The 72,089-nt window shown below is 38.2% G+C and overlaps 1 protein-coding gene across 1 annotated transcript; it reads right to left on the bottom strand.

Annotated features, from left to right (window-relative positions):
• Positions 1-33,208: 33,208 nt before the first annotated feature.
• On the bottom strand, positions 33,209-56,268 carry muc15 (mucin 15, cell surface associated). Its single transcript, XM_033982806.2, has 4 exons — positions 56,202-56,268; positions 46,853-47,663; positions 40,608-40,778; positions 33,209-37,212 (listed from the first exon to the last, which is right to left on the bottom strand). The coding sequence occupies exons 2-4, from the start codon at positions 47,643-47,645 to the stop codon at positions 37,100-37,102; spliced, it is 1,077 nt and encodes a 358-aa protein (XP_033838697.1). The 5' UTR covers positions 47,646-47,663; positions 56,202-56,268; the 3' UTR covers positions 33,209-37,099.
• Positions 56,269-72,089: the final 15,821 nt, after the last annotated feature.

Here is a 72,089-nt window from a genome sequence, read left to right as displayed (position 1 = left end):
CTGTCCAGGTACAGGTGGAAATTAGTATTTATGCTATAACCTGGCACCAGACATCTCTCCTGTTTTCTAAGGTCAATGTAATGTTGTGCACTGTCCCTGTTTCAAATAAAAGCATACCATACCATACCAAGTCCACAGATGTCCACAGAAACATGGAGCTCTCCACATTTTATATACACACATCTAATGGCAACTAAGGTCCCAAGGTGTTTTCCAGACAGATGCATTGTTTTGATTTATTCTGAAGCTGATATCCAGGCTGTAATACTCAAGCTGAGGTGATAGCAGCTCAGTTGTGTGTTTGTCCTCTGATCTTAAAGTTGAGGGTTCAAATCCCACTCCTGGCATTAGCAAAGTTGGTAGAACCACTGACCCACAGGTTGGCAGTTCGATTCCAATTACACCTTGGTCAAGACACTTAATCCACCTTACCTCATGTCCGTGTACATTGATGTATGTGTAATATAGTTTAAAGCACTGTGTAATTTTTTTTGGAGGGTCCATCATCAATTTGTCTCCATGGAGAAGATGTTGTTTACCATAAATATTCCACAGTATGATATTAAACGTATCTATCTCTAGGATGATTGAAAGCCAAGCTAAGGTCAGCCAAGCTACAGGCAGATCGGAATTACAACGGAGGAAAAAACTTAAACTAGGTAATGAGGAACATGTTCATGTATGCACGCAACAGTAATGAATGTGACAAAAATACTTAGAATGAGTCTGGTGATGATTTATGGATGACACAGGGTCTCTATCACAATCCTAGGACATTTCAAAGTGTTTGGTGAAGTTCAGAGGAGGATTAAAGAAACCAGCATGAATGACGTCAAATACAACCATTGGTATGTTGTTAATAAGGGAACAATATTTTACCATGGCTTAAAGCTCAAAAAGACAATTTTGCAATATATGTGTTCTTTAAAAGGCCAGAAAATGCAAATAAAGATCAAAGAAAATATTTGAAAATAGCATGAAGCAGTTTGTGTTTGTCCTGCCCGTGGGAATTTCAAAACCACCAGATTGCGTATTTGTCCAAAAAAGATTAAAAATGAATCTCCACGCTAACACCATAACCCCTCTGATTCCAAATCTTGATATTCAGCGGTAGATAAAAGTCATTTTTCAGAAAACGATCAAAGCGTTGTCTCTATCAGATACGTGTGCCGCTGTACTAACTTATGCCCATTACCCTCTCCCAGCCAGCCACACTGGGCCCAAAACAGGAAAACCTCAGGAATGGCCCAAAACTCACTGATGCAATCTCACCGACACTCCACTTCAATAGCATCGTGAAATCTCTCCTCATTTTCCCGTCTCCGTCTGTACTCGTGTGTCTCCTCTCAGGGTGACGAGGTGCTGCCGTATTAGAGACAGGCTTTGAACAAAAGATTGAATATGAAGAGGAATGGGATATTAGGAGAAGTGAAGGCAGAGTGCAGAGCTGTCGTATAATTAGATAAAGGTAGAGGCTGCAGAAGTCCACTAGTCCTCGAGTCAGAGTGAGACAGAAAAAGACGGAAATTCTGGCCTAACAAAGGATGTGTTAAAGTTGAGGTACCCAACCGTGTTCTTGTCAGTTGTCCAAGTTTTTTTCCTCCCATATTGTAAAAACTTTATGGCAAAATCAGCTGCGCATTGCTTGCATCTATCTGTAAAACATTTTATAGATCGCAAACTCTGGGATGAGAGTGGATTGACTGTGTTTGTGACTGTGCCAAAGCGTTTGTGGAAGGTAAAATCTGTAGTGTTCATGACCAATCAGGATGAGCACACAGCACAGCGAGTGAACACACTGCCTTCTGGCACTTATTTCATTGTATTTACTGTTTGAATTTATGTTTTTCGCATATCTGTTCATATCTGCCCTATGTGTTAACCGGTCACATGTCAAGTTTAAATCAGATTGTGTTTTTTCATATAGAGCCAGTGCAGAAAAGCCTCTCACAGCGTGATCTGGCCAAAGGTCAACGTTTATGTAACGTTATGTAAATGCTTTCACTACATTTTATGTGATGGTATTTGTTGTATGTTGTATGATATGGACATGGAGTTTTTGGAGATACATTTTCCCACAGAGTTTCTGGTGATGTGCTGATGAAAGAAGGAGTGATACGAGTGGAAAGGTGAGTAAATGCAGCCTGAATGCCCATTGGTTGCGGCAAAGGTATGCAATTATGATGTAGTTTAATTTGTTTTGCAAAAAATACAATTAAGTTTGGTTCAAGACAATTGAGTATAAAATGAAAGATAATATTGTGTGACTTAGGCCCTGTCCACATTGAGGGCCTGAGCTCAGTTGTAACTGCACAGATATCTTCTCCAAAGGCACATCATCCACATGGAGCAAGTATTTGAGGTCTCTGAAAACATTTAAACCTCACTCCTCCACTGCACCACAAGCCAAAATAAAGAAGTAAGTCTCCATTAAATCTCTGTAAGTTGTGAAGTAAAAGTCCCCTCTCCTTGTGTCTTCTGTAGATCTTAGGGTGTATTCACACCTAACGACTTTAGTCCGATTAAAATGTACTAGAGTTTGGTTTCCGTGAAAGTCAGAAATTTATTTCAGATGTGAATAAGAAGTGAAGACTGATCTGGACTAAACAACCAGGTGGTCCTCTTCCATATAGACTCGGGGGCGGTTTTCCTATGGTTTGAATACAAACGACCTTGATCTAAAACAAAAGCAGAAAACGTGGTCCTTTTTGGGCTTGACGAAGCACCGTCAGGATAGAGAGACACACCAGGATCACCAGGGTGTCTGTCTGGGGCAGACCCTGTAATATGACCGCATTACTTTAGATTTCTTACCGTTATGAATATGGTTGCACAATCCAAACTCCTAAAAGCAGCGCCTTGAAGCTTGAAGCTATTTAGTGAATTTAAATCTATGTGTCCGAAGTGAAATCCATTCCTCCAGAGAAAAAGTTTGAAGAGCTCCACAAGGATATTATTCAGCTGTGTGCTCTTAACACTGCAGCTGAATGTCTGTTTCAGTTAAAGAGAAAGCAGTCCTTCATGTGGTGCTTGGTTTCTGAAAGACAAGCGGCTACTTTATAATTGTCAGTTTTGTCCATTGTGTGTGTTGATTGTCATGGATGTTGTCATCTGAGCCAATTGAAAAAAAAATAAAGTCTGCATTTGATCTAGATCAAACAAGAAGACTTGTGCACTTTTTTGGTGTGAATACACCCTTAGATTCATGCTGGACATTCAAAATCTCCGCTAAGTTTTGTTTAGACCCATGTCATCTCTTCTTCTGTTTTGGTGTCATTGTGTGGCAGCGTCACAGTGCCACTCTCAGGCCTGTTATGTGTATTACAGTGGTTTTAGGCATTTTGATGCTTCACATGCACACATTTCCTGAACTAGTGCCATCTTTGCACAATTCATTTTTTAAACTATAGCCAAGCATTGCAGTATTACAACTTTGCCATGTCTTTGCCACAGTGACGCCCGAGGGATTCGAGCTTAGGACTGCATTGTTGTGAGGCGGCGTGCTTGCAGATCAGTGTCAAAGGTTTCGCACTTACTGAGTGTTTACTGCATTCTTTATGCACTGCAGCAGGGCCAACGCTTTTTACCTCACTGAAGGATGTTTGTTCTTGTTGTTTGCGATCTTGTTTTTGTGAAAGGAACACAGGGCACTGCCAGACATACTTTTTGCCACATTAAAACTTTTCCTAACTTTTTACGAGAGCAGCAAAAAGCTGTTACACTTCTGGCAGTAATTGATTTGTTGGAACAGTAGAATTTCCTAAGGTCACCTACAGATATGATTGGTATTCAGTCAGCAGCAGCGAGTCCCAGGAGCCTCCCTCAGATCATGTCTGTCTCCTCCTCCTCTCTCCTCAGGAAATGCCTGCTTTCTGTCTTTTTATGCTCCAACTGAAGCCTCCGCAGCTTAATATGCAAATAATATCTGTATAACAGGAAAACATTAGGCTGTATGGTGTGTTATAATGGAATGTGTGAAACCACCACAAAGAGATTACAATAAAACATGTTGCTGATGACATTACATGAAAAATATATATTAGATTTGCAATGAACACAATGTGAGAACTGTGGAACAAAGGTGGGGTGTATAAAAGTATTTTATTGCTTTAACTACACTCACTAGAATGAGCATTTACATTTGATGTGCAGAAAACAGTTGTTGTTTCTTTTTGGTGCTCACCAGATGAGTTGTTCTATATAAATGTACAATTTGTCATGACATGTTCTAAAAAATATCAGCAGCGATAATGTTTTGGGCTCTGATCATATGACCAAAAGTAAAGCTTGAGAAAACGCCTGAAGTGAAGATCACAGCCTGAAGTGACCGGGTTAATCAGCGTCTGAAACATCTGAGGAGAGTCTGAGGACCTCAGGGCCTCATGCATGGACAGCTTAGATCATTCAGGAGAGGCTCCATCTGACCAGAGAGGTGGTCTGATCAAATATTATTTTTGAAGAGCCAGAGGCTGAATACCTAACATGCTCCTATGACTCATTACAGCAACTGGTTTATTACAGGAGTTTGTGGGTTGTTTTTTTTTATTAATTTACTTCATGTTTTTGCCAATTTGTCATTGATTTGTGATTTGTTTTTGTGGTGCCAACAACTTTACATGTTTACAAACCCCAAAATGTTGATTTAACATACTATGTTACCTTTAACGTGATCTACTCTTAGCAAAAGCAACAATCAGACTCCGTTCCTGTTAGCTGCTCTAGCCTCTGTGCTGACCTCACAGCTGACCCCCCCCTGCAGGCCCTGAGTGGTAACAGTGCAGAGAGACTGTTGACAAGCCTCCGTGAGTGCTAACCTCACACACTCTCAAACTGACTGCTCTTCTGTGGCTTTACCTCCATAATCATGCCATTTTACATCAGGAACTGCATGGTTAAAGGGAACATATGTAAAATTGTCTTTTCTGAATTATAACCATGTTAGAACAGTATTCCCTCACCATTAGTTCATTGACTCATGCATGTTTGAGCAATACTGTATTGTCCTGCAAAAAAAAAAATCTAGAAAATTCAGTTCTCACCTACCCCTTATCTCCGCCCACTGCTCTGTGCTTACTTGTGATCATTTAAAAACTTCAAACTCCAGGTCATCACTTCCGCACTTTTTTTTTTTTTGGCTTTATAGTTATAATCTATGACACCTGTGGATCATTATGTTATAATTTTAAATCACAGCTTCATCTAAAAATGGCATAATATAAGAAACAAGAACAAGAAACAATTAAGAAAATAAACTTGGAGAATAAAGTACATACAGAGCACTGGGCCGTTGGTGGTGAAAATGGGAGTTGATCGACAAAATGACAAAGATTGTTCAAACATCCATGAATCACTCCAAATACAACTTTAGGTGAGTAAATGGTGAGCGGATACAGCTACAACATGGTTTAACGCTCTGAAAAGTCAATTTTGCATAACGCATATATGATGGCATCACCTAATAAACAGGTCAGATCTGTGGAGAGGCAAGCCCACTCACAGAAAGGACGCATGTTTTTCAAGGTATTTTTTAACAGTAAAAATCTGATATTGATAAGCCACAGTAAGACATTAAACGTGTCTATCTTGCATTTGTTCAGTAAGTCCTAGCTCCGCCCTTCAGATAGACATAAGGCAGTGTCCACCAATAATCTGACCAGAACTGAAAAGCAGCTTGGATGAGCAGCAGAATGTCTTCACTCCTACAACTTTATGTCCAGTTGACAAATTAGATTTTTTTCTTTTACTATGGATCCTACCTGGATGAATGAAGAATTACAACTTATTCAGTAAGAGAAGATACACAATACCACATACTATTCTGTGTTGTGTTCACTGCTGCTGTAGAATGGGCCCTCATCCATTTTGGATAAGATTCAGAGCAGCGTATAAGAGTAGAACAAGATGGAGATACTGCTCTGAATGAGGAATGATGCCTGTAATAAAAGCTAATCCTCGTGGGTGTGTGGGACGACATGTTTCATAGATTCATATTTAGAGATGAATTAAAAAGATTTAGAGTGTCATAAATAAAGACTGGAATATGCCAACAATGATATCCCTCCTGGAGCTAAGCTAATGGGATAAGCCTGCTTGTTTCGTTATGCAAAGTAATGTACAGCAAATGAAACACCATTCAAAAGAGCAGTCAGTTTTTCAAATCTGCCGCTCTACTTTCAGCTGTCAGACCCTCATGTGTTCTAAATGAATACAAGCTGGTTTCATAAATGCTGGCAGCTGTCAAAGAAAATGTATTAGGCCACTTTAATTTTTTTCTAACCATGTGAAAATGTTGTTTACTTGTCAGAAACTGAAGTTGTTTCATTTGTACATTCGCGGTTTTCTCCTAAGTGAGAGCTCAAATACTCAGCCTTGTTGCTCGGCGTCTGTTTTGGATGTGGAGTGGTGGGAGGCGTAATTCATAAAGTGCTTCTTAAAGGATGCACCAATCCAGCTTTTTCAGTTTTGATTTCAATACTATGGCTTCAAATACCGACCGATACAGGTGCAGCAACTAATAGTTTTATCTGTTAATTGTGTGTAGATGTGTCGTGAAGACTGACGGAGGGACCAAAAATACAGACTCGGGAAACAGTTCAACAGAGTTTATTTGCAGATACATGAATGTGAATGAAGGTAGACAGAGCAGACAGACGTGAGCGGTGTCGTAGGGGGGGGGGGGGGGGGGGGGGGGGGACAGCACAGAACACACACAAAAAAACCTCAAATCCTGACAAGATGTATGTTTGATGTCTCATAATAACTGTAAACCAAATTTACCCAAGGGTACAAATAAAGCTTAAAGGTCATATATTACACAAAATTGACTCTTGTGAGCTTCAAGTCATATTGTAATGTTTTTACCTCATCAAACACATACATGGAGTTGCCTTTTGTTTCCATTCAAACATGTCTGAGTATAACTTTATTATCAATCTGTCTACATACCTTTAGTTCAGTACAGATTAGCAATGCCAGGGCTGAAATGATTCAAATGATTGTAGTGAAGGTGTATGGAGCTTTAAAACACAATGTGCAAATGAAACAAAACACAACTCCGGGTGTGTTTTTGACCAGCTAACAACATTCCAGCATGACTAAAAGCTCACAGGAGTCAATTTAGCATAATATAGGTTTTTTTTTAGCAAATTGTCCTAATGACACTACTTTCCAAATCATAATATTAAGAGCTTAAAAAAGTCTTTCTTCACTTTCCATTCCCTCCTGTCTGGCTCAGGCCTGTGAAGACCTGTGGAATGTAATTACACAACCGGTCCATCCTCCCAGGCTCTGCACAGTGCCTTCAGTTCAGAAAATATCCCATTCCTCTTCATATTCAATCTTTTGTTCAAAGCCTGTCTCTAATACGGCAGCACCTCGTCACCCTGAGAGGAGACGCACGAGTACAGACCGAGCGGGGAGAGTGCGGCATAAGGATTGCATCAGACGGTTTTTGGTCTTTCCTACAGTGGAGGCTCAAGTGATTGGATAAGTTGCCAATTCTTATTTTTGGGCCACTTGGATGTGCGGCAAAAATCAGCATTTGGATTTTGAATGTTATTGTGATCGGTGCTTAGCCTGGGAAATAGTTCTATTTTTCGATTCTATGTGACTGGAATGCTCGTATAAGCAGAATAAGCAAAAAACATTCGTCCAACGAGATGACAAGGTGACATAGGGCGAAATTTAAAATGAAACTAAACAAAACTTTTTTTTTCACTGCTAAACTGGTATATGGTGTTTAAATAGCACTATCTACTGTTTCTAATCCTTTTTGGGCAATATTAGTGCAAACCAGGCACATTTGAAGCTTTCTGGTGAAAAAAAGTCTAAATGTAAGTGTATGTTGCCATCAGTGGCCACTACAATATCAAGTACTACATGACATCACATAATACTGCTCTAATTACATATAGGTCTGATTACAAACACTGGAGTTTGAAGACCAATCACAGTGTTCCTTATACCCCCAGACCCCACCCTTCATTGCCCCTCATTGTTTTCTTTAGTCCTCCTGGTACTGCCCAAGTTAGCAGCTGTATTTGAAATGTGGAAGTGGAAGAAGTTTAGGGGTTTACTGTAAAAGAACCTATGTAGCCTATGGTCTTATTGTTTTAAAAATGTATTACAGTCACAACCGAATCAACTTTTTCTCATTCTCAGTATATGGACAGGCCTCATGTGAAAGCGCAGAGCCTCCAGAATTCACTCACTGAGCTGCAGAGGCTGCACTAGCACGGATTCATGATTGGCTGCAGGGGGGTTAGGTAATGATGATTCCAATCCGAGAGTCCTTTTAGGTTTTAACCAACTAGATTTCACCACTGAAACTGGCAACCCAAATGAGAGACTGTGATTATGCCTTCATAATTAGCAGCCCCCACATTTCTCCTCTGTATTAGAATTAAAGAGGCGACCGTGTGGGAAACCAAATGAGTGCATTTATTTCAACTAACTTTATTTCAACTAAAAGCTCAGAAATGTCTCAGGTTAATGTGGAAATAGAATCTTGTGTTAAGAGAACATTGTTAACATTGAAGGAAATAGTTGTTCAAAGCAGCCTAAAGGGAACAAGCAAAGCATCTATGAGAAGGAACAATCAATAAGACTTCCACATAGTATTGACAATTACTCAAGGCTGGAGTGGATATATAATGTAAATATTGGACTATTGAGCGCACCTGAATATAAGTGACATATGCTACATTTTAAACGAAAATACATTTTGTAAATAAATAAGTCACACTTGAATATAAGCCGCATGGATAAGTCTCTCTAAGTCTGGCTTTGACAGTATACCTTTGATTTTTGCAATGTTTTTAGGTGGTAAAAAGCTGCAGATGTTATTGATTAGATGTTTTTCATCCACACACTGATCTGTTGGATGCAGTGGTAGAGTGAATCCACTGGTCCATATTCACCTGCTGCCAGTGAGACATAGATCTGAGTGTCATCTGCAGAGTTGTTGTAGGACACAGAGACTGAACAACAGGGGTCGCAGGATTGACCCCTGGGGCACCCCACAGCTCAGGGACATTTTATCTGAGACATATTTTCCAATTTCAGCAATGTACTCTTACTCGTACTCGTACTCTGAATCATACATATTTCTTTGTGTGTTTTCCATGATGAAGCTGTGTGCATGAAATCAAAACTAGCGTATTCTTCAGCGCATGTCTGTTTCAGTTTTGCATTTACTGCTAGAGAGTGCCACCGGTGGCCGTTAGCCAGTAAATCCTATAAATTAGCCGCACGTCAGAGTTCAAAGGGTAGGAAAAAAGTAGCAGATTGTAGTCCGTAAGTTAATTTGCATCTTTGTTTACGCAAATATATATGTATATCTATAAAAATTCATTAAACTACAAAAACATAATTATTTTAAATCAATACATAAATTTGGCCAAGGAACTGGACTGTTTACTTTATCTGCCTTGTGTTGGGCAGAAATGGCCAGGACATGGTGTCATCTTTTGTAGTTTTGTTCCCATGTATTTGAGGAAAATGTATCTTGCACCAGCACAGAGATATTGTATAAACAGCTCTTGAGGTCAAAATATGGCAGCTGCGTGTTGTCTGCTTCGATTTATAGTGTTTTTATCTGAAAGTGCAGATTAGCATGCTAGTTGTTGTTGTTGTTGTTGTTGTTAGTTTTACCATGACAGCAAAAAACAAAAAAAGGCGTGAAAAGAGCTTACAAGTCATTGTGGTGAATAATTAGGATGCTTAGAATACATAAGGTAACTGATAAATAACTTTAGACGTTTAAAAGTCGTTTCAAAGGAACTAGTTCTGTTTTTCATGTTTTTAAGACAGTAAAAATCAGGTAAATCCTTCAGTGCCACGGGGGCAATCTGTCAGGAGTAGTGCCACCTCCAGATCTCTTGGTCTTGGTCTCAGGTCTTGGTCACGAATACCTCAGTGGTGGGATTTTACCTATGCTGCTTGTTTTCAGGTTCATGGAGGAAACTGGAGCTCCCGGTGGAAACTCACCCAGACACAGAGAAAGATGCAAATGTAACACGGCAAGGGTTGAACTTTTATTTTGAAGTGCATGATTTTTTTTAAATGTATTTATTTATTTATATTTTTTTTGTATGTATGTATGTTGTGCTTTCATTTAGTTTTTATTCCTACTTGTCACACTTTACACAGCACTTAGCACTTTAATGCAGCACACCTGTGAATGCCAGAGGGGAACTGTTTTTATTGTCTGGTGGAAGAGGACACGATAGAGAGGAACAAACAAAGAGACAAATGGAGGGATGCACAGAAGCAGTGCATCAGCGAGTGTTTGCAGCAGAGACGAAGCACACGTACCGGGGGCCATGAGCACGTTGAGACCACAAATGTTATGGGGCCCCACACATGCAGAGGCAGGTCACGAATCCCTGCCAGCCGTGTGAGTACTGTGTGGTAGTAACAGTTATTGGAGAGTGGCCGAGGGCTATTAGCAGTTGTTTGGAGCGCACACTGACGGTTGTTTAGTGTCAGAGCCAGCCCTGAAGAGGACGAGTGAAGGAGTGTTGTGACGCGAAAAAACACACAGGGGCAGAGGATAACTCCACCTCGCTGTGTAAGTATCGTAGCAGCTCTCCACCATCGTAGCCTAAGGCCTGGATGTCCTGTACTCTCTCGTGTCTTTGTGTTCTGCACTCCACTGGTGACCTAGTGCGTGTGATCGAGGGGGACCCACTGTACCCAGAGAGGAGCTGCTCGTTTGCCAGATTCACTACACTGCACTTTACCCCAGACTGATGCCTTTTAACAAACTTTTAACAACTTTTAGAGTTTTTAGCCCATATAGTTTTTATTGAGTTTCAGCATTTTATTCTTTGACATGTGTCCCCACTCTTGTCCTCCTTGACGACAGAAACATGTGCTCTCACTCAACTGTTAATCACCCTTACAATAACTCCGTTCATAGTCCCCCATTTTCAAATGTACAGCCATAACCTCCTCACACAAATCCCACACAGAAAGGCCAGAGCGCCCCTTCTTGTGAGGTGTGCGTGCTTGTGAGTTAGCCAATTTGCCATGTCCAGTGCTTCTTTAGAAACTTGAAGTGTGTAGTTGCAGCCCAGCGACACGAACTTTTGTCTGGGGGGAATTTATAGAGGCCATGACATTCAGTCCGACTCAAAGAAATCCAGCAAACTGTCCGTGGCATGGGGAGTGGGACACAGAGCTCAGGCTAAACTAAGCATCGTCAAAGTCCATTTGAATTTCTCCATCTATACAAAGGAGCTGTTGTCACATGTCTGACAGAGGTTAACTCAAGTCATCTCCCAAATCCATCAGTCCTTTGGTGTTTGACATCTAATAAATCCTGTCTTCAATGAAAAGTCTCTTATAATCCTTCTAATCCCACTGCTGTTCACACTGCACCAGGCCTCATCGTCTCTGCCCCGGCTCCCTCTCCCATAACCAGCCCCATCACCACAACATCAGATTGACTCGCAAACAGATAATGAATCTCTTTGACTATTTTATCTCACTCTTGTTCTTGGAGCACACAAGTTTTTAACTGAAAACTTGAAAACCAATCAAAAGGTTTAGAAAAGACTTAGACGTAAGAACACAAGTCCAGATAATGTTGTAATGTGTTTACTGTTTGTTACAATGTACTTGTAATGTGCTTTACAGGCTTGTCAAAGCCTCTCAAAGCCGTACACTGTCGACATTATTCATTTATTCCATAATCGGTGATGATAAGATGCTACTGTACCACAGATTGAAAGTGAGGCTGCTAATTTTCCAACCACCACCATCATTCACGCACACACCACATTCATACTCAAGTGTCTTGCCTGAGGACACAATTAAATCTATATTATTTCTAGACTGACCTTACCGACCTTACATTTGCTGCCCATGGCCAATCAGGATGTAAACTATTATTAACTAACCAAAAATTGTACTAGAAAACAAGGAACTAGGAAAAAGGGATTTTTTTTTTTTTTTTTTTTTTTTTTTTTGCTAAGTTTAATTATGTTACCTACGTTTTATTGAATTAAGTCGTTTAATATAACCTGGTCCTACATTTGGAGAAGTGTTTCGTTGTGCTATTTATTTACTGCAGCAGATGCTTTTTGTTGCTTTTTGATTATAGTTCATTTAGAAAAGGGTTTACGGGCTTATCACGCTTTGTTGTGTTAGTGGCAGAAAACAGTTTTAAAGAAACTGTAGCTAAGATTTTAATTTTAAAATCCATAAACATGACCTATCTGTGTCCCAAGATAAACATGTTCTGATCAAATATAGCGTTTACTGATAACAATTATAATGCTGATGTATTCTTAATAACAAAACATTATACATAAGGTCACATTTATTTGGTGTTTTGGTTCTCAAGACAATTATCAGAAAGCAGAATGAGCCTCAAATGAGACTCATTCTGAGGCTTATTCTGTTTTCAGATTGGATAATTCAGCATTGTCACTTTCACTCAGAGATCAAGGAACTGTCTTGAGTAATGTTACTTCAAAATAATAATACTCAAGTAGAAGTACAAAGAAATAGTCAAGAAATAACTCAAGTAAGAGTAAAAAAGTATTTGGGAAAACTACAGCTCATGTAAGAGTAACTTAAAGATTAACTGTCGGAATATAACACCTTATTTATACTTTAATGTTAATGAGATGAGAAAAACAAAATCATATCTGAAGGAGCGGTGCAAGAAACACAAATGTTCAAACCCTTGCATATTGTCAAAATAAAGCTTGTAGATTTACTCACAGTGAGAAGATGAACCAAAACTTGTACTCACCTAAGAATACTGTTACTTCAAGACAAATATTACTCAAGAAGGAGTGAAAATATGCTGCAAGAAAAGTACAATTTCTTTAAAAAGTGACTCGAGTGTAACTGTGTACTACCCAGTTAAGTCTTGTATAGCACATTTCTAGAAGTTGTTTTACACGTGTATTATTGTCTTCATTCCACACACAGTAGTAGTAAGCCACAGAAACCATTTATCTAACGTTGGCCTACAAATGCTCAGTAGAAGCCCCCGGTGTCAGCGTTCAGTGATGAATCTTCATTAGAGCCTCAGGTGTGTACCACTGTTCCTGTGGTCGCTGTATTAATCAGCAGAGAACAGCTGTGCACCAAAGTGCCACTACTAATGCAATGGGATTAGACTCACTCCATCAACACTGATACTTTTCTCCACAAACCACCTTTTTGCCAACGTTTGTCACATGAGCCCGAGGGTTGCTGGTTTGATTCCTGCCCAAGCACATGCTGTTGTGTCCTGTTTAAAGGTGCATTTTGGAAGTTTTATTTTGGCGGGGAATCTTCTTGTCTCTATGGAGATGTTGGGAATGTTCTGGTATTAAAGTTATCTGTCTTACAAGAGCAGGTGATGCCTCCAGGGTAAGGTACAGGTCAGATCGGTGGAGAGGTGAGGCCGCTCATGTTTCAAAATATTTTTCTTTGCAATAAAACACTTGAATGAATAGAAATAAGATGGAAATATATAATGCCATACTGTAAAACATTACAGGTAAAGCAATAACATCTCCATGGATACACGCAGGTGGTGTATACGCTGTATTGCTAATTCAAGTCAAGTTACTGGTTGAGAGAGGATATAAAATTCAGTCAGATCTGTGAAGAGACGAGCCAAGACGAGCCAGCTCACCATAGAGATGCTTTATTTTTAAGGTATTTTTGAGCCATAAAAACACACCCTTAGTGAAAAAAAAAAATATTGCCTAAGTTCAGAATGATATCTCCATATTTTTTATACAGAGGGATATCAGTCACCACTCCCTTTGTCACACCTCAAGCCGGAATCAAGCCATGCAATCAGATTTGTTTATTTCATTGATGCATGTGAAACAAAAGAGCTCTTTGGTGACCCATTATTTTGAACAAAATCAAATGAGATTCGCTCATTCATTCAGCAGAAACCAGTTCTCAGTCCCAAGTGTTATTTTTTGTCCTTGTAACCAGCCATATTTGTTTTGATATGGCAACATACAATAAAAAAGCTAAATTCTAACACACTGAAAAAGGTCCGTGTATATGCCTCTATTTACCATGGAACTGGCTTGAATTGTTATACTCTCATTTTTTGACACGTTTTGAGGATGTGTCAAAGCAGACGTATGTATTTGCAGTCAGGTGTTGCTAGGTTACTGGGCTGTTGTGTCAAGTTTGGTCACGAAGCCTCATCAGAGTTTTCACAGAAACAGGGACACATACATTTCCATCAGACTGAACACACATGAGAGAGTGTTAGTCCTGTGGAGCAAACACAAGACCTGAACATGAGGAGAAGCTACAAGAAATCGAATGTAAAGGCTGCACCGACTCTTCGCTTCTGAGATCATTTTAACAAGGGCTGTGTTCAGATTTGCACATACTACACATCAAAAACAAAATTAAAGTAGGAACGGGGCGACAGTAGCTCAGTTGATAGTGTTTGTCCTCTGATCCTCAACATAAGCATTTTATAGTGGTGAGATTCATGGTGCATAGGTTGATATCAGCTACAACAGGTGAATGGGTGAGTGGTTCCTTGATGTAATGGCCTGTATGTTACAATAAACCCAGAACTAAATATGGGATGGAGCATGACCAAAACAGGACCTAATCAGGATCAAATCAAGACCAAACCAGGACAAGTGCAAAAAGTCACAACTCTGAAAAATGCTTGTTTACAAGCTTGTCATTAAAGGGAAAAAATAACTTTATCAAATGAAAGCTCATAGTACTTTAATGTAATATTTTCTCAAAGTTAAGGTTAATGTACACTTTATTGTCCTTGTGGGGAAATTTGACCCATCCTTATTGGGGCCGTCTGTCAGGAGCAGTAAGTGCCACAGTGCTGCACCCAGGGACCCAGCTCCACATCTTGAGCTTTTTTTTTTTTTTTTTTAAGTATTATTCAAGTAGTATTAAAGTGTATTAAATTGAAGTACACTTAGTGCTTCAGATCAGCATACTTAAGTGTGCTATTTTTGGTGTGCTATTTTCACACTAAGCACACTGACGATATATCATTAGTCCCACTTGGAAAGCACTACAGTACACATAAGCACACTTAATTGTGCTAATTTGGTCCACCATAAAGTAGCACTAAGATACACTTAAGTGTATTTCCTGATGATGATTTGAATTATCTTTGCAATGCAATCCAGGCACACTTTAACAGTACTTAAATATGTTTTATAAGGCACAACAAATATGTTCAAAATGTACTTCAAATGCTTTCACAATGTACTCCAAGAGTACTTTTCAAGCACCTTAAAATCAAATTATTGTGTACTGATTTGAAGTCAAGTCAGCACACTTAGAGTGAGTGTACTTTCAGTGTGCTATTTACACACTAAGTGCACTAACGATAATTAGTCTGGTTTACCTAAAAGTGCATTCATAAACAATGTGGTTGCAGTGTATTGAGTGCATTTGATCAAAGGAAACTTAAGTTGAATTTTTGTAGTGCATGTAAAAGTAATGCAATGGTAATGCAGTAACATGTAGTATACAATATATTAATGATCAAAATGGTTAATAGAAGTGTACTCATTAGGATTGTGTTTAACCTGAACAAACAATTCAAGCTACTTCGGATGTATAAAGAATATAATATTTTGTACTCATTTTTTACTTGAGTAGTCTTGGTCAAGGTTACAGCGCTCAGCCACCAGCTTAAAGGTCAGCAGTTTGAACCTTCTATCAGGGCATACTGTTGTTGTGTCCTTTGGCAAGACACCACCTAAAAAAAATCCTTAACATTTTTTAAAAGAGCTCTAAATATTTTGCAGTTGTCTAAAGTTATTCCTCAATCACCTTAAGTATTACAAGCATCCAAATTATGAGTTAATAAGCGGTTTTCACAACTTTCAGAGGACAGAGCGAATTTTTACCATCAAGGTAATGCTAACAACAACTAGCATGCTAATGGGCACGTCCTGACTCTTGGACAATAAAGCGCTTTATAATTAGATGCAGACAGTACAAAGGGGATATATTTGGACCTGAAGAGCTGCTTATACAATATGTTTGTACTGGGGCAACACAAATTTTGCTCAAATACATGAAAAACATTTGGATGCAGGCATTTTAATGTAATCATACTGTTCATTAATTTGTGTGAGGAGATCCCTAAACTGTTGTGCTTCCAAACAGAAATGATAAGAGAGGAAAAATAATATGTTCTCTGACCTCCCTTCACTATAAGCCCAAACCTCATGCTTTAGCGTACATGTTTCTATGGCACTGCTGGTACTGCCTGTTAATTGCACTCATAGAATATGATGGCAGAAGTTCAAACTGTCTCTGCGGGCGAGCTGTCGACATGTGGGGCTGGGATTTTTCTTCAAACAACTTTGGACAGCTCGCAGCAGATTTTACTGAGGAAGAGACAGTTAAGAGGAGCTGACAGAAATCCCAAACTGAAAAGCACAGATAAAATATGCTAATTGGATGGTTTTCAGGTTTTAACCAAGTGCTTATGCTGTCATCTAATCAAAACGAAGCTGCGTTTTGTTTATTTGTGCAATTTTCAGCAGTCCTGCATAGGCTATGTTGTGTTTACGGCACAATGTAGTGTAGAGTGTGTTAGTAGTACTAGTTACAGTTGTATCGCAAATCAGATACTAATCGATACTAAAACTAGTATAGAAACCTGATACTCATTTGACCAGGTATTGATACTAAAAAGTCACATTCACAGGACAGAAATTAACCTTTCCTCAATAGATTTATAATGATCTTAAACTGTATCAGAAGTACAAGACCACATAGACTAGTATACACCCATGGACTACTATGGAACCTAACTGGATGACTGAGGGATTACAAAGATATAAGGCCACATGGGAATATAAAAGAAAGTACTACAATTTAATGTTAAATGTAATGTGTGTAATGTGTTTAATGTTAAAAAACACTCTTTACTTATACATTAGAGAGTGATTTTCATTTGTCACTGTGGTATTGGAATCGATATTGAGTGTCGAGTATTGAGTCTATAACTCAAGTTTGAAATTTTAGTATGATGACTACTCTAGTAGTACTAAGATCTGAAATCATGTGATGGATGGAAGGGGGCCAGAGGTGGGTAAAGAGCCACAAATTGCAACCAAGAGTAAAGATACTTCAATGTAATAATACTCAAGAAGAAGTACAAAGTAGTGATCCAAGAACTAAATTAAGAATAAAAGCTGTTTGGTATTTCTTAAAGGTGCACTATGTAACCTTTCTGATGGGAGCTTGTCTCCATGGAGATGTTATTGTTTTGTAAGAGTGGTCCAAAGTACAGCATTTAATTTGTCTATCTGCATGAACCAGATGTCAAGTTAAAGATCAGAAGTGAGTGCATATTCTATGAAGAAACTGATGTAAAAACAAGGTGCACATCTTTAATCCCAAATGAATCCACATTCATTTCTAAAGCCAAGATGTCTAAAAGTTTACAGGTTTGAATAATGCAGAATTTACTGTAAGCCCCATTTAAAAGCCTTCACACAAGAACAAGGTTGGGATGGTAATCTCTCCTCTGATGTGAGCTCTGGAGAGACCTTGGCACGAGGGAGGACAGACTTTTGTCATTTGTCAGAGCCCATTCTTCTTCAGCATCACATCACCATTATTCTTATTGTAGGTTCACATTGTGTAGTCACTTTATATGCAGGTCTACTGGACATATGCAGCTGAGCTACACATGTGGTAATAGAGCTTTGCCTGGAATGTTCCACAGTGTAGCATAAAACTGATATATAGCTTGCTTTTTTCAATTACAGGTGAAAATGGATGTGTAATGTCTAGTGGTGTCACTTCCTTGTCTCCACTGACACAATTTTGAAGCATTTCAGGCAAAGGAATAGCATCTCCAAGGAGACAAGAAAGTTGGGAACGCACCTCAGGAAATGTACAAAGTGCACTTTTAAACGTTTGCACCTGCAACATGCACTTTTCATTTATCCACACCACACAAATGGCGTGTGGTGAAAAAGTACATAATCAGCAGTGTCACATGTGAAACAGTCCTCAAAGTGAGCTGAATACCAAGAAAAAAAATAATGCACTGCGTAGGTGGTGAAGGGTTCGTCTCATGCTTGTATCCATGTACATGTTAATTTCTTTGCCTGAAACATTTCTATCTCCACGGAGACAAGCAGGAGACAACACCACAGCTCACAGGAAAGATCTACGTTTTCAAGAGTTACTTTGAAATAAAAAACCCTGAAACTGAATACATATAAGATTAGTTTAATGGAACACTCCGGGCAAAGCAATAATATCTCCATGGAGACAAGCAGAACCACCAATCAAAAAAGTGACATGGTACACCTTTAAGAACAGACCTCTTTAAGAACAGACCTTCAGAACAGGAAATGAGTGGGCCTGATGTGCAGATGGGGCTTATTCAATCATCGCCTCTCAGTTTCCTCTGTGCTCCGAGACATTGAGACATTAAGATTAATTTACACATTAGCATTCATTTTGCCTGCCCTTATCTCAATTAACCATTACAGGGCTATAGAATGAATTCATCTGACACAGTAATAAAATATGTGTCCGAGGCTGAATCAGCAGAGATCTGGCCTGTCTTACAATCATTTATGTTACAATTATTCTGAGCATATCCTGGAGGAAGTGCAGGAGGATTCTGAAGCCACATCATCGAGGTGAATCTTTCATTAATGTCAGGTGTTTCCAGTGTCCTCTGCCGTTTTATTAAATCAGACCAGTTTGAGATAATGGACTTTTTAAAATTCTCCTCCAGGCTTCCACTCCTGGTATAATCTGTTCAACTCTCCTGGTTGCTCCCACTGGGCTCTGCTCTGTACTTACCGCAGCATGGTACAAGTTTTAAAAGGTCACGTATTTATGTAAAGTCGACATTGGTGAGCTTTAAAGTTCATATTTCATGTATGTAATACTTGTTTTTTTTGGGGGGGGATAGCATTTGTGGCAAATATTTATCACGTCATAATGGTAGTTTGTAGAAAAAGTACAAGTACAAGTACAAAAATACAGGAAGCATTGGTGGGTTTTAAAATGGAATCCCTCTACCTACAATTTACGCACAAGGAAGGATTTTTCTGACAAAATAAAACACTGTGATAACAAAGTAAAGGTGATGTCATATATTTTATTAGTCTGTTAGCCAATCATAACTATAGTGTAATTTAGACAGACATTGTTAACATTATTGTTGCTAGGTAACACTTAAGGAATTACCTCTATGGCATATCTGCTGCCCATGTCCAACCAGTAAGTAAAATGGCACACCAAAATTTAAAAAGTAGAAAAAACTAGCCAAGACTTTTAGCAAAATCATAATGATCTGGACCCTCAATTTTTTAAAGTAAGAAAATACACCTTCAGCAGGCCCACTGTGACGTCACCATATTTGTCTTTATAAACCCCAAACCTCCCATAGCCTTATGTTGGTAAGTAGTTGCGCTGCTTTTTGCTTTTTCAACATGGTTCACTTCCCAGTCTTACCAGAAGGGGGCATCAAACTCCAAAACATAACTAAAAAAGAAAATGGACTTTCAGCAGCAAGATTTATTTATTTATTTTATTATTATTATTTATTCATTTATTTATTTATTTATTTTCAAAAATACAATTGGTTCATTTTATACATATAGACTATTGCAGGCTTGACATGAAAACAGTTAAATTCTTATTGCTAAAGGGGATCATCTGTAAAAATTTGATTTCAAATACCAGGCAAAACTTTGTGATAATAACACACTATTAAGCCCCAACAAAGGAAATAAAATAGAATTTGGTAACAGATGCAGCAACAGAAGAAACAAAAAAGAAACAGAAGAGTTTATAAATGTTTTATGAATATTTTTAGATAAAGAAAAACATGAACTTACTGCCATAAATAAAATGTTTATAAATGTGTTCATAAGTGTTTAACAAAGAAATGAATAAGATCCATTAGGTGTTTGCTAACTCATGTTAATGAGTTAGCAAACTCATGTGACTAATCATTAACAAAGCCTTTGTGAATGTGTTTATAAGTCATGAGTAATGTGCTTGTAAATACTTAATGAATTATGAGTTAAAGTTTATAGATCTGTTATAAATGATTATTTAACCATGTACTAATGCTCTGTTGAGGCTTAATAGTGTGTGATTATTATAAAGTGTTACTTTTAATCTTAATAAAATTGGTGAAAAATTCCAATTTGGTTTTAAATCCGAGCACGGTACAGAAACAGCTCCTTTTTCAAGTTTTTAATGACCTGCTTTTTACTGTTGACTCTGGGTAATCCACACTTCTTTTGCTTTTAGATTTATCAGCTGCTTTTGACACAGTGGATCACAGCATCCCTCTGTCCTGGAGACAAACGTGAGCATTAAGGGTGTTTTATTGTTCTTTGACTATGTATCACATTAACTGTATATTTGTTTTATAGACTTTTTATGTGAAACACTTTGGGCAGCTGAAGTTGTATTTAAATGTGCTATATAAATAGAATTTAATTAAATTGAATAAAGAGAGGACTTTTTGGATCTGTCTACCGTGTTGTTATAAGAGTGTATCTTCTGTGCAGTGCTAAGCCCACAAGCCCTGGTCATCCACGCTCCCACATGACAAATCTCCATAAATATACAAAACTGTACACAACAGTTTGACAACAAACTGATGAGATGTGCAGTAGTTTCGTTAACAGGATGCATGTTGATTGTGTTTTGATAGCGCTCTGAAGGGGGAGTGACTTAAGAGCATCAAACATAAAAGTGAAATTTATAAAACATGTTAATACTTTGTCTGTTGTTCTTCGACATGAATTTTCAAAGCAATAAAAGGTAACAAATGGTGATCTAAATATGTCAATACCCCATAGAACCCCAAAGTAAAATACCCCTTAAGAATATTTACTCACTTCAACCCAAATACTAAATTCTAACAAATTTTGGAAATATATAATTTTTTTAACGTATAAAACAGTTTTTTGCTGTATTTTTTTCAAATATCGACATAGGCTCTTCAATAGGCTTGCCAGGGTTGGCAACACCACCAGGGCCACCAAGCTCCCCCAGGGCCACCAGGTTCTCCAGGGTCACCAGCTGTCCCAGGGCTACCAGGCTCCCCAGGGCCACCAGGCTTCCCAGGGTGACCAGCTGTCCCAGGGCTACTAGGCTCCCCAGGGCCACCAGGCTCCCCAGGGCCACCAGGCTCCCCAGGGCCACCAGGCTCCCCAGGGCCACCAGGCTCCCCAGCCCCCTCAGTGTTGCCGGGCTCACTAGGTTCATGAGGCCTCCAAGACTCCCCAGGGCCACCAAGCTCCCAAAGGCCACCAGTCCCCCAAGGGCCACCAGGCTCCCCAAACTCCCTCGGGCCAACAGGCTGACAATGTCCCCTCTCCTGTTTCCTCTACTTTTGGAGGGAAGAGAACCTGGGCTATGATTAAGATAACTTGGTTATCTTAATCAAAAGGAGAAGAGCTCATGAGGACGACCTGATTGACCTGACTTCTCCAGGGGGCAAACAGTGAAGCACCAGCTTCATTCTGTTATTAAAGATTAATAAACATTAATTAGCATCCTTTCCTTGTTTTGTGGCTTTATTTTACAGATATTTAACCAGCATCAAAAATGAGGAAGCAGCAGCTCAGATCACACAAACTCTCAGATCTCTCTCATGCAGACACACGCAGGACAATTTTGGCACAATGTGCAAATAACATCTCAACAAGCCAACCAAATGGTCAGGTGCTTAACTATGCTGAAGGTGAGTCATTACATACTACAGTCATAATCACACATAATCACGTTAGCCAGTAAACAAGGGTAGAGCAGCTTCCCTCTAAAACTCCTCATTTGGGGCTGGACTTACCGTAGTTAACTCAGCGTAGGATAAAGCCCAGAAAAACAGTGTCCCGATGTCCACCGTTGAAACCAATACTGATTAGTATTGTTTGCTTAGAAAAATTCAGGAAAGACATTACTCTAATTGACCGTAGTAACATAGGTACAATAACATTACTAAGACACAGAGAGTTAGTACACAAGGCTTTCTTAAATTCTGTTAACTAACAAGTACTTTGTAATGATTATTCTTAAAACATTAGTAATGTTACATAATATATTTGAGTAAGTAACAATATTGTTTCTATTTAAGTTACTTCGTCAATTTTGGTATTGTAAACTTATGTTATATTAGTAGTCGTAACTTAAACACTTCAGGTTTTTCCTTGTAATGAAAATGTAACTTTAAGGCTAAAAGGAGACACCAAGCACAAATGTGAAACTCACAAATCGTTTATTTTAACCACGTTTAAGCACAAGATGCACTAAAATGCACTGTGACATTTCAATAACAGGTGAATCAAAGCCCAATGACGTGAGTGCAGTCTGGAACATAAAAGGTCAGTATGTCTACCATTAAAGATAACATTTCAACTTTTACCATATTTACATTAAAAGGCCCATATTACCCTATTTTCTGATCTATATTATAATGTTTCCTCATCTTTGAGGAAACATTATAATATAGATATAATATATATTCTGTCTGGAGTTGTGTTTGTTTCACACACAAAACCCTGCATATTTAGGCTGAGTTCTTCTCTCAAACAGAGAACACTTTGTTCCACCTTATGATGTCATGTGGTAATACAGGATGTGCTCCACTGTGTTTTTAAACTCCATACACCTTCACTAGAATCATTTTGATAATTTCAGCCCTCTTTGTGAAGAAACAAAACACAACTCCAGGTATGTTTTTAATGAGGAAAGAACATTATAGCATGGCTCAAAGCTCACAAGAATCAATTTGGGATAATATAAGATCTTTAAAGATAAACCAAAGTCATAAAAAGTGCACCCTCCCATAGCACTACTTGTTGTGACAGTTGGTGGAATCCTTGTGCCCTCTGCTGGTAAAAGTGACCCTTTCTACATTATACATTTAGTTACTAGGTTTAGGTTTTGCATTCAAATATTGTACATGTTTCAAAATGTATATAACGTGAAATACTAAGGTCAAATGCAGAACAATGCATAACAGTAGAACGGTTGAGTAGCATTAACCAGTGGGGGCTAATACAAGCCATGGAAAACAAGCTGGTTCACCAGGATATGAAACAAATTCCCTCCTCATTCCACCTGTACACTTGTGGTTGCCTGCAACAATAAAATAAGTCTTTCAGGCATTTGTTCAGTCTAATCTTTCAAATTTACTTGACATATACTATTACTATACACAAGCCCATCCTTATCCCTTACTGATTTGGAGGCGTCTTTAACTATAGCAATCAAGTCCTGTTTCATTAGTCTATTGATATTTTTTATTTTTAAAAATATCTCTCTCTCTCTCTCTCTCTCTCTCTCTCTATATATATATATATATATATATATATATATATATATATATATACATATATATATATATATATATATATATATATATATATATATATATATATATATATATATATATATATATATATATATATATATATATATATATATATACATATACATACATATATATATATGGGGGGGTGTGGGGGGGGGTATATTTACATTTACACACATGTATATATGAGATCCTGTGCTGAATTGGTCTCTTTTGTTGCTAAAGGAAATGGATTCATTGGGCACATATGATGTATTGCTGAATATATCACTTCAAATGTTTTTCTAACCCTTCTGTAAAAAACAATTTGGTAATATATATTGTGATCTCTTGATTTGCATGTGTGTTACTGTGTACATATGCAATCGATGGATAAAAGGCAATTTAAGGAAGTGATACTGAAATCTGTGCTTTTCCTCAATCCATCAGTGTCCCTATAGCCCTTTCTTTTCCCAACTCTTTCATTCTGTTTCTAAAGCCTTTTCTTGAATTGCCAACAAATCTGTAATTGAAAAAAGGGGATTGAGTGAAATTGTGTCAGATGCAGAATTTTTGTCATTGTGAAGGAAGACATTGCAGACCAGGTAGAGAGTTGAAGGAAGTTTATCTGATCAGATGAATGAAGTTACAGACAGCAGGCACATGTGTTGGTTTTTAAGGGAGTTTTTTTCCAGTACTTACAGCCCGAGAAAGGTACTATCTATAGAAGGCTGGTCCTATAAGGACTTAACTCATTTTACATATTGTCCATACAAGGTCATAAATGGATATACCGTTAGCTGTTTACAGGAAGGTAGAACACGTCACTAATAGATGCTCGCAGTCACTGAAAAGATGTATTACAAGGCCTGTTGTAAATCTGAAAAAGAAGAGCCGTATCATGTAATGAAAGTAGCAGGTTCCAGTGTAACCATCTTAAAATAAGCATGTGTCACGATCTTACAGAGAAACAAGTTCACCTCAATGTTTAAGACACAAAGTATTCAACACAAGGTTTAAGAGTGAAGTAATAAAACAAATATCATGCTTTCAATTTGGTAGATAAGATTCCTGTAGCCATGGCGGAAATAAGCAGCTTTTTTGTGCAAGTATCTGCAAAGTTATTCTACATAATTTCAAGGTTATCCTTTTTTCCATGACCTACACATTTAACTATTGCAATCTCAGAAGGGAGCATCATAGCAGCTAACCCAACCCTAACCTCCATTTTCCCAAATGTTCCCAAAATCATGCACCACAGAAAATTTAAAATCTGTGTAAATGGCTCATGTCAAATCCACTAATTCTGCAGCCTGGGCAGACTTAACTTGCAAGCAATATGCTTCAATGCAGGTCTTTTGATCATCTACTACTGCATATCCTGCTAACACAGTTTGATCATCAGGTCTCATTGCTGATCCATCACAAAAATGTATCAAATCACTGTGAGTTAATGGAGTTTGCTCTAAATCCATTGTAAGGCCTGTAGCTCTTGATATCAGTTTTAAACAGTCATGTGATTCTTCCTCAGGTTCATACCCTGAGCTGTGCAGCAGAACCTGCAGATGTAACGTGCCAGATTAGTATGTGGAGCAGTGAAAATGTTGAGATTCTGAGAACCCATTAAGATATGTTCATAATGACTCATTCTTTGACTTGCTAACCTTAATATTGTTTAAGATGATTGAAATCATGTGTGTTGTATGCAACACCAAAGGATGACCTAACGCAATGGTTTAGTTTTCCACCATAATTGCAGCAGCTGCCGCTGCCCTTAAACAGGGCATCATTCCAACACTTTAGAATAATATGCTACTGGTCACATTCCTCCCTATGAGGCTGCCAGCACGGCTCCCAACCCATCATTTAAAACGTAAAGATGAAAAGTAATTGTGTAAGCAAGGCCAGAGCATTACAAAGAAGGTATTTGATGTGACGAAATGCGTGTTTTATTTCATCAGCCCAAAACAGTCTCTGTTTTGTCTTACAATGGGGCCTTAGGTAGAACAGCATCATATAAGATATAACTGGGAAGGACAACAATTAACCTGTCCCCAAAAAGACATCAGTCCCCAAAAAGACATCAATTCTTTGTATTAGTTCATTTCAAGGCCATGATTTTTGTCACTCTTTCTGTAGACAAAAAAACGGCACCTCTCTTTCAGGACATAGCCCAGGAAGTAAACAGCTGCTTGCCAAAATTGCATTTTGGCGAGTGATACCTTATGTCCACCAGCCACCAGATGTAACAAAAGTGCAATGGAGTCTTTGAGGCAGTTGTTCTCTGTGGGAGAGGCAATAAGAAGGTCGTCAAAACACTGTATTAACACAGAAGACCCAGGGAGAGTGAGGTGCAACAAATGCCATTTTATAATGCTACATAAACAGGCTGTAGAGTTTACAAAACCTCGACTCAGCCTAGTTTAGCACAAACTCTCATTTTAAAATTGGAATCCAAATAATTCTTGTGTCTCATTGTCAATGGTAATGGAGAAATATGCAGATGACAAGTCAATAACTGTGTAAAATGTGGAACGTGGTGGCAGTGCTGTCAAAATAGCAAATTGGAGCAATAACTGTTATGACTATTCAATTTCCCTCTTGGACTATTCATGTTAATGCATTCAGAAACTAGTGTGTTCCACGTGAGAGAGGCCCATCTGCATGTACAGCTCCACGGGCTTATCCTCAGGTAAGAAGCATCTGTGTCGGTAAGTCATCCATGAAATGTCAGCTCACACATGTGCTGCAAGGTCACCTCCCTGTGGTGAGTGTGTGCATGTGTGTGCTCATGTGCATGTGTGTGTGACAGGTCCACACTGTGGCACTGATACAGATGCAGAGGCATGTGTTCACCATAACCAGTGTGTGAACATCAAAGTGTCTGACCAATCAGAGCTGCTCTTATCTGCTCTGAGCCACGGGCCATGGCTGACAGAGGTAAACACCTCCCTGCAGATTGGTGATGTTACATTCAGTCTTGGGTGAGTGACATATGTATAAGATGCCATGCCTGATTCCACTGCAAATCAAATCTGTCTGCTGGGGGTAATGGTGCACGTGGGTGTAGATAATCGTTTCGGTTCAGTCCACGTGTGTACCTTTTCAATCTTTATTCTGATTATAAAATCTACTGGGGCAATCTTTAGCACAGCTGAACTAAAGTTCACACTCGTCACACATTTCCACAGAGACACTATTAAGTGATGCACTATGTTTTGGACTGATTGTTCTTGTTTTGCATGAGCCAGCAGTAAACACTTCAAAATAGGAGTGCATAATAGAAGGAGATTTGGACTTTGACTAACTCATTTATTAAGTCCAAAGTAGCTCATTTTCTAACAGTGCATAAATGAGTTATGTTTTAAGTTCTGTTTGTGGTAATACAAAATGGATCATTAATGCTGAGTACCCAACTTATTTCTCATAAATTAGTCCATTCTAATTTACAACAACTAAAAATAGACCTTCAAACTGTACTGTTGTACGCCACTAACTACTAAAGTTAGTTAGTTGTGGGCTAAGTAAATCAAGAGTTACAGCACAAGGGCTCCATTATGGGGTTCACAAGGCTCACTAATCAGATTTTTAAGGTTAACAGCTATTTTTTATTTATTTATTTATTTATTTTGCATCAATTTAACTGATTCACTCTATTATACACTAGAATAGATTTAAGTTGGCGCTTTTATTTTTGTTTTACTTTTACCTCTTCAGTTGAGATTGTCAATAGAAAGTCTCTAATATCTGATGGTGCACCGGAGTGAAGCAGTTTCACAATAGCTGTAACTTCAAAGTCAGACAAATCCAGTGCAGAAATGATCAAACTGATTCTACTAAAGGTGTATGGAGTGGAGCAATTCCTGTATCACCACTTAATGACATCACAAGGAGGAACATAGTGTTTTCAGTTTGAGAAAAGAACACAGGATAAATATGCAGGATCTGTGTTAAATCTATGTGAATGAAGCAAAACATAACTCCAGGTCTGTTTGTGATGAGGAAACAATATCATAACATAGGTCACAAATAGTGTAATATAGGCCCTTTAACAATAAATCTGTATTTGGGCAAAACAAATGTTACTTAAATTAAAAAAAGAATAAATTAAATAAAAAAATCTGAAAAAGTAGTCGCCAGACAGGTGCTGTACTGAAGACTTTCTCAGAGCGTTGTATTCTCGTTGTATTCTCCCTGGCTCCACCTGCTCGTCCACTGTCATTACGTCTAAATGGGTGAGGTTAGGTGTTCCAGCTCTCACTCTTCCATTTACAGCCGTGGTCAGACAGGACATGTGACCAGTCTAATCTGTACTGACCCGAGACGCTCCTCCATCTCCTCCTCATGCGGGGCTGTTATTTTGACCACTCCAGCCTCACTAGAGGAGTTCATGTACGGCAATGCTTTGTTAAGATGGAACTGAAATCATGGCACAGTGGAGAAATTCACTTCTGACAGCTCTCATTATATTACCCATGCTCAAATTCACTTTACAGTTTTCAGTTATTCTAGGACAACAGGCTGTCAATTTGCACCAATGACCGCTCCAACTACCATCACTCATACTGTCAAAGTGGGTCTTACCTATGGACACAACAACAGCACATTTGTTTATCACCACTTGTACATCTTTAAAGTATGAGCTGGAAGAAGGATCAGAATTCTATGGAAGATTTGACATTTGTACTAACAGATCACAGGTTTATTGACCTGGTGATGGGTTAATGTATTTGTAATATAGACTGTATAAAGAAGTGTAGTACACATAGAGTTCAGCTCCAGTCAAATGAAGCTCATCAAGCTCATTGAGTTGAATCTGTAGCCGAGTTTCACATTTAGAATTCTGACCACAAGCATCATAGCAACCAAAGAGCCAATCCAGAGCGAGGCTGTTGAAGGTAACGCCCCTTGCTGCCCACGCTGTTGGTTTTAGCAGGGAGCGGGCGCTTAGCGACGCTGTCAATCAAACTTGTTGCTAACAGTAGAGGGAGCGACCTTGAAGAAAGAAGGCGATTGATTTCTCTGCTTTTAATGTTCACATCTTGAATCACGGATAAAATGGCTAAATTGAAACACCAGGATCATGTAGAGTGGGTCAATATGAACATTTTAAGGCCAAAATGAAGAAGTTCGGTTACAGAGGTAATGGTGATGGTAATGGTTGGAGTGAATTGGAGTCGGTGGAGCCAGAAGTACGCCCATGATCACTTCCTATTTGGAACACAGTGGCTAGCAGGTTAGCTATGTCCATTTATATACTTTATACAGTCTATGATCTGTAATCACTGGGCCAATCCACGTGAAACAAACATCGACACAGTACTTCAAGCCGTGTCACCACCAGCCAAATGTTGTTGTTTTTTTGTTTACATTTAGGGCAGTGGGTGGGTGTGAAGTAATTAATGTTTTGTTTTGTTTATTTTTTTGGTCTATAGTTACCCCATGCCATAGTGGAGTGGCCTCTGTAACCTTAAAAATGTAGAACTCCCTATCTCTATGTTGAGCTCCATACATACTACTAATTAATGTTACAATATTATAGCAAGAAAAACTGTCTGCCGTCAATCTTGGCGCTATTGTTCAACAAAGTGAACCTGGCCTCTAGCTTTTATCATTTAAACTTCAAACATTTTTTTTTATCTTTTAAGTCTGCGTTCACACTTTTGTCTCATCTGGCTTGGAGTGCTGTAATCACCAGTCACCACGCACTTTCTAGTAAGATTAACCTGAGCATGAATTCATTTTTTGTTGTTTTTATTGTTCTCTGTTTCTGTGCAGCTCCTGTTTATAAAATATCCTATTCAAATAAAGGTGATTGGAATAGTTAAAGTGGGAGTATTGTGCAAAATTGATTTTATGGAGCTTTATACTGTGTTACAACGCTGATCAAAAACATGCCTGAAGCGTATGTTATATGTGTATATGTTGTCCATGCATGTTTGAATAACCTACAATCTCTCACACTATGCAAACTCTCCTGAAGGTTAACATGTTTTTATCCAATGCTCAGTCCACGAGCCTATGCCCCCCCCCCCCCCCCCCCCCCCCCCCCCCCATGCTCCCACACGACCATTCTCCATAATTATACAAAAGCACGATACAAAGCAACAATGGCGGCCGGTGATGTAAACACTAGGGGGAGCTATAGCACATTTCCCATTATTAAAACAGTAGTGATAAATAATGATCAGAAAAGACATCGTGCAGGCATTTTGTAAATACTTTATTTTTGACACATAAGGGCTGAATGAGTCCATTTTGGACCAAGAAAACTGGACCAGAGGTAAAACATTTGTGTTTTCGTACATTTACACATCCGTTGGTGTTGCTTAAGTTGCATTTGAGACGTCTTTATGTGGCTTCTGTGATGTCTATGGCTTCAGCCTCTTACAGTAAAAGTTCATCAAACCTCTTGTTGTACACAGATTCCTGTGACCTGCTGCCAGGTGTAAGTATGAGGCCCTGTGTCCTGTGGAGTCTGTCTTTGTCACGTGACTCTGGAGCTGAACGTGGAGGGTTTGGGGACACTTCAAAGGTGTTTACAGAGTCGGGCTCACTGCTGCGCCGCAATAACACATTCACTATGGGCTGTTGACCAACTCTAAACTCACAAATGCAGGTGAAATGCCTTGGATGGACAGATGTAAGGATCTGATTGGTCAGATTTGTCTAATTAATTTTCAATAGAGCCTCAAGCAGCTCATCCTCACACTTTGAAATGTAAAGAATAAAGGCTAGAGGCTATATTCTCTTGTGATTTATGTTATTTATAGTCAACATTTATGGATTATTTAAACACTAATATTGCAGAACTATCTCATATTTTAATATTAAATTATTTTATATGAGTGATTTTTGCATGATTGATAAGAGGGGCATCGCTCCACCGCTGATTATGGACCAGCTGTCACTACAAAACAGTAGACTACAACTTCACAAACTTGATGTGATGTGCAGTAGTTTCATTAGTGGAATGCACACTGAGCAAAGAAAGAGGGACTCAGAACATCAAAATTAAACATTTTAACATTTTCACGCTATTTTCAGTGATTATTGAAAACAATAAAAGGTAACATGGTGATCTAAATATGTAGGCCACAAAGTCGTAACAATTAATACCCCATAGAAGTGTAATACCCCCTCTTTATAATACCTAATACTTTCAAACACGAAAACTCACCCACCATTGTGTCCCACGATGTGCAGGACCCGAGGAAACGCTGCTCTATGTCTTATCTCCAGTTAATTAAAAACCTGTTGTCATCTATAACCCAATCTGCTCAGGTTAAACTAATTTCCACACAACAGACCTGAAGCAGAATGAAACATGGCTAATATCAATTCAACTGGGGTCTTGGATGATTGGAATCTCTCCTTTCATTTTGTCCCTGGTTTAATCCTAATGAACCCCAGTCCCTCCTCTTCTGCTGTAATATACACTCTGTTACGCTGTTCTTTCACTAAATCTGTTCATTGGTTTCAACACTGTGCCAAACAATTACATCTAAAGCCCCAGACTGTTGGAAAAGGAGCAGGAACGTTACTTCAGAACAATATTACTCAAGTAGAAGTACAAAGTGTTTAGGAAAAGAGTAACTGTAAATGTGCAGTAGTTTCATTGCGAAGCTGGAATGCATGCTGACTGTGTTGTGATAGTGCTCTGAAGGGGGATTGACTTAGCATGGGGAGGAAAAAGAGGGTACACTCACAACTGAAGCTTAATAAACATGTTAATACCTTGTTTTCGATGATTATAGCATTTTTTAAAACAGTAAAGGGTAACATGTTGATCTTATGTGTTAGCAGTTAATAACTCCAAGAAGTGTAATACCCCCCTCTCCATAGACCTGATCTGTGTAACTCGGTCTGGTGCTGTCACTTTGTCTACATGGAAATTTTGTATTCCAGGAAAAGAAATTATACAATGAAATTTGAGGGGAAAATGTGGTAAGTCTCCAGTATCATATAAATGTAATCAGTCAACCAAAGTTTATTTATCCCCGAGAGGCATTTTAAGCACAGTGAGCAGTAAAAATACAAGAAATATTTGACAAATTTCAAAAGGTCTCAGTGCAGTGTAACAGGAAGACTGCTCAAGACAGAAAGTCCCGTGTCATGGCAGTTGGAGGTGAGTAACAACCCTCAGGACAAAAGAGCAACTAATTTCTTCTGCACCGCACGAGCTGCAATCTTTAATCCCTAAAAGACATGTTAATAAAATCACACTTAAAACAATAATACGGTTTTAAAAAATGGCATGACTTTGCTTTATATAATGTGATATTGGCACTGTTGGTGTTCCTTACTGATGCTGCTCTCAGGGTGGCCAGGTTTCAATGACAAAACCCCTTTTCTCTCACGAATAGAGCAGCTTGATGAGTACGAGTTTGAGGATTTGCCATAAATACAGATTTAAGAAATAAATCAATTAACATATTCTACATTTGGCAACCCAGGCTGATGCTGTGCCAGTTTGCCAGTCGTGTATGTAACATGTACGCACCTTTAATCGTCTATAACGCAAGAGTTTGTTTTAGTTGTAATCCGACAGAACGTAAAAAGACATTACTGCATCATTACAGGGACTTTAAATCCACAGTTGAATAGTCTGCGTTTTCCTATCTTCATCCCGCATCCTGCTCCACTGCAGAGTGAGCCAGTCCTTGCTTCTCTTGTTTAATACGTTGGGGGTATTCAAATCTGTTAATGGTTTCGGTGCCGTGCCAAACAATTACATCTGAAATCCCCGAATGCAGCGCTGATAAGAGATTGTGGAGTGATCCAAAAACTGGCCCCACTCCTGCACAGTCAGCGGATGGTTTTGCTCCCCTCAAGGAACAATTTGCAGATAACTTCCACTTCAAAACAGTACAACAAAATAAGCCAGCTAGTGGAGTGAGATACTTGAGGCCTCTTTTTTACTGAACCACTGTTTGACCATTGTGATTGGGAAGCAGGAAGTAGTAAGTAGTATTCAGTTACATTTAATTAAGTAACTTTTTTAATATTTTTATTTTTTATTTTTTTTAGACAACTTGGTTACTTTTACTTATAATATAGGTTCATATATTTTACAGTACTTTTATTTGAGCAAACGTTTTGGTTACTCCTCCCACTATGAGTAAAAAAAGCTTTATGTTGACGTAAGAAATTATTTGAACATTTGTGTTGCTTGCTCCTTCAGATGTAATTTAGTTTTTCTCATTTTTGTGTCTAAATATCAGATTTTGTGCTTTAGGCCTATTAAATGTTTGGTCCTTCCAATTACATTAACTTCAAATTATAAATCAAACATTTGCTCTATACAATTATAATTTACCAAATACTTTTTATTCTTACTTTGAGTCATTTCTTGGAGTCTTTTAATTTATATTATGCAGTAAGTAATGGCACTTACTTGAAGTACAAATTTTGGCTACTTTACCCTGGTTGGCAAGACATACTTCCATTTGGGTCCAAGTGATTTTAAGCTAAAATTAAATCAAAATTAAACTGTCAAACCTAAAATAAATAAAGAGAGACCCTCATAAAGTAATGGCCTATGTTATTTTTTTGTGAAAATTCATTTTTTGCATGAATCAGTGCTCTGTGAAGCCAGCTACATCTGTTACAAATTACAACCTCCTCAGTTGAACAGTGTATCATTTCACATCTATTAGTATTATCTTTTTTTTTTTTTTTGTTTTTTTTTTGTTTTTTTATATATATATACTGGAGCTAACAGTGTGCTCAGAAAATCTTACTAGGCCATATCAGTCCAGCAGCAGTTTATTGAGCAATTTTTACAAGTAGAATATTCCATCCCCGCCTCATAAACTCCCATTAAAACGATACATTCAACTAATATAATTTATGTGAACAATGTGTGGTAATAAACAGGACTGCTCACACATTTTCTACAAAGCATTTTATTGTACAGTAACTATCATATAAAGTACTTTGTTCTCATTAGCATATACTTTATCATTCTGACTATACAGTATAACATGTATGTACAAAAATATTAAGTCCCTCTGTCAACCTTAAGTCAACCTCCACATTTACAGTCTAAAGAAGAAGCCCAAATAAATTCCCCAAAATCTTCAAATGAAATGGTAAATCCGAACTTTGTCAGGTATAAATTATGTATAGACTTGGCCAGGGAAGAATATAAGAATGTTATTGTTAATTTTACCTTTTCAGAAATGCTCAAAAAAGATTCTTTCACATACTTTTCCCTCTGTTTTTTAGAAAATAAAGTATAGAATATTAATGATTATAATGAGCATAAGGATTTTTATTTTTTTTAAATTACAGCAACAAAACCAAATACCATTTATAATCAAATCTGTAATGATTTATGGACCAAACCAGGACAAAACTAAAACTTTAAAACTACCATCTTTAAGAGCATTTCATTTTACCAGTAGCTGTCACCTGGCCCCTCCCCTCTCCCCTCTCCCCTCTCCCCTCTCCCCTCTCCCCTCTCCCCTCTCCCCTCACCTGACTGCCAAAATAAAAAGATATATAAATAAAAAATCTAATTAAAAAAGGCAAATCTTAATAGTGGAGGGGAACATATCTGCTACATATTCACTCCCACCTCATTGATCCTCAAACTCTTTTATCTTTTGTCAAAGTCAACCCCAACTTTCAATTCCAACTTTTTAAAAACAACAAACATTTTTGAAAAGCTCATGGATCTGGTTCATTCTCTTGTTTATGCTAGGATGCTGTACAAAACAATCTCACTGAATACAAAATCCGCTTTCTATGAATAACAAAACAGCCTCATCTTTCTCTGTGCTGTAAAAAATGAACTGGGCTTCCATTCACCAGGAGCAGAATTTGACTTGATTCTCCTTTGCCTTGTGTTAGAGCCAATGTGGAATCAAACTCTTCATTGTGGCTATGGCTGCAGCTGCTTGTTCATTCCTATTGCTCTGTTCTGCTTCACCGAGGGGCATGATTATTCTCAATGAAAACTTGCATCCAGAGCAGAACTGATGCTGTGCAAAGACGTTAAATAAATAGGTTGTGTTCACGTCATTAAAGCTGTGCTATGTAAACTGCTTGTCCCCATATTCTTGCCTATGTCTCCATGGAGATGTTATTGCGCACAATGGCTTTAAACATATCTATTACATGTTTCTTATTATGGGTGTTTCCATTGTTACTAAAATACCTTCCAAAATATGCATCCTTACTGTGACTTGGCCTGTCTCCATGGAGCTAGACATGTTTAATGCCATACTGTATAATATTCCAAGGAAAGCAATTAAGCAGTGGATACAAGCAGATAAAATGGATAAAATCTCTGTAATTACCTCTTTTCAATCTCTTTAACTATACTTTACTTCTAATTGAGAGCCAAAAAATATAAAAATACAAAATATTAAATTACAATTAAATTAAAATGTTCCTTTTATCAACCTTCCCTTAATGTGACATTTTATGAATTGAATTCCGTAAGAGGGACAAAACAGTAAATTGAACAAAGCTTCATTAGTAAAGACACTTTGGCAAGACACTCAAATGGCTGACGTTTCATTTTGGCTGATCAAATACATTTCTCACACTGCAAAACAAGCGATGTCTCGACTTCGTTAAAATTTCATGTGATGTAATATATTGTGATAATAATAATCTTGATTTGAGTTTTGTTTTTATAAGTTTGGAATTATTTACACATATGTTTTACTTAAATTATTGAGTCTGAATTATTATAACAAAGCAGGTCAAATGTAGTTTGGAATCAGATAAAAAATGAACCATGTGATCATTTTGATTATTAACCGTAAATAAATACTTTAAAGAGGGGTTATTATACTTCTATGAGCTATTAATTGCAAACACATTACATATTTAGAACATCATAGTTTTTGTCACTCCTCCTTCAGACCGCTATCACATTACAATCAACATGGATTTCGCTAATGAAACTACTGTACATCACATCAGGTTTGTGAAGTTGTAGAGTATTGTTTCGTATCGTGCTTTTGTATATTTATGGAAAATTGCCGTGCAGGAGAATAGATGATGTAGGATTGTAAGTTGTACACTGGACAGAATCTTACTATTTCAAATCGTACCCAGATAAGATCGCTAACTTACACAAACATGCATGGATGACATATAGAACATACAAGGAACAACGTGGTATAAAGCTCCAAAAAGTCAATTTTGCATAATATCCTCTTTTTAAAACAACTCACATCATCAGACCTATTCAGAAGGTGTGAACAGGGCTGGACTGGGAGAAGAAACTGGCCCCTGGGGTTTGTGATCTGGACCAGCCCCCTGATCGCAGCGATTCAGAAAAAGTTTATATTAATGCATAATTTGGTTATAACTGGGGAGACTTGATTCAAAATAGATTTTTAGATTCTCCATGATATGTATTGTTGCTGGCAGAAATGAAATCAATTAACTACAACTATATAAAGTAAATAAGTTTAACAAGTCCCCCTGCAGGACCCACAGTGCCCAGAGTGCCCCTGTAAGCTCACGGTGCAGAGTCACAGTCTGAGCACAGCAGTGACAGCAGGTTTTCTGAGGGGGCCCCTAAACACCACAGGCTTCACACACACATAACAGCTTTTGCTTCTTTGCTGAAATCACGTAAGAAACATGCTGCGCTCCTCTGCAGTAAACACTTTGATTGTGCCACATGAAAATTAGCGTATTTTTTCAATTATCTAAAAATAGAGGTCTAGCGATGGAAAATAAAAACTGCGTTGAAGAATGAAGAATGGGCTTGGAAAATTCTTAGTGTTCACAAAATGTCTGGACTTCAGCGTAATTTCAATGAACAGGCTCACTACCAGCAGTAAGTCTGAGAGCGACCCGGGTGACAAAGGGCTGAGCCAGGGCCACATGTGTGTATGGCCACATGTGCGTGGGGCCTTGGTGAACTCACGGTAGAATGTATAAGGCCAGAGAAAGCTGAATAAGACCACTTAAGTGTTACATCAGGACTGTGCATAGTGTTGGGCACAAGTCTGACAGTGACCGTCCCAAAAAGTCCCTTAACCCACCGTGAAAACTCCCGATGCTCCAGCTTGCCAGTCCAGCCCTGGGTGTTTTAACTACATCATATATTCCCTTTTTGCAGTGTATATTTAATATCATTTTATCTTCTAGTCATTTATGGTTTTCCATTCATAACATTCAGCAGTTCATGTCCACACCTTTGGATGCGCTCCATGCCGGTTCCAAAGATGGGAAGCACTAGCAGGGTTTGTCCAAAGGGTGCAAAGGGCTGGGTAAAGGGTGACAGGATTCAGTTCTTGGGTGTTAGGGTGCAGGTTGCAGTTTTTGGGAGCAAGGGTTCAGGGTGCCTGGCTGAGAGGGGTCATTTTTTGAGTTCTGTGGTTTAGGATGCCTGTGTGAGGGTCTAAGGTGCTAGGGCGTAGTTTCCAGGCTGGAGGGTTCAGGTCTTGGACACTAGGGTGTAGGGTGCTGCGGTTAAAAGGTGCAAGTCTTGGGTGGTAGAATGTAAAGTGCCTGGGTGCTGGGGTGTAGGAAGCCTAAAGAAAGAGTGCAGTTCTTGAGCGATAGGGTGTAGGGTGCCTGGGGTAAAGGTACAGTTCTTGGGTGTTTGGGTGCTCTGCCAGGGTGAGATGGTTTAGGTCTTGGGTGGTAGGGTAGAAAGTGCCTTGGTGAAAGGTTTCAGTTCTTGAATGCTGGGGTTTAGGCTTCCAAGGTGAAAGGATTCAGTTCTTGGGAGCTAGGGTATAGGGCACGTGGAGAGAGTTTGCAGTTCTTGGGTGCTGGGGTATAGGGTGCTCAGTGAGGAGTTTAGTGTTTGGGGAAGGAGCTCATCTGGATGTTGTCCGCCTGGAGGGCTGGGTTGAAGTAGGCCGCTCTGCCGATGTTTAGGTCCAGAGGCTCGATATTGTCCAGACGCAGGACTATAAGGCAATAAAGAAGTAAAAATAAGTAACACATTTATATTTTGTAGTACATAAAGGTGCAACAATGAAAATTGTTTTGTATTATTTATTATTTATATATGCATAGATTTGTATAATGATATATTTATTTTTGCTTAATTGATCAAATTTTAAAAGTTAAAAATAAAAATCTATTATCGGAGTAATTTTTTACTACTTAATATGTTTTGTAGGCTTTTGTGATTGGTTAATTTTTTTTTTCTGATTTCAAATTAAATTACCTGCCAATGGAACAGGTTTTTTTTCTACTTTAATAGTACAGTTTTGTTTGTCTTATAGTTATATGTTCTTTGTAGAAATGTAGCATTTACACGAGAAAATAATTCTGGCACCAAGACAATAAATTATATCACCGCCCTCATAGCATTACTGCCTAAGTCATATTTTGGCCAAATTGCATTTCCATTCCACTCTCCAGCTCCATCTGTAGGTGTCATTGGCTTTGTCCTCAGCCAATCAGAAAGATTTTTACAGCCCAGGAAAAATACAAACCGCCCCAGTCATTCAATTGACATGTGCAGTTCATGTGTGTTTATTTTTGTATTTTCACATAAAACCTTTAAAAATCCTAAATAATTCTGTTATGCTAGGAGGTTAACTATTTTAGGTTAATTTTAGTTTGGATAATTGTAATGCTTACGAACATGTTTTCATTTTGTTTTCACATTAACAAAAGTAACTAAAGTAGGGTGACAAGACACCCCTATTTACAGTCCCAGTTTTGAGCCCTGTCCCAGCAGATTTATCCAAAACCACTGATTTGTCCCAGTACAAGAAATGCCCAAGGTGTCCCTATTTTTGATCAATTTGACACCTCCCAAAAGTAAAGAGCAGAATATATTGTCATTTGTTTAGCTAAAATAGAGAAGACCCTGCAAAAAATGCATCATCAGAAGTCCCGCCGAATACATGCTGACCCACAAATGATTCCAGAATAGACAATATTACACACTCTTTTCACAATTTGATTTATACCAGCCATCCCAAACAGGTGTGTCCCAGTTTTGAATTTTTAAAATCTGGTCAGCCTAAACTAAAGTTGCTTCACTAGCTCAGGAGCAGAATTATCCAGGTCAGGAGTACCTAGCTGAAGAACAAGCATATCTGACCAGATGTTATATTGATGGGGAAAACCGATACATCTGGAGGAAACTAACAGTGTAAGTTTTAGTGTTTGTGGCAGGTCTTAGTTCCTGAGACTGGGAATAAAAAATGAATGACATTCAGTAAATGACAATTGATTTCTGTAATATTTATAGCTGCAGCAAAGCAAATGCCAGAAGCATTAGCATTTTCCAAATACCATCTTAAATCGGCATCTGACATTTTCAAACAGAACCCGGTTTTGCTCTGTTTCAAAACTCTATATAAGACTGTAGAACTTCAGAAGCGTCAGAAGATTAAAGACCTGATGTGATCCTGGTGTGTCCTCTGACATTTCATTTCATTTCACACTTGAGGATTCACTGAGAATTTATTCAATTAAAGTGAAACTAAACACTAAATCCATTTCCCTACTAAACTATGTACATGTTGTTTAATGGCATTATTTACTGTTCCTAGTTATTTTTTGGAAACTTTAGTACAATGGAGATACATTTTCAGCTTTCTGGTCAAAAATGCCTAAAATTTGTGTTGCAGTGGCAGTGCAGTCAGCAATTTCCAGTAGCTGTTGACATCACGAAAGACTGCCCTGATTACAGCCAAGTGTTTCTACAAAGACCTGGCTGCAGGGGCGGGATTTGAAGTGTGGATAACTGTTAGACTGTTCCTTTAAACCCTGCCCTCCTCCTCCCTCACTCTGTTTTCTTTAGTCCTTCAGGTACTGCCCAGTTTAACAGCTATATGTGAAATGTGGTTATGGACAGAATTTGGGTGTTTAGCCCTATTTTAAGGACTCTTTTTCTTAGTATTCAGTTGTGCTTATTATCTTATTATAATTAAATTATTATATTACTATTATTATAATTATATTAATACCGTATTATAATTATATTATTATAAAATTATAATTATGTTATTATCTTATTATTATCTCGATTATCTCGGTCATTAAAGTTGGGGAGAAAGGACATGCTGAAATGGCAGTTTTGTAGAATGGCTGATTTCTAAAATGACTAAAACTGGTAAGAAGGCAAATTATTTCTTTGGGCAAAAGTAATTGGCTTTCATTTGTGATCTCAGTTCTTTTTTAACACTTTATATTTGTAATTATAGATGTGATTGTTTCCATTTGACCTCTGTTTCAACCAGTGGCTGCATAAACTGCAAATAGCTCTTGATCAGGAGGAGCAAGCAGATAGATCTGTTTACAGTCACATGACGAAAAGGTTCATTACATTTCTCACACTGCAAACAAGGGATGTCTATAGTTACTTAAAATCAGAGGTGGGTAATACTCAGTTATACTTACTTGAGTAATTTTGTACTTTCTAGCAGCCTACTTTCACTCCTACTTGAGTAATACTTTTATTGAAGTAACAGTTTTCTTACTTGAATAAAACTTTACTTTCCCCACTGTGAGTAAGTCTAGAAGAATGTTGACAATATGAAATGATTTGAACAGTTGTGTTTCTTGCGCCGTTCCTTCAGATGTGATTTAGTTTTTCTCATTTTTGTGTCTATCCTTTGAAAATACCAGACTAAGTGCATTATAATGTTTTGTCCTTCAAATTCCATTAACTTCAAATTATAAATCAGACATTCTGACAGTTACTCTTTTTCTAAACACTTTTTACTTTTAATTGAGTCATTTCTTGGACCACTACTTTGTATTTCTACTTGAGTCATTATTTTTATTATTATTATTATTATTATTATTATTATTATTATTATTATTATTATTATTATTATTATTATTATTATTATTATTATTATTTTGAAGTAACGTTACTTTAGTACAGTGTTTGATTGCTCTACACACCTGTGGTCTTGTATTTTGACAATAATACTCTAGATAGATAGATAGATAGATAGATAGATAGATAGATAGATAGATAGATAGATAGATAGATAGATAGATAGATAGATAGATAGATAGATAGATAGATAGATAGATAGATAGATAGATAGATAGATAGATAGATAGATAGATAGATAGATAGATAGATAGATAGATAGATAGATAGATAGATAGATAGATAGATGAAACATAGCAGAAACATTTACACTGCACTACCCAGTCATCTTTGTGTCTCAGTCATAGGTCTCATCAGGTAGGATTCATTGGGTAGGGTCAGCAGATCTGTGTCAGTGCAGTTGGAGGTGAGCAACATCCCTCAGGACAAAAGATTTATCTGTATCCTGTGGCCCATGTGAAGAGTGTGCACAAAAGTGAAGGTGATGAGCGTTACCTGGGTCTGAGGGGAACTCCTCCTCCAGTTTGCGGTGTGAGAAGGCCTTGTGGTGCTTCTTCTTCAAGATGACATAGGCCACCAGGCCCACCACCGCTATGGCAACAAAGGTCCCCAACACGGCTCCCCATGCACTCTTCCTCCTCCGTTTCTCTGACTCTGACGCAAACCCTGCACATATACAGATTCAAGGGAATCAGATACTTATGCTATTTAAATAATCATACTTCTAGGGAAAACATGTTAGACTGTAGATTATTTTTGTCCAAATATTTGTCTTGATATGAGTCATTTTGACCAGTTTAGATCTACTTACTTTGTTGATATGCCTAATGCTAACTGGAGCCACTGCTCTGTCTGAAACTCTGTTACTCAAGTTAGACTTTAACTTGAGCTTTGTTTTAGCACAATCTGATGACCATGAAGAACTGCATTACATTACAGTCACAACCTAGAGAGCAAGTTTTTTGTTTTTAATCACAGGCTCCTGAGAAATGTTATGCTTAAATCCATTCTGTTTTTGAGTTTTCAGATCTTAAAAATGATTTACACCGCTATTTTGTGGATTGTGTTCCCATGGAAACTGCTAAACATTACTCCATAGACATACATGCACCAGCACCCCTGCAAAGTAAATATTCTTTACATTAAATATCCACCAGTATAATGAATGTGTATTATATGTGTGTTATGAACTCTTATGTATTTGGTTTGCTTATGTATGTATGGTTTGAAGTTAGTAAATCAAGAAAACAATTTTGCTTTAGATAACTTACCAATACCTGACCAATACTGAGAAAACTTAAGCATGAGTTGCTCTCCTCTGCGTCATAAACTCATCGCCAAATGTCCTGTCATTAGCTTGATTTGGGGTTAATTGTTGAATAATGATTGCAGAATTGTGAGGTTTTTAACAAGCTTCTCGGGTAAGGCTCAGATAAGCAGGCTCATTCAGATGTGGGGTTTACTCAGATAATGAATGCCATTACTGCGATGTCTGTGGAACAGGTCCAAATGTTTACCAGGCGCAGATGTGTTTATCCCTGTTTAACCTCCTCACATCGCGCTAATAGAAACTTTCACCGCGCATCATCCGATTATACACATACATAAACAAACATGTACAAAATGCTAATGTCTGCTCATTTATTCAACGCTAATGGCATGGATATTAAATTAAATGTAATGAACTTGTTAATTTAGGTAAAAATAGAGGATGACACATATTCACTAAATGTTTGTAGTCAATATTAAAATGCTCAATAGATTTACGACATTTTTATCAAATAAGATGCACTGGGTCGTGTTCTTTGTGGCACCACCTGTTCTACAGCATGACATTAAATTTATCTATCTCCATGGAGAAAAGCAAGTGGTAATGTGGAAAAAAACAGAAAAAAGAAAGGAAAAAAATATCACAGGGGACTGAAAAACATTGCAATTAAATTTTTTGTTCAAAATGATAGGTGACCAATGAGCTCCTTTGCTCCACAGGCGTTGCTGAAATAAACTAATTTGATTGCACAGTACAGGCTGAATCTGGCTCAAGGCACAGACAGATATCATTCTGGCCAGGCAAAAAGAAGAAAGAAAATGGCATACACTAGGGCAATTTATCAAATTTCTGAGATACAACATTTCCCAATAATAGCCCGGCTACAAAAAATCCTGCCCACACCAATTACCTTGTCAAAAAGCGAGTTAGAGCGTAGAGACTTGCGATTAAAAGTACCATTGTAAGAAATAGCAGCAGGTGGTGGCAAACACAGCAGCAAATGGAGAGAATGGAGGTGAGCTGGGGCACCAGTGATGTCTGTGTATGCAACATCTTCTTCAACATCAAACAAAAGTTAGAAATGGTTTGTGGCTGATTTGAAGTAAGCTCATTTTCATTTGTGCTGCTGTTGCCGGGTTCTTGTATGCAGTATATGCTCTATTTAAAGTGCATATGGCAGCTTAAGTAATTTCACTGAAACATAGTAAATATGATTGAACTTAAATTTTAGTAAAAAATCTGCCTAGTTCTTCCTAGATTGACAACTTTGGTGGAGGCTATATTTGAACTTCTTGGTTGGACATTTGCATCAGATGTGTCATGGAAATGCTCTTTTAGCTATAGTCTTTAACATTATGCCATAAAACGTATCTATTTCAAAGGAAAATGCTCTGAAGTACGGTATGAACTTTCTATTTCCATGGAATCATGCAGGTGATGTGCCAACTCCATAAATGTACACACTGTACCTTTAACTGTAATGGACTGTGATGAAGAATGAAACTTGGCAGAAATCACACTTTGTCTTTGCAGAGGTGGATTTACTGAGGTGCATTTACTTGAGTAGCTTTTTTAAGAGATTGTACTTTTCAGGGTAAATTTTCTAGCAGCATACTTTTACTCCTACTTGAGTAATGTTTTTATCGAAGTAACAGTACTCTTGAGTAAAAGTTTTGGTTATTCTTCCTACTGTGAGTAAGTCTACAAATGCCAAAAGCTTTATGTTGACATTTCATCTGTGTTTCCACCGCTTCTTCAGATATGATTTAGTTTTTCCCATTTTTGCATCTATCCTTTGAAAATACCAGGTTTTGTGCATTATTTAATGCTTTGTCCTTCCAATTACATTAACTCTTACTCTTTAAGTTACTCACATTAACTCTTACTCTTTAAGTAACTATTACTTGAGTAGTAGTTCTCTAATACGTTTTACTTTAACTTGAGTAACTTCTTGGATCACTACGTCGTATGTCTTCTTGAGTAACATTATTTTGCAGTAATGTTAATCTTTAGTACAATTTGTGGCTACTCTGTGTCTTTGTGTAATTGTTACATTATAATTCCATCTTTTAAAAAAATAAATAGATGTCAAAGCATTCAAATTGTATATGGTACATAGATTTCATATGGCAGCTAAAGATGAAAGTCTTTTTAAACATGATTAACCCAGTGGAATGGCTCCCTACTGGTCTCCCACATGAATTATTCAGCAGCTTGTGTTTCTGTAAACGTGTCAGGATCTTTTTACTCTTGACCTCGGTGCCCGCAGCATCTGTATGAAGGCCTACATTCTATTACATTTTCATTTCTTTTGCAGAAATACACACTTGGGATTTGACACCCCGGGATATTCCCTTTTTACATTTCAAACTGAACCACTATTACCACAATATTTATTTTTAGTTTTTTCATGTAGGAGCAAGGGCAAGAACAGAACCAATCATTGACCTGTTTCTCTACTATTGCTGTACCAATTTATCACCATGGCACACATGTTATTTAGAAGACCTGGTTTTGTCGAGGCCAAACACAGCTACTTTCTTTGCACCCTCTGCTGACAATAGAAATGTTTTCAAAACTATTAAACTAAGTTGTAAAAAGATGTATGAAAAAAGCACAATACTGCATAATAAAAGAACCTGTACTCAACTTTTCTCACGTATTTGTGCAAAATTTGTAAGCAGCTCTTGAGATCAAAGTAAGTCTTCTTTGTGCTATCTGCTTGATGTGAGGAATAACTTTGGACCACTGCAAACTATTTAAAATGATTTAAAAATGAAAATAGTTCCTTTTTCACATTTTTAAGACAGTAAAAATCAGCTACAGCGCGTTTAATTGAGCACACACAGGCCAAGCTTTAGTAACAAGCTGAAGTTATGATTATAATAGACATGTACAATAACATTTTGAGATAGAAGTAAAAAGTAGATAAAGATTAAGTAGCTCCAGCCTCCAACAAAAACAAAATCTACTCTACAATACTGCACGTCCTGCTCACACTCACAGTGAGTTTTAATACAATCACTTCCAACTTGAAGGGGATTTCCACTCAGCAGGTGTGTGAAAGGGCCCTTAGTGGTGCTGCCAAATCCATACTATAGAGAAGGGCATTGTAAATCAAGGCCTGAGAATCAAAACTGAATAAGGAACTTTACAGGAGGCAAACTATGATTCATAATTTAAGCTGACTACTCTTCAATATATTTGTCCTTGAAACTCACAGCAAATATAATTGTTAAATGCCCTATGTAGAACTTTTATTCTTTTTTTTTTTTTTTTAATTACTTTGGACAGCACTGGTTGTATTTACTGTTGTATAATTAGAAATAATGTGTCACTGAAATTTCAGACCTAGTTGTCATGGAAGTTGTTAATAGAAATACCAGCAGAGGGCGCCAAGATTGCATCTGGTTAAAGTGAAATAATAAAATAATAATGGGGAAGGGAAATTAGCACTGGCGGACTGATTTTATAAAGGCGTAAGCATCATAAAAAAGGGAAAAAAGCCTGTCCTTTACTGCACCCATCTGCTTAATTGTTAGCTTGTGGATTATCTCTTCTTCCCTGCAACTTTGGACGTCTTCACACAGGATACACACAGAATGAATCAATATTTCCTCTATATAAACCTATGGCACACGCAAAACGGAAATGTTTAATTATCTGATTATCTGATATGATTGAGTGTGTAACAACTGTATATCACCCAGTCTCCCTGAAAAAAGTCAGTTTTGCAACTAAAGACACTGCAATTTGAATTAGTTTGTGTACAAATTGTGCTCCTCAAATAAACTTGCATAGCCCGTTTTTAATTATGCATAATGTTTATTATCAACTATTCATAGTCATGATTTTGTTATTTACAGCATTATAGACCTTAAATTTAGAGTTGAAAATATAACTATTCCAATATTTTGACATTATCTGAAAATACGCTTCCCTGTAAGTTGTTGCATGCATCTTTCCCACTTTTTTTGTTCTAAAAAAAGTGTGTTCATTTAGTATTTTTCACCATCCTTTTTCAGAAGGTCTGGCTCTTGCTCTTCATATAAATTTTTGGTCAAATTTGGGATCCCCATGTCAGTAACCGCATTTAAACCTTGTTGTCACGCAGGGTACGGTGTCAGCAGCAGTTGACCTAATCAAATTACACCAAACGATCCGCAACCCAGCCCTGAATCTCTTTGAACAGCTGCTAAATAGGCCCACCTCATTCTCAACACACATTTGAGACGACGAGCCTTTTGTGTGCTGTGCTAAGCTGAATTTGTACCATTTTGACAGCTAGCTGCCTATCTGGCCTTTCCGTCATATGTCCCTGAGATTTACACACGGATTGTACAGAAGTGCTCTCACGCCCTGCTCTCAGAAAGCCCCCATATCGTTGCCCTGTCTTGGGACTCCGCTTTTCACTGGCCCCCTTGACTGAAAAAGGCTTCCATTGTCCCGCGGAGAAGGTGGTGGTGAGGCAGCCCTTCACTCACAGCTAACACGTTGATAGCAGCCGAAACCCAAGACAACCTTTCCATTGACAGAAGGGCTGTTTGTGCGGAGCCAGTGGGAACCGATGGAGGGAATGTGGGTCAGAGAAAGGGTGTATGAGCGACAAAACAATATAAGAGTGTGTGTGTGCTCAGGGTGCTGGTGTGAGGTTACTGCGGGAGATAGACTTTCAACCTGCAATGACTCTGCTGTTTCAAAAAGTTCAGCCTTTAAAGGAAGAAATACTGTTATTCTTCTGTGCAGTGCTTTAGCTTCATATACTAAAATTAGAAAAATGTCTGCTCTGGAAACCAAATTAGTATCCATAACAATTAAAAGCACTGTACCTGATATTTACTTATCATTATGTTATTACTCACTTACCTTATGCATTCCGAGCATTCTAATTAATAACTGTGATGAGCTTATAAGCACTTTTCACAACTCTCAGAGACCAGAGCGTTGTTCTACCATGACTGTAAAGCTACTGACAACTAGCATGCAAACACGGATTTCCTGATTCTCGGATCATAAAACTAGGGATGCACCAATCCAGCATTTTCAGTTCCAATACCAATTCTGATACTATAGTTTTAAGTATCTGCCAGTACCCAATATTAACCAACATCAGTGCAGAGACTGAAAATAGAATTGGTTTCCTTAGAACAAAAAATGAACCAAATGTGTTATGTAGCTGTTATTTATCCCTCAAGTAACATCTGAACAGCTTTATATACATAGAAATAAAGTTATAATGTCAAGAGACTTTCTGGGCCAACTATGACCAGTAAATAATCATGTTACATCAATGTATATGTCCAACCAGAATATCAGTTAAAGTGATATCTGGAAGCCGATCTGATCTGCCCAATTTTTCAGAATCAGCATCACAGTATCAGTGATTTTCCTCTAAATCTTTATGTTAAACTTGTATTCATTGAATTGAGGCAGTTTGTCCTCAGACACAAAGAGAACCTTTTGTCCTCACCTCTTTCTGCAGTCTCGCCGAATTCTGCTGCCCCCTTGTCCGAGAGGTTGGAGCGGTCCGGTGTGACAGGAGCAGAAGTGGTGGTCTGCAGAACGGTTGTGGTGGTTTCCTCAGGTGGGATGGTTGCAATTGGCGTAGCTGTGGTAGACTCCTGCCAGATGGGCTCCTGCGTGGTGGACTGCGGTACTCCTATGGTTGTTGTTGCGTCATATTCCGTGTCATTGCTAAACTGTACGCCGGAATCCGTTGTGGTTGTGTCGTTTTTCTCTGGAGCTGAAGTGGTGGTTTGTACATCCGTGCCGTTTGAATTAATTGTTGAATTTTGTGGAACTACGTCAACAATTTCTGGAACTGCTGTGGAGTTATCCATATTAACAGTGGTGATGTGCTCATTGGTGGTAGGCAATTCCGTAGTTGTTGAAACATTGGTGTCTTGATTTTCCTGTGCCAAGTTAGTCTCATTTAAAAGAGTCGGAGGTTGGGTTGTGTATTCCATAGTATCATTCATATTTTCTGGCTCCATGATGTACATAGATCCAGAAGGAGTCCCTCCACTCATGTCGTTGCCCGATTCCACACCACTTTCTTCTGGTGTCTGTTCACCGCTTGTGGGCCAGTCATTCACCGGAGGATTGGGGTCAAGGTTCTTTAAGGGAACCTTTTCTCGGAGCCAGGACTGTGGCATGGTCCGCCGTGGAGTGATTGTGGTCTCTGCGAGTTCCTGGACGAGCACTGGGTGGAAGGTGAAGACCAGGAGAAGAAGTGTGGGGGTGATTTTCAAAAACAGCTCCATTTGGGATGAGGGCAAAATCTAAAAAGGACAAAGTATTATTAATTGTAATGAAGCTGAAGCATAGGGTAACTTTCAAGACTATTTCTAACCATTCACAACCTATCTCCTCTCAAGTTGTTTATTTAATAGCACTCTCTCTAACCTTTTTTTCTGCAATTCCTTTCCCAAATCCAGAACAAATATTACAGTATAGATACTTTGCAGCTGATGTCATCAATTTCTCTGGGGGTGAAGCTAACCATAGGAACTGCTCTGTCTAAAACTCTGTTACTCAAATTAGACTTTAATCTGAGCTGTGTTTTAACACAATCCAGAAAGAACTTACTTAGAACTACAATATTCTAAAATCCTTATAGTTTAAAGTTGAGCTGGAGGGCAGGTCAGAATTCAGTGGTGGAATTGGCTGTTTAACTGTTTAACTATTGAATAAATATATTGACCTCATTTGTGGTTAATATCTCTGTAATTACTGTAAATATCAACATGAAACAAAACTGGCACTAATATCTTCTCTGTCACCATAAATGAGAAAATTGTTTTGTTTTGTTTGGGGTTTTTCTTCATAATGGGGACACTATTCAACCCATAAGATGTGATTTAGGACTTAAGACCATAAGATTAATATAGAAAATTTGTGAAGCTAATCACTAACAAATAACAAAAACCAGATGATGATGTCATGTCTTTGGGAGCTTCGGTTTATTGACAAGATTTCAGTTAATAAGAGACACACCTGTGGATGTATTTGAAGGCACACCTGAAACACACTGCGTGTGTAACATCATGGGAAAGTCAAAAGAAATGAGCCAATATATCAGGAAGAGAATTGTGGGTGCAATTTCCATATGCCTGAAGATGCCACGTTCATCTGTTCTAACAATTATACACAAGTATAAACATCATGGGAATGTCCAACCATCATACTGCTCAGGAAGGAGATGGGTTCTGTGTCTCAGAGATGAATGTGATTTGGTCTGAAATGTGCACATCAACCCAAGAAAAAAACAAAAGACCTGGTGAAGATGCTGGCTGAAGCTGGTAAGAAGGTGTCATTATCCACTGTGAAACGAGTACTGTACCAACATGGGCTGAAAGGCCACTCTGCCAGGAAGAAGCCATTACTCCAAAAGAAACAATCCCAACTGTGAAATACGGTGGTGGCAGCATCATGTTGGGGAGTTGTTTTGCTGCAGGAGAAACTGGTGCACTTCACAAAATAGATGGCATCATGAGGAAAGAACTTTATGTGGAAATACTCAAGACATCAGCCAGGAAGTTAACACCAAAATCATACTGCCAAACTGGTTACAGTGGCTTAACGATAACAAAGTAAATGTTTTGGAGTGGCCATCACAAAACCCCAATCTCAATCTTATTGAAATTTATGGTCAAACCTGAAGAGGCATGTGTGAGCAAGAAGGCCTACAAACTTGGCTCAGTTACACCAGCTCTGTCAGAAGGAATGGGCCAAAATTCCTGGCAACTGTTGTGAGCTGTGGAAGGATATCCAAAACATTTGAACCAAGTCATACTGTTTAAAGACAATGGTATCAAATACTAATGAAATGTATGTAAAGATCTGAATTTGAAGAAAGTAATGACTTTTTTTTGTTTTGTTTTAATCCTACACTCATTATTCTGGCATTTGGCAAGTAGAAATAATTTTGGTAATCCTAAATTTATTCTGATTTCATGTCAGACAAAAAGTATATGTGTCTTTCTATGCAGTGTATGTAAATTTACCACTGCCCTCTATTTAAAATTATGACATCATCTCATTCCAGTGAACACAACCTGTTCAAGTGAGTATTCACCAGTCCACTCAATAATACAGTTAAGTATCATTCACCTTATACATACTTCATATCAAGCACAAAATAACCATGAGCAATGTTGAACCACATGCGAAGAAAATGTTGAAAATGCAGATAAGAAAGGCATCTGTGCCATGGGCATTCTGGGTCACCGTGGGCATCTCTCAAAAAGCCTTATGTATATGCATGTCATAAACCATTACATATTGATTTCACCCATATGTGCGTCCGCGGGGAATGAATGCATGCGCTTTTCATTTCAAAGAACCAGCACTTTTGAGGAGGTTTGCTTCTACAGTCAGAACAAGTCTTTCTGCCCTCCCTACTGCTTTGAATACAAATGTAGAATAGAGGCGAGGTGTTCTTAAAATGTTAACTATATAAAATAAAATACTTAGCCAAAAATGGGATGACTTTACCATTGTATTTCTGTTTTCTAGTTGTTCAATAACTTGTTCAATGACTCTTTCTGCACCACCACTGTATTTTTTTTTTTTTTTCTAAATACCTGCCAAGAATTAACATATCAAAGGCCAGAGGTGGGTAGTATGCAGTTTGAGTTACCCATGTACTCTACTTAAGACACTTTTTTATTAAATGTTAATTTTCTCAAAGTGGTTTTCAGATGCTCAACTTCAACTCTTACTTGAGTCATATATTGCAAAATACTGTTTGTACTTTTTTGTGTGTTTTTATTTCTTTTTTTTTTTTGTGATTACTCTCATGAGTACGTGAAAAGCTTTATGTTGACAAAATAAAATTAATTTGTTATGTGCACCACTCATTAAGGTATACTTATTTTTTCTTTACTTTTGTAGTTTTGTACATTATTTATCAACTTCAGATTTTACCTCCAGACAGTAAGTCCTATCATTTATCTTAGGCCTGCTTGAGTAGCAGTTTCCCTAAGTACAGTTTTCATTTCTTGAACTATTTTGTACTAATGCTACTACTAATCCTTCAGGAATATTATTTTGAAGTATTTGTATTTGAAGTAACTGTGCTTGAGAGCAATTTTTGGCTATGGCTCTACCCACCTCTGGTCAAATATAAAATGAAGACAGGTCAATAACAGACAAGTCCTGACTATATTGGTCTCAACCAGGTCCAAATTAGAACTGAACTGGGACAAAACAATCAGAGACTAAACCAAGATTGAACCAGATTAGAGCAAAGCATTTCTGCGTACCACCCACAAATCCAACAAGACATGAATGTGGCAATGCCCCCATCACCATCACCAGACATCCACAAATACATCCATGTACATTAGCACCAGAAAAACCTCTAGGTTGCCATTTAAAGCTATTCATTCACACATTTTTAACCATTAACTTGTCAGTGCACAGTTGTCACTTTTCAACTGGGTGATTTTCTGACAGCGTAAATGTACCAGGCCCTGTCAGCCTCTCGTTCTTTCCCCACAGCTCCTGCAGTCTTGTGCTGAGAGCCCATGGGGGATGTAATGAGCACATTCTTGTTCAGATCACAGTAAAATGCGTTGTGTGCTGTGTTAATGCCAGGCCCTACAGCGCTCCCAGTGTGTATTCAAATCTCTGGATTCCAGTCCCCTGGTTTTACTGGTCAGGCCTGTTCTAATAAGTCACTCAGCTCAGGACAGTAAGAGCTTGTGATGTTTTAACTTCAAACAAAAGCAGATACTCTAGAAACTTGTTGTTTATATTAAAAGCACACAGTGTAACTTTTCTGAAGGGTGCGCTGCTCCTTTCTGTTTTCCATAAACAATTGCATTGGCTAGATGTGCCACAGTATGACAACATAAGATAAGCAGGTAAAGCCACCATGGCAAGTTACAGATTTATGGAAAGGCAATCTCACTGACAGTAAGAATGCATGTTTTTCAAGTTTGGTTTTTTTTTATTATTTTTTGCACTGAAACAGCTGTAATTAAATACAATGCAAATTATATAACTTAAAACATATACACGGGAACTTTCCAAGCAAACCAATAACAACTCCAAGAAGACAAGCAGGTGACACAGCGTTCACTAGAAAAGTTACATAGTGCATTTTAAATAATTATATTAATTAATAATAATAATAATTCATAATTATTCACTTCCACATGAATTAATTTTGGCCTTTTAGATTGTTGTAAATACTGGAATCAAATATATATTATATGCTATTACTGAATCAATCTGCAAAATAATTGTATTGTTTATTTATTATTTTGAAATTATAATTTTTATTCAGTTTGTTAGATGGTGGGTATTGGAGATACAACTTTTGAGAACCAATGGATAAGCAAGTACACCCATCTCCTCCACACATCCAAGTAAAATTGACCAACTTTACATCCAAAATAAGTAAATACAACTTCAAACATGTAATTTATGCTAATCACTCCAAATTGCTGTCATGTCTAGGCTCAATTGACTTCATAAATGTGTTTATAATAATGAATAAAGTGGGCAGCAGTGACTGATGTGTGTAGCTGTATAAAATCATATGGCATGATTAGTTTGTTTACAGTGACATTTGCCAGCAGGTCCGTCCGTTAACTGGAGCAAAATTAGCACCCTCCACTCCTCATAATCAAAACAAAAGCGGATGATTGGCCTGTTCTTGCCAAGAGCTGTTTGTTTACAACCAACACTATGGCGACACTGAGAAAATTAGATGGGAGGTTCGGGGAGCGCTCAGCCGCTACAAAACACAAATGTACTTCAGAAGGACAAACATTACCTAAATGTTAGTATTATATTTGATGATATTAAAGATCCCATATTATGCATTTTCAGGCTTTAATACTTGGATAGCTTAACCTAACATTTTATTTTTTATATCTTAATATTATCTCTGTGTGTAATAATAGAGCTGCAATTTCTTAGCAGCTAACAATGATGCTGGTGCAGAAAATGTAGTGAAGCAGTTTGAATAAGGTTAAAAACAGTAGCTATTGCCTATTAGCAAGATAAACAATAGGTATCAACAGGTGGAACAAAGCTTTGAAGATGAAGTGAATGCAGAAATACTCAAACATGGGAAGAAAAAAGACAACAACTTGGGATATGTGTTTTTCATAGTGAAACAGCAGGGTTAAAACTTTGAAAAACCCTGTTGCCTTGAATAATTTATAATTTCATATGCACTGCAAAATATATACGTAGCCTAGAATAAAGTGAACTAAATCCAGAAAATGGATTTGTGTTGAATGATATCTCTGTATTTTTCATACAGAGGGACATCAGTCTAGTCACGGCCTCTGTCGCACCTCGAGTCTGACCCCACAGGATCGTGCAGTCAGATTTTTTACTGTTTTTTTTTGTGACACATGTGAAACAAAGGAGCTCATTGGTCACCTATCATTTTGAATAAAATGCTTTGCTCATTGATATAGACGGCCCATGTGTATCCCTGATTGGCTAATCCATCTCAATCATTCCCATCTGACCTCTGACCAATTGAAAAAGTGTGTATTCTGGATCTTAGGCAAGGACTTGAGTAGTTTTGTCCAAATTAGGTTGAATGTTTTTGTAATGTACAATATTTAACAGTTCTCAAGACATTTGCCACTGATTACAAGATCATTTAGGAAAATTAAGTAAATAAACATTATCTAGTCAAAACTACGGGAATAAAGATAAATCTTCAGAATTCAAGTAATTAAATTCATTTTTGTATAGCCTTATCAATGTCACAGCAGCAGTCAGCTCACTGGGCTTTGCAAAAATGGTTGATTATACAAATTGTTGATTATTTTATTAATTCTACAATATTTGTCAAGAGTCCAGAGTATTGTCAAACAGATCCTGTTATTGTGGCTAGAAAAAGATTTCCTATGAACTCTGCATCCAGGGATTTGCATAAAAGTTGCACAACTGAATGTGTTCCTTGGCAACCACATTGCACCAGTAAACATTGCATTCATAATTAATGTGCTAAGCCAATAGGGTCAGAAATTTTTTCCTCAGATTTTTGACTTGTAAATAGATGTATTCACATTCTAGAATATGGACTCTCAAATGGAGGGCAAGACACAATATTTCTCTATAGGTCATCCACAATTTTAGAAAGAAATATCCAAACTGAAAGTCCATAAACGTTGGAATATATCATTTTCATTTCAAAAATTGCTAACATTTTGTGGCTTAATCCTCTCTCTATTGGCAAGTGCAAAGTGTTAGAATATTGCTATCTCATCAGAAACATATCTGAAGATGTGTTTTGTTTCATTCATACATGTTTGAGTAATCCTTTATTATTAGTCTGTCTACACTTCCAAAGCTCAAAATGCTCTGTTCCACCTTGTGATGTCATGAAGCGATAGTTTTCATGTTAACAGCTACGTTTTACCTTTTGTTCAGTAGAGGTTGGCAATTCCAGGACTGAAATTATCCAAAAGATTGTAATGAAAGTGGATGGAGGTTAAAAACACAGTGGACCTTTTCCTGACATGACACTATAAGGTGCAATAGAGTGTTTTCAGTTTGAGAGAAGAAGTTATCCTAAATATCCAGGGTGTGTTTTGTGAATGAAACAACAACTCTTGTATGTTTTCAATGAGGAAACAACATTATACGTTTTTTAACATTTTAAGTTCATTAACAATTAAATTACAAATAAAGCAATTTGGTGTTATGGCTAGGACCAGTAATTAAAGATAATGGTTATGGTAGTCACCCTAAAGCAGGTTTAAACTTTCACATTTTGAAAGTTCATTCTAATTTTGACCAGACCTCAGTTGTAAGCAGTATTCCAACGTCACTTCAACATATTGACTTGATTGCATGTTTTTAGTTGAGATCCATTATTTTTCTCAAAAGCTTTGGTCTGCATGAAAAGGAATGCTGTAACGTAGCATTTTTGACGATGTGAAAGCTAGCCTCTGGTGTGTGATCACTGTAGAAGTAAAATTGAAAACAGCATGGGCTAACGCTAACGGTAATAATCCGTAAAGAGTGATCACACATACAGGAGTTAGGAGAGTTAGCAGTGGCGATTTTCTCCACAGGCCAATGACCACGTGAAGGGAGTTTGTTTTGAATGTGCTGCTGACTGGTTATGTAGAGAATAATAAAATCAGTTTCACATCCCTCTGTCGCTAAATCAGCCGTTAACTGTTATTAGGAAAAACACCAAAGTAGTATTTACCGTGGGACCTCAGTGGACCCATGGACTATGAACTGACATGATTATGGGAAGTATTATTCTGTCAAACTTGGATATTGAATAAATATTGATACAATAAAAAATTATTTAATTTATTTATACCGTGTTTTGGACACCAAAGACTCTTTACATTGCATTATCCATTCACTCCACAGTAATAATAAGCTAACTGACAGAACCATGGCTGCGATCTGCTCATCTGAGACCACAACAAATCACATACACCACATTCATACTAGGCAAGCTAGAAGAAGTGTTTTGCATAAGGACACAACGGTACGCATTGGAACCACAGTCATTCCACTATGTCATCTATTTCCAATGGCCTCCAATCCCGTTTATAATTGTACCTCCTGGTTGGACATGGGCAGCAGATATGGCACACATATAGGTATATAAGTGTTACCTAGCAATCATTGTGTTGACAATGGCCAAAACATGTCTAAATTGCACAATAGTTATGATTACACTGATAAAAGTAAATAAAAACACCTTTATTTTGTTAAACTACCTTCCTTGTATGTCAATTGGGTCTGCATTGAATTTTCCCTGCTGATGATAGATAGAGGGAGATGACTCACCGCTACTTCTTGTATTTTTGATTGTTGTTTTCACCGCAAACTGCCACTTAACTGATGTAAAACTATGATTAAAAAAAGTAATGTAAAATTTTAATGTTAATTGCTTAATAGGCCCACCAGCTATTTCCACAGAAAACAGGCCAGTGACAGTAAAAGTGAAACTAAGAAAAGTCACGTGAAATACATGAATTCGTTAACGGCATACATCTTGTATTACTTGTTTTTTCAGTTTTTTGTTTTTTTTATAGAACTGAATATGTAATTGAATGTATGAAATACTATTGTATTTACTAATGTTTTTAAAGATAAAAAATAACAGTGGTGTGAAAAGCATCACTGTTAGAAAGTGCTTTCTCTGAATTGTACTTCATAAATGTTTTACTGTATTATGACTACATGGGTATGGCACACTTCTCTTATTCATTGTGGTCACACCGAATATTGCAAACAGAACTTTGCCCTTTGTTGTTTATGATAAGAAATATGGGTCTGAATATTAAAAATAATTTTATATTCAACGCAAAAGCTGCATTGTGATATGGCAGGTTTTTCGCCAGATGGCCTTACTGAGAGACTGTACACTGGTGTATGAATGTGTGTGTGTGTGGGGGTGTGTGTGTGTGTGTGTGTGTGTGTGTGTGTGTGTGTGTGTGTGTGTGTGTGAGTGTGTGAATGAATGATTTGTTGATGTAAAATGCTTTGAGTCAGTGCTAGAAATGATCAGATTATGACCTCACCTTATGCTGACTGTAACATTGTTAGTAACACTAAAAGCTTATTAATAAGGCATTTCCACACATATTAAGTTTTAGTTCCATAAGGGCCTATGGCAATGGTTAAACACAACTCTACTGTTCAGAGCAGTGTGTCCAGACTATTGGGTTACTCTTTTGCACTAATGCAAATTTAATTACATAAGAGGCTGTTTGATAAATGAATTGTATTTCTTCTCATTATGATTAATTGAAATAAAGAATTCAGTGATATTATTGGTAAATATATTAAAATACAAAGGGTCACCTTACCTTCGAGTTGAACAGGTGCGTTTGGGATGTAAGCTGTTACCTGTGAGAGAGAATGAGTTCTAAGGCCAGCCTATTCCAGCACACTGCAGGGGGGAGGAGGGTGGACAGGTGAGGGAGGGGCATGAGACAGAGAGCAGGTGAAGGGGGCGGAGACAGTCATGATGCATTCAAAGACCAAACCTGTCTAACCTGCTCCAGTACCTGTTGAACAGACACACACACACCTTCCCTAGAATATCAAGTGGTTGTCTATTGTCATAAGCATACAGTAAAGATGGATGATAAACAGTAAAATATGCAACGTGTCACTGAAAATTTTGGCATACTACATCAAGGCTATTAATACTTTATCTTTTCACTTCCTGTGTAGTCACTTAACCCTACATGAACTTGAGTATCCAAGTTCTGATAGGGATTTAATGGTGTATGTAGAAATTTGATTAATTATATCATAAACATTACCTATTTCTATCCCTAGATATTAACGATGTATAAATGAAATAAAGATTTTTAGACTGTTGATTTAATCAGTGACATAAACATTTTTCAATAAGTTGTTTATGTTTTAGCAGCCTCTTTTCAGCATCTACAGTATAAAATACAGCTAGTGCAGTTTGCAGTTGTTAGTTGTTAGCATAAAAACTAACATGAACTATACTGATTGATTTTAGCTCAGTAAAAAACACATTATAAAATAAAAAATATATATTATTGTTATTATTGCTACTACTTTTTTGGCAGCAAAGGTTAGGGCTGGAAAATACAATAACCTATACTGATCAATTTACAATTTTGGATTTAACTGTAATGAAAAGAGAATCCAGAGAGGAGAATCTGACCGATAATCGAACCTCGGATTCAGGAAGAGCAGTGTGGGTTTCGCCCCGGTCGTGGAACACTGGACCAGCTCTATACTCTCCATCGGGTCCTTGAGGGCTCATGGGAGTTTGCCCAACCAGTCCACATGTGTTTTGTGGATCTGGAGAAGGCATTCGATCGTGTCCCTCATGGTGTCCTTTGGGGGGTGCTCTGGGAATATGGGGTCCGGGGCTCTTTGCTAAGGGCTGTCCGGTCCCTGTATAACCGGAGCAGGAGCTGTGTTCGCATTGCCGGCAGTAAGTCAGACCTGTTCCCAGTGCATGTTGGACTCCGCCAGGGCTGCCCTTTGTCACCGGTTCTGTTCATTATATTTATGGACAGAATTTCTAGGCGCAGCCAGGGGCCGGAGGGGGTTTGGTTTGGGAACCATAGGATCTCATCTCTGCTGTTTGCAGATGATGTTGTCCTGATGGCTTCTTCAAGCCAGGACCTGCAGCAGGCACTGGGGCGGTTTGCAGCCGAGTGTGAAGCGGCTGGGATGAGAATCAGCTCCTCCAAATCCGAGGCCATGGTTCTCGACCGGAAAAAGGTGGTTTGCCCTCTCCGGGTGGGTGGTGAGTCTCTGCCTCAAGTGGAGGAGTTCAAGTATCTCGGGGTCTTGTTCACGAGAGAGGTAAGGATGGAGCGTGAGATTTACAGGCTGATCGGTGCAGTGTCTGCAGTGATGCGGTCGCTGTATTGGTCCGTTGTGGTAAAGAAGGAGCTGAGTCCAAAGGCAAAGCTCTCGATTTACCGGTCAATCTACGTTCCTACCCTCACCTATGGTCATGAGCTTTGGGTAATGACCGAAAGCACAAGGTCGCGGATACAAGCGGCCGAAATGGGCTTCCTCCGTAGGGTGGCCGGGCGCACTCTTAGGGATAGGGTGAGGAGCTCGGTCACACAGGAGGAATTCAGAGTAGAGCCGCTGCTCTATGTCGAGAGGAACCAGCTGAGGTGGCTCAGGCATCTGCTCAGGATGCCTCCTGGACGCCTCCCTATGGAGGTGTTGGGCATGTCCCACCGGGAGGAGGCCCCGGGGAAGACCCAGGGCACGCTGGAGGGACTATGTCTCTCGGCTGGCCTGGGAACGCCTTGGGGTCCCACCGGAGGAGCTGGAGGACGTGTCCAGAATGAGGGAAGTCTGGGAGTCCCTGCTTAGACTGTTGCCCCTGCGCCTGGCCCCGGATAAGCGGAAGAAAATGGATGGATGGATGGATGGATGTAATTAAAAAAGATTGTGCTTTTGTGCTTGTGTCTGCTTTACAGTTGAACCCAGAAGTTTACATACACTATATGAAAGCACACATAGGTTTTTTTTCTGACTGTCTGACATGATAACAGATTAAACTTTTTTTTGGCTGATATCTTCTGACCTTCCCATGATGTTACACAATGAAGCAGTATATTTCAGGTGTGCCTTCAAATACATCCACAGATCTATCTCAAATTAACTCAAATGTTAATTGTCAATAAACCTATCAGCAGCTTCCAAAGACATGACATCATCATCTGGGTTTTCCCAAATTTTACTGTAACTTCTGACTTTGAAGAAAGTCATGAAAAATTGTCAGAAAAAAACTCTCATTATTTTAGTAAATAGAAACAAATTTGTTATCTCTAATTGACCTAAAACAGGTAAAGTTTAGTCTAATTTCATGTCAGACAGTGAGAAAAAATGTGCATGTGTCTTATATAGTGTATGTAAACTTCTGGTTATAATTGTATTGTTAGAAACTATGACACCTGTGGATCAGTATTTTATAATTTGGACATTTTAAATTGCAATATTCATCTAAAACAACTTAATAAAAGAATAAAAATAAATAAATAAAAGTCTGTTGACTTCCATGTTAGAATACTGCAGTGCTCAGTGGGAGATGAAATGTCATCACAACAAAGAGCAGCTGTCATCACCCCTTATGGATAAATTAATATTACACTAGGGAGTAGCAGATGATTATTTTTTATTTATTTATTTGTGCCAAAATGAATACACAACACTTCCGAACCCTGCACATTCCACCAATTAAAATAAAGATTGCTTAAACATGAACAGATCTCCAAATACAATTTCAGGTGAGTAAATGGTGAGGGGAAATAACTATAAGATGGTTAAAACCTTTTGCATAATAGATCCTCTTTAAAGCTATTAAAAACAAATGAAAATGGCTTCAGGTATTAATACAGATACAATACAGAATTTGAATCATTGGCATTTAAAATAAAAAAGGATTATTAATAATAATATTATTAATTAATATCAGTCTTGATTAAAAATCCATTAATTACAAAGCCCTAAAAAGTTACTGGGGGTTTACAAACTATGATGTGACAATATTGATGACAATGTGTCAATAGATAGATGAAGAGATATTGAAATCATGGGGCGAAAATGCAATTTGTATACTCTAAAAATGTCTTGCTGAAGCTACTCATGGATTCACTTTAACAAAGTATGTTCATATATCCATGTTCATATCACATGGACTCATTTTATCGTGGGTTGTTTCTAGTGGAAGCCATCATTACCAGCAGACCATCACAAACTCACAAACAGACTTGCATCACCTTCTGACATACACACATTTATTACTCTGTCCCTGTGGTCTCCATCAGTAGACCAAGGGTTGCCAGGTTGGTGCCGTGAATTCCCTAAAGTGGGTGGGGCCTCACTCTTCTTCTCATTCTTTAGCTACTTCTTTTTTGCCCTGGTTAGTGGTCGCCTTGGTAACTGGGCGGTTGGAGCTTGGGTTACGTCCACACCTCTGCGCCTTTGAGCTGTGCACTGACGTGGACTTTTGTCTTGCCTGTGAGGAGTGACTCACTGTGACGCACAGTTCTGCTGGAGACAAGAGTGCCAACTTTTATGTGGTTTGGGTCAAGATGTTATGTCCTAGATTTTGTAAATGTAGAGATTAATGTTTGATGCAGCTAAGGCTATATGACGCTGCATATGGCAAAAATAGTTCAAGGAATTTAAATGTTAGTACATAGAAAGACTGAAATTTTATGATTGTTGCAATTAAATAAAAAATAAACTATGAATCAGCCCTACATAGCCTGCTTATTATTCATTTACTCCCCACACTGACTGTAAGCTGTAGCCACAACTGTCCTGAGGCAGAGACATGGCTACCAAATGCTTACAGTCTTTATGAATCTGAGCATTACCAATAACTCACTCATACACCACACTGTTAAGGCAAGATGGGTATCTTGCCCAACAACACAATGGCAGTAAGAACTTGTTGGAACAGATCAAACAAAGACATCAACTCCTGAGCCATTGTTGCTCAAAGCTAAATCCAGCTCTAGAAAATTTCTTTCTTACAAAAAATAAATTCCAGTGTTACAATGCACAGTTCAAGAACAGCAGAATAGAAATATACCATCAAAAATCAAGACAAATACCAGTGTAAAAATAGACCTAAATCTAATACAACAGTGTGCAAGTAGAGAAAAAAAAAAACAATGTCTCTGTGTCTATGTATAGTACAGTATATGTAGCTACTGGCCCGTGTATGTCCATGTAAGATGAGCACACAGGTATTTGCATGTCACTACTTTTTAATTCTGTCCAACAATGCTGAGTTTGACTGCATAGTTTATCTGATCTTCCGTCTCCTGTCTGTCGACACAATTGGTCTGGCACAAGATTTTACTTCAGAGGGTATTTACGAACTACTCACTACCAAAAACACAACATCAATTCTACCATAGCCATGAGATTATGCCACAATCGGTTCATGCCAGTCAAAAATGCCAGCTGCCTCCATATTACACCTAGGCTCTAATGTAAACAATGTAAATATGCATTACCTGCCCACATATCATAAGATGGAATATCTGCAGTAAATTACATCGTACAAAAGTTGCATTATCAAGTGTGAATTTGGCTCAATTACAGTTAGTTAGGAATAAAATGCTAGACCTAATTTGTGATTTGTGATTAGCATACAACTACAATACAATGGACTCCAAAAAACCTTCAAGCAACTGAAACATTGCTTGTATGTATGGTAATATTACTGCAAAAATATTAGGTTTTTATGTGATTTTGAGCCACCAGTGTATAGATTGATAACTAGCTGTCTGTTATAAGCTAACATGAACTCATTTGCAACATTTGAAGTGAATGTTGCTACCTAAACTTAGCACAGAAATCTTCCAAAATAAAATAAAAAAATATTCAATGACAAAAATAAAGCCAGTGTCTGAAGCTGGGTTTTAATAAGGTATGGCATGTCTGTATATACATTGTTAGGCTGCCAATAGAGACAAACACAACTGATCTCGGAGTAGTACTGTAATACATGTTTCATCCACCAATACATCTTTTAAGTAGTACCCACAAGAAACCCATTTTCCAGTTCAGTGCTGAATCACACTTTGAGCCTTCAGCCCTGTATCCTGTGCACTTAGCCAGTGTTGTGTCACAAAGACAGAACCACTCCACACACTGGTTGCACCTTTAAGGAGCAGACAGAAATATTTCGTCACACAAACAGAGCAGTAGAGAGCTCTTATCCCACCTTGCCAACCCTTTGCGGACCACCGGGCGCTCCTGTGTCCAGGCATGTAGCTGAATATGTGAAATGCTCTGATCATACACGGTACCAGAGGTGGGTCGAATAGGAAAAAATTGCACCCAAGGGAGAGTAGTAACATTACTTCAAAATAATATTACTCAAATAGAAATACAAAGTGGTCCGAGAAATGACTTAAGGGTAAAAAAGTATTTGGAAAAACAAGTAACTTAAAGAGTATGTAATTTGAAGAACACACTAATGCACAAAACCTGGTATTTTTAAAGAATAGACACCAGAATTTGAAAAACTACATTACATCTGAAGGAGCAGTGCAAGAAATCCTCATGTTCAAATAATTTTGTATTGACATAAACCTTTTGTCACTTGAAGACGAACCAAAACTTTTACTCAAGTAAGAGTAGTTTCTTCAATAAAATTATTACTCAAGTAGGAGTAAAAGTATGCTGATAGAAATGTACTGGAAAAGTAAAATTTTTACTAAAGTAAATGTGAGTACTACCCACCTATGCATAGTACAGAGTTCTTTCTCCCAATGTTGGCCCCAGCACTATTTACTTTACCGATAGATAGTGACTGAAAGGATCCAAACTTTGAAAGATGATGTTATCTTTTACGAGGTAAAACTTAATGGTGACCTTACAGTATAATAAATCTACAGCCAACAAATGATTTCTTGTTCATTTTTAATACAATACAGTACTACACATAAGCAATAAACTGTAAACACGGACAATTTCTCCTCTGATAAATGAGTTCATTAACACTAAATGACTTGCTTTTTTATTCCAGCTAATGGCTATGTGCGGTTCATTATGAGAGCTTCATTATACTTTTAATCAAAAGTTTGTGGCAATTGTACAAACACTTTATCCATTTGTCTGGCATTATTTCAACTGTGTCAAATAAAAAAGAATGCTTCTTCTGCAATAGTTTTTAAAGGTCCTACACTACAAAGTCAACTCTTTGAACTATAACTTTGTTCCATCATGAATGCACAATTGTAAAACAAGAGTAAACTATTCCACTGCACGATGTTATCAGGTGTTAATAATGTCTAATAATCATGTCTGTGCTTCTCCATTTTCTGAGGTCCCTTAAACTTAATCAGATTCAAGCTCTCGTCTGTGATAAAGAGATTAAAGCCATTAATCCATAATATTTTCCAAAGGACTCTCTGTAGCCGGTAGCTGTTAACTTAAAAACTACCACTTCATGACATCACAAGGTGAATGCAGACAGAAAGGGTGCCTGAATGAAACAAAACACAACTCCAGGTATGTTTTAGTGAGGTAACAACATTCTAACATGGCTACATGCTCACAAGTTTCCATAGTATAGGAGCTTTACAAATAAAGTTCATGACATGTCTTCTCTAAAGTTTACAATTTTGCCAAACACTGAACAGTCTCACAAACAGAAGCCAGTCTTCAACATACTTTTCTTGTTTTTCCATGTTTCTAAAGAAGACATTATTTCAGCCATTTGCAGCTATTTTCTGAATATTATGACATTTCTCCATTCTCTGCCGGAGTCGATTTGAGAAAATGGTGATAGTTGGTGTGAGCCGTAATAGCTTCCGCACTATAATGGACGCTCTCTTCCCTGGATTCACCCAAACAGCAGTGTGCCATCTCGGCTTTCAGCGCAGCACAATGAAACGTGGCGCGGTAAGTACATTTGGGGAAAGAAAGATATGCGGCTTCTTCACATTTTCTTGATGGATTCATTAGGAAATGCATTTGAATGCCTTAAAAAGCTATCAACACCAATTGAATAGCAGTTTTATCCAACATTATCCGTAATTAAAGTTCCATGTGTTGAGGTAAAAATGCTTATTAGGCAGTATGTTCTCCAAATGAGGCTCTTGGAAAAACATCAAATTTGATTGGTCGTTCCCCAAGCGCTGACAGTTCTGCAGAGTGCAAAGAATAAGGCTTTCTGCAAATCTTTAGAGAGGCATTTTGAAAAAGCCAAAACTGTGCGTGCTTGGGCTTATTTCCTCCGATGATCATAAAAGTGGTTAATTTCTAGCGAGTTGCATTCTCACAGATTGTCCCAGGAGGTACAAATGGGTTCTGATTTGGAGTTTGGAAATTAAATTTGGAAGGAAATTGCCTCTACGTGAAGCGCTCGTCTGAGGTAACAGTCAGTAATCACAGCCAAGTGCCTTCTGTGGGGAACATGTGCTTGGTGATTCACTGCACACTGCTGCTGAAATAATCAAGGTTTTCATTTGACTTTGAGTTTAATACACCTGGTGAGTTATGGAGTTTGAAAGGAGCATGAGTACTTCAGCCCGCATTTTCAGTTCATGACTTGCATAGAAGTGCATCTGCCCCCATGTGTTATGGTTAAGATTTTGACCTATGTTTGAAGAGTTAGGGTCATGCTTTATGTAAACATTTTCTGAATGTTATGGGTAGCTTTTTTGTTCAACTGCTTTACGGCTCAGAACAGTGCAACATGCTGTGTTATAGGAGATGGTACAATGATGTTCACTGCCTGCCACTTTAAGAGGAAAATTGTTTGTTCTGGCTGAGATTGGTCCCAAGAACAATACATTCTGAAATGCCACAAAGTGAACTTGTGAAAGGCAAGTGTTTTCATTCATTTTTGAAAAGCAAACTGGCTTTGAGACTAAAAGTATTGCTTTTCACATACAATGATAAGATTGTTTTGTTCATTTCAGCTCTCAAATTGCCTTCACTAAGCACCTCAAATTTAAAGCAAACAGCTATTGTTTTAGCCAAAATTAAATTGCTTTGGTGATTTGATTTAGCTTATGGGATGGATAAAACGTAGTTTCCTGACTTTAATGTGTACTTTTATCAGAGTATTCTACTAATGCCGCCTGGTTTGTAACACAAAATCTTTCTTTTTCTCCCTCCCAACACTATTTTGTTTTCCTGTACATCCCCCTTTGTACTCTTGTCAGTCTTGCCTGTCCTCACAGACACTTGGCTCTGTGCGGGGAACTGAGCCGAGAGCAGTTCTGTAGCCGCTGACTCCAGGGAGGAGTTCTACAGTGGAGCTACTTTTCTCACTGCTCTGGAGGGCCGAGCCTACGAGAGGACACTGCTGCGATGTCTGAGAAGAGTGAGGGACAGAAAGAGCCCGCAGCTTCTTGAAACTATTGTGCATTGTTATGTCTTGGTTATATCTGTATTAAAATGTGGTTTCCAGAACAGCAGCTGACAACACATTTGGGAAATGGCAATGAAATGGTTCAGCATACATTGTCGTTCAGTATTACTAAAAATGATACATCACCAAACAAGTCACAGCTAATACAAACAATGTTACAACAACACTAGATCAGCTTACACTAACACACTGCTTAATGTTGTGAGAATGTTCATTTCTAGTGTATGAGTCAAAGAGAACCAAGAGTCAAAAAAGTCAGAAGGTCAGCAGAGCATTATCTTTGTGAATTCCCACGCAAAGGCAGGGCCACAGGAACTCACAGTTCTGTTCTTGACTCCAAGTATCAATGTCTCCTATTGCATTTTATTTGTCTGCATTTTACTGGTATTCACGTGTTATTAACTTTAGCATTAGTACATGGAGATAAAAGTGTAAAGTAGTCCGCACTCCTAAATGTAGATACTTTATAATCTGCATTCCTGCCTGATTTTTAAACATTTTTAAAAATAAAAAACACAGAATTACAAAATCTAAGCAAAATTACAGACAGGAATGTTCACAGAAATAATGTTCAATGTGATCCAACAAGTTTATTGAAGTTTTATTGGTGTGAGAAAATGAGTTTTGGGGATGAATATGGTTTTAATTGAACAGCAAAAGCAATAATGTGCCTCATTAAGAGTATATGCTAGTGTCAGTTTGTCTGTAGAACTGTGCTGATTCTGAACACCACCAAAAGCTCTCTAGCCACTTAACAGTGATTGGAGTGGGCACTGCACCAAGTACGCATTAAGCGCTCTCTGAATCCACTGTGCCATCACTCTCCACTTTGCTAACGAAACTAAAGCACCTCAAGAGCTAGGAGAAAATATCATGACCTGTATGTAAATTTTAAGTGAAACATTCTACCTTTAAAACTATTACTGAAAAGGTGTGCTGCATTTGTCTTATGTGGAGATGTGGTGGAGAGCTGAGCAGGTGCTAGCTCAGGGGGAGGCAGGATTATTCATGAACCTGTTCACAGACGCCACAGGAGCAGTGACGGCAGCAGCAGCAGGGACCTCTGTGCTACTTTCACTCTCTTTATACGATTAAAATACTCACAGCTCTGGACACTACCACAATGGTTGTTGTAAACAGCAAGTTTCACGTCAATCTTCAGTATCGCTGAGGGTATTATCTTTTGAATCTTGCAAACAAAACCAGGGCGTAAAAACAGTCTTGTGGCAGATTAGGCAACATTAAAACAAAAGAGACAATTAAAGTGCCTATGAGTAACATAGCTAGCTTAGAGTAATGTTGTTTTCTTACCAAAAAAGAAACCTGGAATGTTTTGTTTAACAGGTCCACTTTGTAATGTCATCAGGTGGTAATACAGGAAGTGCGCCCAGATATTTTTAGATACACTGAATTGAAACTGATCCTTTACTTAGTTAGAATATTTATTTCAGTGATCAAAAGCTTCAAAAGTCATTTAAATCTAAAATAGTCTCATCTCCCTTATGCTTTCATGCTTTGGTTCAGTTACACAGACCATAATGATAATCTTGACAAATGACGTACATGTAGTGGCTATACCTGTCTAATGCCTATGTATTAATAGCTAAGGCGTGTTGTTTGTTGTAAGTTTACTCATATTTGATTGTATTGTTGGTATTGCAGGGAGTGGCGCAACGACAAACCCAGAGTCCACGAGTTAAGACCTATTCACTGGTCTGTTATGTCATGAGGCATATGCCCTTTAAGCAATAAAAAACTTGTATGTTTTTCTATCACTTAACAAACCTTGGTCATTATAGGGCAGCATTATTTATATACAAAAAACTGGATCTTTAAAAAAAAAAAATATCTATAGATCCACAGAGAATGACAGGTGAAGAATGACCATTTTGGTGAAATGGCCAGCAGAGGGCAGTTGTACTAAAGCACAGCAGAGGCTGCTCACCATTACACAACCAACACACTCGGATGCATTTAGTGACATGGTCTTTACTCTAGGTTTGTACTTGATGACATGTTTTATAGTTAGTTGGACACAGTATGTTGCTGCATTTACAGTATTATGTATGGAATTAACAAAAAATAGGAGAAGGATTTGCCACCTGTTTGGTCACTGCTCTGGAAGTCCCAGCTGAAAGGAGAAAGACTAAATGAAGGCACATGAAAAGATAAAGCAATGAGAATTCCTACCTGGCTGCTTGATATAGCAACTAAACATCTGCATGTATTCACGTTTTTACCACTGTGGGGCTGTATTTACTTGCACCCCCAATTGGTAATGCACATTCTACTCTGTTGTTATGCTTTCACAAGCTCTGACACAACAAAACTGACAGACAAAATGAACACAGAGAATCAAAGAGATGGTAACAGCATTTAATTTCCACTATTTATAGAAGGCGACAACATACAGTAGACAAGCTGTGACAAATGGACTAGACACAAGCTCATTTCTATTAAATGATTATGTACTTCCATGTGACGAGAAGTCATTATGATTCACTGATCCAGACGTGATCCATATATTACAGTATTCTTTGTGGAAGGTTCCAAAGCAGATTTAAGAGGCAGGAGCTGTCAGTCTCGCAGGGGGACAGAGACAGCTGACTGACAGATGGGCCTTCACACATTAACGCACTTCATGGACAATGCATCAAATCTGCAGCAGGAAAGACACCGTCATATTACCATGCAAGGGTTTCACATTATACATATTGTGTGTGTGTTTTTAAAAGCGCTTTCTCTCAAGACTTAGTTTTTCTGTATGTTATCTATTAAAATAAAGTCTATGTAGGGATAATGTGGTCTATTTCAGCACTTGAGCTTTGTTTTCACAAGTAGATTGTAATTTTGTGTAACCCATGAGAATCCATCTCATATGAGTCTGCACAACTATTGGTTTAGAACAGAAAGCATTGTGCTACACCTTCATTTACCCAAAAATTGAGTGTTTTATTATCTAAACTCAGATGAAAGTCCCTCCTCTTCCCAAACAAATTCACTGGGTGCTGCTCCAGATCAATATTACTGAGCTAAACTTGTTAGCACAGTAATATCAATCTGTTTTTTGCCAGTTTACTTGGATTATGTGTCTTCAGCCCTAGCATGTGAAAATGCTAACAACATTAAAGTGCGGTAGTCATTAGGATAACTAAGTGAATGCTATCAGTTAATTATCTAGACAGCTGAAACCACCAAATGGGATTTGCATGAATGGAACAATAAAAAATTTAGTTTTTGATGCACAAACAATGTACCAAAAAGCATCTTTATGGGTAGAACACCCATTTAATTAAGTTCTATTTGAAGCTTTTAACTATTAGCTAATTATCATTTAAAATGATTCACTCCCCACACTGCAGACCAGTGGCAGGGCATCAGGGCCAGCAAGGCCTTCTCTGCAGGCCTATTCATGCTCAGAAAAGTGAATTTATTTTATTTTATTTTCATAAATATGTAAACAAAAATATTCTCTATTCTCTGTTCTCTTTATGTCATATCATATCCACTTTATTGAATGGCGTCCAATGTTGTTTATTGTGATAGTTTTTATCCAATAATATTTCACCTAGCTTTTGTTGTCAGGCAAATTTCATTTTCCTGGGGCCTTCAAAATAAACAGAGCAGGCCCCGTCCACTGTGAGGAGACACAGACACAGTCAGTTTCAATAGCCATCAGATCTCGATTCTGACACAGAGTCAGTTTCTGTCAAGATCCCAGTCTGCCGTGTGTTTTGTTGTGTTTTCTCCCGCCTTTCTGTGTCAGAGCCTGGAGCTGGGCGGAGATTCGGGCTCCTCCCATGCACACCTGCAACTAATCCACAATCAAGCTGCACCTGGGGAGGACAAAGGGACCAAGGACCTGACACTCAGTGCCAGATCATCCAGTGCTTCTGCTCTGCTTGGCTCAGTGTTGTTTTTTGCATTTATGCCTTTTTTCACTCAGTTGGATATCTTTGTTCTCTGCCAGATCCCGCTCCCTGAACCTGCACCGCACCTCCATCTCCAACCCAGCTCTCTGTGACCGGTACGAACCTCTCACCCGCCGTCTCAGTTCACCTCCACTGGTACGGACCCCCTTGTCTCTGACCCCGCGGCCCACAACCTGCTTGAAGACTTCTGCACATGACCTCGCTCTCAACTGTCTGCTCCATCAACTTTCATTTGCACAAGAGTTCTGAATCTTTGGTCCCCCTCTCAGTCATTACAACAATTTCAATAGCCAATAAAATCTCGATTCAGCATTTCAGGGCTAGCTAGAAGGCCCGACGCAAATTGGACATGTGCGTATACTGAGATTGGATACGCATGCACATACGCACTGCTACAGCCTTAAAGGCGGCAGTTTGCAGAATGTCAAACTAAACCCGGAGATCCAACAGCTATTGCTGTATTTTTAACCCATAAATGCTGAAGGAGAAGAGATTGATCTGGTTGCAGATATACTTTTCACACCATTTTCAAGACGAGCCTTTCGCAAAAAGCTGGATATTATGAGAAGAGGTCGGCCAAACCCTGCGCTAGCAAACGTGTCCCAGGAAGGAAAAGGGTCTGTCTGTCATTTTTAGATAAGCAACTATGAACGGTACCCGTGGTCACAGCTTCTGAGAAATGCTGAAAATTGTACTGCTGTTGTACGGCTGGGCACTTATAAGCTACAGTGCATTTAAAAATGTTTGGAGACACTCCAGTGTACCTGCCACTCAGCGCACAGGCACACAGGAAGATGGAGCTCCACAATGAAAGAGTTTATAATGTTAATAATAATGTGGCGCATTGAAGTCACCTCAGATAAAACTGCACTTAAGTTCGTTCAATCTCAGCTGCACCATATTTTTAGTTATTTGTGGTTGTATAGCATATTGTCAAAAATTCAAATGATCTGTTTACTTTATTTTCAAAGAATAGTTTGTTTTGTTATAGTCTGGTTGGTCTTATATGAAACGGCGACATTGCGCAGTTATTGGACAAATTTGTTTAAGCTCAAGTGTAATTTTGGTGACATTTTGTTTGGCAACTTTAAATCAAAATTTTTGTGAACTTAGTTTCCTACTCTTAATTTCAGGAGCATTTAAAACCAATAAGCATGCATTGCATTCACAATTAAGTGTTGCTTGACTAGCCTATATTGCAGTGATGTTGTAATGTGTAAGTGGGACGTCACTGAAGGCCCAAGGGTGAAATGTATGGCCCGCCACTGTTGCAGACAGATGGGAATAACACATCTAATCTAAACAGAAAAGTGAAAGGGCTACAAATGAATGTGTATTCTATACATATGCATTACCGAAGCAAAGATGGTAAAAAGTATTGCCAGAGCAAAACCCAATATTTCATCTTTGGTTAACATCAGAATTCAGCCTGGCTGATCTCCAGCCCTTAAATCTACCATGGTATTACTAACAAACGTCCGCTGTCTGTGTTGGCGGGAAGAACTGGCTCCATCAGTTACGCTGCTGCTTGTTGTTAGCAATGCCCCACTTTGCCATTGTGCAATCTGGCTCCGCTGCATGCTTTCAGGGTAAACTCACTGCTAAGTGTCCCCTCTGCCCGAAGGCTGTGCCTGCGCTGCAGACCGTTGCTCTAGCCTTGTGGCGGATGGGGTGGTCGAACACTTTTCTTTTGGTTTAGCGCGAAGTATGGTGTCACTTGTTGGCTTGGACTGTGACAGCTTGGAACCAAGGATGTCAGAACTAGAGATCTCATCTCTTTACTTACCCAGAGCCAGTTTCATGAGCAGCTCCTTGATGGTGGAGACAGTGGGAAAATCTAAGTCCATGTCGATTGCCATGATAATGAATTGGATGCAACCATAGCTGTTCCTTTTATAAATTCCATTCCTGCAGTCAACCAACCTTTACCTGTGTTCACCAGGATGCATGGGGTTATCATGGGGCAGCTACACCAAAGGGTCCACCTGCCTCTAGTCTTTCATTACAAATAGTAAACAAAAGGGAAAGTGCACACATCAGAAATAGAGTTAACAATCTTGACCTGAAGGATTCCATGTCTATCAAGTCATAAGAAGTTACCATCCCCTGAGATCCTCACGGGACATCACAGCTCCTTAAAGACACTAGAAAAAGTGGAAAAAAGTCCCTGCTACAACATGTGATTAATCATCAATCAACTCGGCCTTGGTTGGAAAGGGACTGGCGTCCTTCACTGAATAAGACCTGCCCCCAGCTCCTCATCAGTCCATCTATGGCATATGGTCCATGTAGCCATCCCATGGGTTGAAATCGAGAGCCACCCTGGAATTCAGGTATCACACATAAACACCATATTCAGACACAATGTTCAAGAGTAACCTATTCACTGTGATAGTGGACATCGGCTCCAATGACATTAAACTATAACAGTTTGAAGTGTTGGAAAGTGACTTCAAATTGCTTATAGATACGGTGTTTAAGTCGTGAAAACAATGCATAATGTCTGGCCTAATTTCATCTCCCAGTTTTGGTGTCATGAAGTTTATAGTAATAGGTTTAAAGTAATCTTTTCCCTGCAGCATTCATTTAAATAGGGCCGATAAAAAACTGTTGAGTGACAATATCGAATTAACGCTGGAGTCTGCTTCTAGTAAGCCTACTGACTCCTTACACATAGGATAAACAGCATATCTTGTCACTCTGACAAAATCAGCGCCCACCGGCTTAGATTCTGCATTAAAACATATTAATGTACAGAGTTCATGTAGAATATCTAGTAGACATGAAAGAAACTGTCAAAGGTCATGTAACTTGGTTGATATCAATATTACTAAGAGACCTAATTCCCAAGCGTGAAATCGATCCCTGTCAAACTCAAATAAGCCTAGTATCTCTAAAGAATTAAGCCTATTTAATATGCAAAACTTTAAGATAAGGATATAGCTTTAAAGTTTTTATTAATACATTTAACAAAATTGCAGGTCAACATGCACCTAAAAGAAAATTTTGAATGAAAAACTGTAACAATCCTTTGTTCAACACAAAAATTGAAAGTTTAATTAGAGAAAGACATGCTGCTTGGAAAACTGCACACAGAACTAGGTCAGATTTTGATTGGACATTTTTTCTTAAAAAAAAAAGAATAGATCTTCATCAACAGTTAGAATGGCAAAAAAACCTTTCAGTTCAAGTCTGTGCTGATAGAGAGTCACAGAAATCCGGTAAAGTTCTGGATGACAGCAAGATCTTTCTCAGAACCTAGTATTCATACATTGCCAACTGGTATTCTATTGGATTCAACTACCGTAAATTTCGGATTATAAGCCGCTACTTTTTTTCCACGCTTTGAGCCCTGCGGCTTTTACAGCAGTGCGGCTTATATATGGAATTTTACTGGATAA

This window comes from Periophthalmus magnuspinnatus, chromosome 3 (assembly GCF_009829125.3).
Source record: "Periophthalmus magnuspinnatus isolate fPerMag1 chromosome 3, fPerMag1.2.pri, whole genome shotgun sequence".
In the NCBI taxonomy this organism is placed as follows: domain Eukaryota; kingdom Metazoa; phylum Chordata; class Actinopteri; order Gobiiformes; family Gobiidae; genus Periophthalmus; species Periophthalmus magnuspinnatus.
The sequence above is the reverse complement of the archived record's forward strand: the minus strand, read 5'-3'. Positions and strand labels throughout refer to the sequence as shown.

Excerpts from the sequence above, each read along its gene's own strand:
- muc15 (XM_033982806.2), bottom strand. The coding sequence starts at position 47,645 with ATGGAGCTGTTTTTGAAAATCACCCCCACACTTCTTCTCCTGGTCTTC. Across the intron at positions 40,779-46,852 it reads CGGCGAGACTGCAGAAAGAG|GGTTTGCGTCAGAGTCAGAG; the intron begins GTGAGGACAAAA and ends GTATATGTGCAG. Across the intron at positions 37,213-40,607 it reads GGAGTTCCCCTCAGACCCAG|TCCTGCGTCTGGACAATATC; the intron begins GTAACGCTCATC and ends ATTGCCTTATAG.